The sequence below is a fragment of the Miscanthus floridulus genome, chromosome 8, assembly GCF_019320115.1.
Source record: "Miscanthus floridulus cultivar M001 chromosome 8, ASM1932011v1, whole genome shotgun sequence".
Classification (NCBI taxonomy): domain Eukaryota; kingdom Viridiplantae; phylum Streptophyta; class Magnoliopsida; order Poales; family Poaceae; genus Miscanthus; species Miscanthus floridulus.
In genome coordinates this window covers 185427260-185499348 of record NC_089587.1, presented here as the reverse complement: position 1 = coordinate 185499348, position 72089 = coordinate 185427260, and the positions used below count along the sequence as shown (strand labels likewise).

The window sequence follows — 72089 nt, the reverse complement described above, 5'->3', positions numbered from 1 at the left end:
ATTCCATCTGTCGCCCGGTGCGCTGAAGTCGTTATGCCTGGTCTCCACCACACCGACGCCGTGCCGACGTGGGCTCCTAGACCGACTGCCCACCGGCGCCGGCTGTTGCGCGCTGGCTATCCCTAGCTAGACAGTCGCCGCTGGCCCCTTGCAAGCAGCCGCCGCCCTAGATCTGGCCCTGGGCACCTGTGGTAGCCAGAGCGTAGGCCGCAAGCAGCAAGCATGCCAGCACCGCCTACGCAGGGCCAAGGCCACCAACTAGAGCACTGCCACACCAAAGCCACTGACCACCAGCTGTGTCGCCAGCCGTGCCTAGGGGCATCGCGTCGAGGGCACCGCAGGGTCCACCTAGCCGATGGGCATTAGGCCACCGCCGCCACGCTATCCCCTAACAGGGGATGTAGGCATGAGATCTGGCCCCATAGGGCCCAGATCCGCTGCCAGGCAATAGCTAGGAGCAGCAGAGCCGTCGTGGCTCCACCGCCTGCCAGTCGTTCACCTCCACCTAGCGTGTGAGCTCGATTGGCGGCTGCCGGCGCTACCACCCACGCTGTAGAAGATGACGAGGCAGTCCCACGTAGCCACCCTGTAAGGTCGAGATGGTGGACTAGAGGGGGGTGAATAGTCCTTTCTAAATTTAATCGTGTCGACTAACTGAAATAAATGCGGAATTTAAAACAATCGGTCTAGCCAAGACTACACCCCTCTATCGAAGTTCACAAGCACCTTATAAAGATCCTAATTAGGCAACAAAGGTGTCGGACTAGCTAGAGCTCACCTAACCAATTCTAGAAGCAAGGTCACACAAACCTATGCCACTAGTACTTCAAGCAACGAGGGAGCTCCTACACATGCTAGTAAGCAAAAGCACAAAGCCACATAAGCTTACTAGCAATGCTCAATAACAAGGCAACCAATGCCAAACTAGAGAGTGCAAATACTTAGCTACATAAACTAAGCAATGTGACTAACAAGGTTACACAAACCAAATTAGCCACGCAAGGGAGCTACTTCTATGCTACACAAGCAAGAAGGTAACTAGTGAGCTATGCAAGCTAACTAATTACAAGAGCAACTACACAAGCACAATGTATATGAAAGTAATTACAAGCTTGTGTAAGGGGATTGCAAACCAACGGGAAGAACAATGTTGACACGGTGATTTTTATCCCGAGGTTCACGTGCTTGCCAACACGCTAGTCCCCGTTGAGACAAGATCCAAGGTTGCCGCTGGTCCTCTTGCTAGTGGTGACCCACAAGTCACACTCTCCCACGTGGAGTGCTTACCACAAGCTCTAGCACTTGACCCAGCCGGACCACTTGTCACCCTTCGCATCTCACTCTACTAGAGTTGCTCTTCGTGGTTCCCGCGGGGTGAGCACAATACCCCTCACAAACCTCTTCTCTAGAGCACCGCACAAGCTTCTTGTGGGCTTCGACGGAGACCACCACCAAGCCATCTAGGAGGTGGCAACCTCCAAGAGTAACAAGCACCACCGGCTTGCAACTCAATCACCTAGTGCCACTCGATACAACCTCATAATGCAATCGCACTAGAATCGCTCACTCACTCGATCGGATGAACACTATCAAGCTCAAGTGAGTTAGAGGGCTCTGAAGCACACCTACACAAGACACCAAGGCTTAAGGGTGCTTAGCTCTGCTCAGCTCATGGCCAAATGCCAACCAAGGGGCTATTTATAAGCCCCCACACAAAAAGAGCCGTTGTACCCCTTCACTGGCCACAACTCGGGGCGACCGGACGTGTCGGTCCGATCGACCGAACGCACCCTGCCAGTGACCGGTCAATGGATGGCTACCACGTCATCCCTAGCTTCAAATGTTGAGCACCCGATCTCAATGGTTAAGTTACGACTGGACGCACTACTCAAAGTGACCGGACGCTCCATCACTAGAGTCCGGTCGTTTCCAGTAAGGTTCTAGAGCTAGGTTTTTTTGACTAGACGCGTCCGGTCCACCATGACCGGATGCACCGGTGCGTTTGCTCCTCCTCCTCTTCTCTGTGTGCCACCACATCAACAGGACCAGACGCTAAACAGTGTTCAGCTAGAGTCCGATCACTTTTCTTCTCCGAGTCCGGTCACAGGGCAAATCGAGCACGAGAGCACCACCTTCTTTTATAATTGATCGGACGCTGGAACCTTGAGTCCGGTCACTTCAAACTCAGTGTCCAGTCATAAGACCGAGACCACATGCTCTCTGCTGCCACTAGACCGGACGCGCTGGTCCTACCGAGGCAGCGTCCGGTCACTCACAATGACCTGTTTCACCTCTGTTTCTTCGTCGAGTTGATCCGTTTCAACTCCAACTTCTTTTCCTTTGTAAATGTGCCAACACCGCCAAGTGTACACCACCATGTGTATGCGTGTTAGCATTTTCACAATCATTTTCAAGGAGTTAGCCACTCAACTTGCCACGCCACTCGATCCTAGCAATGATGCAAAGTAAGATCACTTGAGTGGCACTAGATGACCGATATGCAAACAAGTTTGCCCCTCTTGATAGTACGGCCATCTATCCTAAACTCGGTCATCAACTTATCTACACACCTATGACCGGTGAAATGAAATATCCTAGGTTATACCTTTGCCTTGCACATTCCATTCCATCTCCTCCAATGTCGATGCAACACAATCAACAATGATATGATCCACTTCATATCATCACGTGATCATACTAGTTTATCGATCTTGACTTCACTTGCTCTTCACCATTGCCTCGGTCCATCGGTGCCAAGTCCTCACTCAACTTGCCCTTCACACTTGCAACCGGTCCATTGAGCCAAGTCATGTCTTGATCTTCTCCACCTTGATCACATGACTCAATGTCATGTCTCATGTGCAATGAGTTCCTTCATCATCACATGTGTGAGATTTGCAACATATCCGAGCCATTTTCACCTCCATGGCATATGTTGCTCACACACATGTACATGTGGACTAATCACCTATGTATCTCATATAAACACAATTAGTCCACCTAGGGTTGTCACTCAATTACCAAAATGAAACAAGGACCTTTCACACCTGCACACACGGAAGGGAGGAGGGGGAGCCACCATCGCGCCGCCAAATCTAGCCCAGGAGGCTCGAAATCCGGCCATGGAAGGTCTGGATCTGCCTCATCGGTGATGCCAATCGCTATAGGAGTAGGAGAAGAGGAGGGGTGGTGGGCGGTGGAGGAGAGAGGCGGGACTACGGACGAACTCCATTTGGGCACTGCCGTGGGCCACCGTCGCTGCTCGTCGGAGAGCAGCGGCGGTGGCCGGAGAAGTGGTAGGAATGGGGGCCTCCTATGGCACCGGTGATGCGCCCCCTAGTCACCCGTTGGAGTGCTAGGGGGGAGAGGTTTCTCGCTGATCTATGGCTCTTTATTTCAGTGTATGACCTGAGGCACGGTCGTCTAGGCTAGGTGTCCCGCGCCTCATCGGGGATAGGCATGTAGGAGTCAGAGACGATGAGCCGCACCCATCACCATCAGTGGCACGGGAACGCTTTGGGCTCACCCCCCTTGGTGGGGATGGGGCCAAGCGCTTCCAAGGGCCATCCTCCTCCTCCGCGTCGTCAGTCGAGCGCCCGGCGCCACTCGGTCTAGACCCAGCGTCGGACCTCTAGAACATGCTGGAGGTGCTCCCGAGGACCTCCAACTCATCATCGTCATCGTCATCATCCTCATTGTCATCCTTCTCCACCATTAGACAGTGGCAATTTCCCCACCTCTACTGCTCCGCATTCTCCCGCACCCTCTCTTGCTTTTGGCGCCTCCTCTTGTTAGTGTCCGCCTTCTGCTAGGAGGCACGCATGGCTCCTTTGGAGCTAGAGAGACGAAACATGGGGTGGCACTCCAGCACGGGCTATATAAGCACACATGGTAAAACCCATAACAAGAGCGACAACCCCAAGTGAAACCGAAAACACAAGAAGAAGCTCACTAGATTTGGACGAAAGGACACCGAAAACACATCCGAAGCGCCCTCGACCCGGATGGTAGTCCCGGAGGAAGCCAAGGCCACCACCCATCTCCTCACAACATCAGCACTCAACTCCTCCACCCTTTCTCGAGTGGGTCCTTGACCTAGAGTAGTTGTATAGCAGATGCGCATGAGCCTTCAAGTACTAGACGTTGTGCTCGAAGAGGGTCCAAAGGACCTTGACCCTGTTCAGCCTGGCCGACACCTGGCCCTACGTACACCCCCAGCTCTAGGACTCCCCACAAACCAGTGGGGCGCTAGAAAAGGAGGAAGTAGGGCAGCGACATCATTAAGGATGTAGAACCAGTTGCTATGTTAGCCCTGGTTCGAGTCCTTTGACGACAAGTGCAGGTACTAGTCAGAGAGCCCACAACAAACCTGGATCGTCAAACCACCTAGTGGAGCGAGAACGTTGTCAGATGCCTTCACCTTTTGGCTATGAATCTCAAAGATCCACTAGAAAAGGTACTTGGAGGGCTTGATTCTGAGAAAGTCCTCATAAATGACAACAAAGCTTGCTAGCTATAGCACCGCATCAGGTGGCAGATGCTGCAGCTGAACCTCATACTCGTGCAGGAATCTATGGAGGAAGTCAGAGGCTGGGATCCCGAATCTACGCTCGTGGAAGTCGGTGAAGGATGCCGCCTCCCCATAACATCCTTGGGTGGAAGGAAGCCCTTCTCCACAAGCTACAACAACTTTGCCTCCATCACCGATGATGGCACCCATAGACTCATCTTGCAGGATGGAGCGCGTGAGGCGGTAGTAGCGGAAAAGAAGGCAAGTGGCACTAGTGCTAAAGAAATTGAGATGGCGGCTATGCAAGAGGGCTACGAACGGTGGCAAATGCAAGGTAGACCTTGAAGTTTGACTTCCCCTCCCTCTTCTTCCTTCTCTCGTTTGCAACGAGTTATAGGGGAAGATGAAAGTAAGAGATTGGAACAACTCAAGGAAAGGGCTATTTATTGTAACACCCTCGGTGTTACGCCCTAAACAAATTACTAAAACAAGTTATGAGCACCATGTTTATGTGATAATGCATGTGTGGATGAATTTTTTTTTGTAACTTAAGATGATCAATAAAAATGTTAAATGAAAAGCTACTCCATAATTCATGTATATCAAGTAGGGTTGAAAACCAATTTTTATTGAACAAAAACACTATATAACATATATGTAGCACTTAAATAAAGTTTGGAGTATGGACTTCGTAGATGACAATGAAATCCTTGCTGTTGAAAAATAACTTCGCTAGCTAATGCTTCTAATGGCCTAGAAATCCAACTTCGAATCAAGTTCATCTCAAAGACTTAGAATATTTTCAAGTTTATAGACAGCAAGACAATGCCATGTTTGGCAATTTATTTTGTGAAATCGAGTTAAGGGATGGTGTCATGTTTTAGCTCGGGTTGGTAGCCTCACATGCCATCTTGAGCATGGTGAAGATGGTTTAGGTCCAGAAGCAACCATTTAGTTGTTATAGGCGCTTTAAAATTCATGCAAGACATGATTTCGGGCAAGTTCACCGGGTGAGCATGGTAACCACGTCTTGGGGGTGCGACGTTGCCATGTTGGCTCGTTCTGCGCACGCACACGCGCTGCCGTGCATGGCCGACTGCGACTACCCTGTCCTGGCTGCCACTGGCTCTACCGCGTGGAGCCACTGATGCTGCTCGCACGGCCGAGCGGCGTAGCAGCCCTACCGACCCACCTCGTGCCGCGACGTAGCCGCTGCAGGTGCCGTCGTCTCACTGTCATGTCCGTGCCTCCCCCTACACCCCTACCCCGCTGCTAGCCCTGTTTGGTGCTTGCCGCTGCCGTGCACACGTGGTGGAGCTCACCATCGCCTTGCCATTTATGGCACTATGGCCGCGCGGGCCATGAAGGTCAATGGACGCACGTGCTTGTCTGATTGCATCCGCGTGTGTGATGCCATGATCGCGCCGATCACATCCTGCCAAGGTGAGGCTGTGCTGAGCCCACCTGCCAGCCCCATCTCCCTCTTTCTCTCTACCAACCGCCGTTCAGCCGCACCACCAAATTACCCAGTGATCGATCACCTCCATTCAATTCATCGCATCCATGGCTTCACCATCACATCCTCTCACTGCCCAACCCCACCTAGCCATGAAGAAGGCAATGCCAAGCTTCAATTTGGAGCTTTTTCCCTACCGCCGTGCCATTAAGGCCGCGCTCGGCCATGGTCGAGGGCAGCCCTCCTACTGCCCATCCTGAACTAATTCACCTGCATCACTAGCTTCGCCTGGACTCCCACTTCACCCTACGCGCCTTAGCCAAACCACTACTGCCTCCCCATCATCAAAGACGCGACCGTGCCGCCGCGGTGCGCCACCACACGGCTCGGCCGCACGTGGCCAGCCCTTCTCCGTCACCCTCTTCTCCACCCCCACCTCGGTCAAGTCCACGATAGTATCCTGATGCTCACTCGCTAGCTAGTTAGGTCTTTAGGTGCTCTGGTTTGCCGAGGCAGTCACGCCACCATTATGGATGGCCTCGTGCCACCACAGCTAACTCCAGCGCGTCTCGCTGCCCCGCGTTGCTGCTCGGCGTAGGCGATGGGACCATAGTTGAATGTCGGCCTGACCGACGAGCCAGCGAGGGTCTCTGGTGGCCGGCGTGGCCACCCCATGCTACCTATCGCCGTGCCGCCGGGCATGGGTTAGCCAGGGGTGCGCGCGGGGGAATTCCAGGGAAGCCGGGGGGTTAAGTGAGAAGGTCTGAGAGAGGAGAAAATAGTGTTAGTACTTAGTTGTAAATTGGGACGAGTTCGAGGTCTCTTTTGCAAAATCACCAGCGCAGGCCGTCTCCGCGTGGGCCGGTGTCCGCGTGGGCCGTCTCCGCGTGGGCCGTATCTGCGTGGGCTAGTGTCCGCGTGGGCCGGTGTCCGCATGGGCCGTATCTGCGCGCGCAGGGCTACGCAGGCCACGCGTGTGGGCCGCGCGGGAGATTCACTTTTCCTTTTTTCTAAGGAATTAGAAATGGTTTTCTAATTTAATTTCAGAGCCAATCTTTGGTAATTAATATAAAATCATATAGGTGTCCAAAAAATTAAGAAACAAATTTTGTTAGGTTCCTAAAATTGTGATCTATCTGTTGGTGTATTTAGTTCATACTTATATGTGTTGATATTAGGAGTTATTAAATCATTTGAGAATGCTTAATAATATTAAGTTAATTATTGTAGGATTTTTTGTGGTAAATTGGTGGTATCTTTAGTCCAGAAATTTTTATGGTGTATTATTATGTGCTCATTGTAATTTTGTAGCCTTAGAATAGACTGAGCATTAGGGTAGTTAAATGCTCTTTGTTTCAATATACATTAAATCACTAGTAGAAATAAAGATATATCATTAATTTGCCAAGCTAAGGGTTTGTTAGTTGAACCCAACACTTTGCTTGATGAAGATGATAGTTAGCTTAGTATCTTAGTCATTAAAGCTAGCTTAGTAGCTTGGTGTGCGTATTCTTATTTTAAGAGTTGTTGTTGCCTAAATACTAAATGGTTGCATCATCATCGCATGCATGTAGAGAATGAGTTGGTGGAGATAGTGACCACAGATGATCACGAGTTCGAGGAGATTGTCGAGGAATACGAGGAGGAGGTCCTCATGAGGGAGGAGGTCCTGGAGCCACCACCGACTGACTCGGTTGACACCACGCCTGCCCAAGGCAAGCCCCGATGCATAACCCTTATTTTTATAATCGCTATATATGTGTGATGTGCATTAACGTTACAGAAATTTTATGGAAACCACATGCAAAGATATATTTGTCCTATGAGTCTTACTAGTGCAGGTTCGAGTAGCTGCTATGCTTAGGTTTTCGGTAGCGTGAGTAACCTGCCGTTACTCACAATAGGTGATTATTATAATTACTCTCATGATTAATATGATGAAACAAAATGGAGACTGGGCAGGGATATGGTATGGGTATTGGTGGGTGTAACGAGTTGTGTCCCGCGGCCACGGGGCTTAGCTTGGTTACACTATTTTCCCTGTCCGTGTCCATTGAGGACCGTCCGTTGCTATGGATGGTAGTCAGGTCATAGACTTATTATCCTGAGCACATACTTGCTTATGGGAGTAGGAAGGCTCATTATGCTCTTGTCGTGGGTTTCGGCTCTTTCCAGACCGACTGATTGGAGACGGGGAAAGGTGGAGGTCTAAGCACCATATTGAGACCAGGTCTCAAGTGTGGGGGCTTAGAGTCCAAGTTTGGACAGGGACCTGGACCCCGTGATAGGAATGGAATAGGTTGGTCTTGTTTGTGCCTGCAGTACAAACGGGACGTGTGTTTTGGGGTACCCAGCTGGGATACATTGATTCATGAATCGCTGTTTTCGTGAGACGGTACGACTTGGCTATGGTCTAGCACTGTAGTAAGAACTAGAATATGAAAGATGGTAAATTGGTTCTGATTGCTCAACCCTTGCTTGAAAGTAGAACATGTGCTTACCTAGAATGGTTATCTAGTGAAGTAATCATGACTGCTAATTAAACTTGATCTTAAGGACGTACTTCTAGTAATGCGTTTCGCAAACAAAAAGAAAACAACAAACCCATATTGCCTATCATATCCCTTGGAGTCAGGAAACTATTCCCACTAGTCAGGTAAGTCTTTGCGAGTACATTATGTACTTAGGGTTTATTTTACCCTATTGCAGGTGTAGCTTGAGGAGTAGCTCTTGTGTGGAGGATTCTTCTGGTGAGCACAGACGGATCCTTGTATCATTTATGCTAGATGTTTATTTTCATTCCGCTATTTAATTATCGCACTCTGATCCCTTGTATTGTAATAAATAATTTCCAAGAACTCTTGTTGTATGAAATGGACTAAGTATTGTAAGCTCGTACGCATTATTAGATTCTGGAGGTAAAACGTGGATTGATTCGAGTTCTCCCGTGGGGTGTACTCGATGGAACTGGCCGATGTAGCTAACTTTCAGGGTGCTTAGTGTCTAGTGGAAGACGAGCGCCTCCGAGAGCGTGTTATTTCAGGCAGTTCTGCCACATTTATGCAACAGCGGTTGGGAAGGCGAACCACACCTACAAGAAACCTACGAGCAACGCCCCCACTTCCCTTTGAGAAACATGCCTACACGGCACATGACCACACGTTTGGGGCACCATTAAGACGCGATGTGACCCGGGAGGCCAACCGGCCCCCAAATCCATGAGCAGAGCAACCCTTCGACTTCTCACCCATGCGCCACAGACGCGTTATTCTCCTTCTTGACTAGGCCGGCACATGTAAGAGTCCACGACCACCAAAGAGTTAGGGGCACGAAGGGATGGGCCCCGAGCGGCTCTGATCAAGACGGTGGTAAACCTCTCGACCATCTCCCCTGTGTTCTATTCGTTGGCTTCGAAGCCGCCTGGGTTATCCTCTATAGGGGAGGCATCTTGCCCTCTAGCTATTGCGAAAGCAGTTGGGGACCAAGAGGATAGGCGTTCGATGATTTACGAGACGTCTCTCGATGAGGCATAGCCAAACTCCATGTCGATTGTATGGGGACATCGGGTCTCACTCGAACTACCCATGAACGCTCAATGAGGTGCATTGCTCGACCGGCGAGGTTATAATGGACAGTCTCACCCCACGTGGGGCGAGAAACTAGCTCTCGCATGGAGGTCCATGACCACTCGAAGCTCATAGGGAAACTACGAGCAAGCGAAGGGTAAAGATCGGTAGCCTCGACCAAGTTGAGGCTAGGCCACCAAGCTCGTCCTTCCCCTAAGGCTTGATTCCTCGACCACCAAGGTAAAACCTCGATCTCAGACACGATAGTCTATAAGATAGGCGCACTACAATCTATGGTGTATCCCTAACAAAATTAATCTGCCCCGGCCACCATATGACTAGGAACCGACACAGGTTGAGGAACCTGAGAGCGAGGCCAAGCCTCGACCAAACTGCTTGGGGGCTAGCCCTGACCAAGTAGAAATGTTTCTTTTCCTTGAAACACGGGCACCACACGCCGACACGATTAAACTTGCGACTAGGAGCCCCACTTAGGTCGGGACACATAAGAGCGAGGCCAGGCCTCGGCCAAAATGGCTCAGGGGCTGGCCCCGACCACATAGAAAGCAAACGAACCTCACCGCAAAACAATTACACTTTATCCATCTAAACAGTAGAGTGCGACCGAGCCGCATACAAGACACAAAAATCCCGATACCGCCATAATAACGATATCATAGAAAAGCAAGAGGCACTAGCCAAACATGGAAGAAGGACAAAGCGGGGAAAACACTTTGCAAGCCTTCTTCTAGCATCACGACCTCTAGAACATAACACATAGGGGGAGGCATGCCACCGATGACTAGCCGACATAACCAACCCTTAGAAGGACGCATCCTATTCCTACGAGCTTAGAACACCCGAGCGTGGCTAGATACTTAGCAAGGATAGCTCAACACCGATGGGGAGAGCCCCCCATTTTATAGGCCCGCACGTGACTATGCAGCACATGAGTCACACAACGCATGGCACGATGTGAGATGACCGAAATAAAGCCTACGCATAGGCATATGCCTCAAAGATCCCCTAAGGCATGCAAGGCTCATAACACGGAGAGCAGCCTAGATTAGATCACACACGGCAGACCGAGCCACCAGGCTCGGCGCACGCCAGTCGACTAGTCCTATCGCAATAAAGAATGGTAGGTGCCTCAAATAGACAACAATTGGCAAGCACGTATGCACCACGCCCTGAGATGCAGCCAACAAAATAGACGCATAGCGCCCAAGGCCCGCACTAATGCCTCGACCACTCGAACACCACCCAAAGAGAGAGTTCCTTCACGATTATTTCTAATCGTTAAAACACTCGGGGGCTACTGTCGGGAGTACATAACCAGGGTACCTCCAAGACACGGATAGAAGAGCCACCTAGGACGGCCTAGGTGACCACGACCTAGCTAGACCGTGGCCCGTCTCGACCTCTTGCCCCCCAACCCGTACAAGGCCCGCCCCGACCTCTCCCGCCTCTCGACATTCCACCACGCGGTGCCCTCGACCACCTCTAGCCTTAGCCGCTATGGATAGGACAGAAGGTGGGCGGACACATTAAATGCACCTGCCCAGACAAGACGTGCATGCGCACTCCATCGGGTACGGGGAGGTCGACCACCCCGTTAGACCAGCAAGCCCTAGGCAAGGCGTCACGCCTTGGGCAGCACCTCACTAGCAGACAAGACAACACCAGGACATAGCAACATCACCCCGCATGGCACAACACCGTCAATATCCCGTCTAACCCGATGAACGGGCGTACGATTGTACCTACTACAGAATGGGGCACACGACCAGGAGGCCGGTTGCCCATGAACCGGATTGATCCAATGCCCTCAATCTGGCCACAAGAAGTCGGGGCGACAGGGCCAAGAACAAGGGAGTAGGTAGCCCATGATGGACAACCACTCTCCCCGTATAATGACATCATGATTTCTCTCTGAAGAAACGGACGCAAGGACGAAGGCCACGACGACCATGACGAGCCCATGCCATACGGTGAAGTTGGTGAACAACCACCATTCCCACAGTGCCTCCACGGCTGGCACTGTACCACCACCGTACGCCATGACTTTGGTGAAGGGAGCATGCCCTCGATGACCATGCCTAGATGTGCTGACAAGACCAGAAGGATTGCTGACCAAGCTTACTAGCTTTTCCCTCCCTTGAGCTTCTGACCGCTCGGATCGGGAGAACCCTACACTCCTACATGTAACCTGGCCCCGCGGCTATATAAGGGGAGCCATGCCTTCTTCCTAGAGTATTGATTTCCCCTGCCTCTAACTTTCTATCTGTAGAACCCTAGCTTGCATACACCCTGTTGTAAGTCGTTTGGAGCACTTGAACTTGAGGAACACTGTGGCAGAACCACCCGAAATAGCGTACTTACGGAGGCGCTCGTCTTCCACCAGACACTAAGCACCCCGAAAGCCACTACTGCGAGCAGTATCCGTCGGACACACCCCGAGGGAGAGCCCGAAAGATCCACATTTTCCCCCAAAGATCCAATAATGAAAACGAGTTACAACACAAGTCCATCTCATACATTTATAGTTTCTGAAAAAAAGGTACATTATTACAATACCAAATACAGAGTTCGGAACAATAAACAGCGGAATATTAAAAGATAACATCTAGCGATAAGATAACGAGGATTCCGTCTGAGCCCACCAGAAGAATCGTCCACACAAGGTACTCCTCAAGCATCACCTGCAACAGGGGTAAATAACCCTGAGTACACAATGTACTCGCAAGACTTATCCGATAGTGGGAATACTTTCCCGACTCCAAGGAATATGCTAGGCTTTATGGTTGCTGGTTTTCTTTTAGCCAAAAGCAGTACTAATAGTGAGTCCTTATTGATATATTATTATTATCAGCCGTATTAAGTTTTTATCTAGTCAATCTATATAAGCACCTGTGCTACTTTCAAGCAAGAGTTGAGCAATCGATACTGTTTCTTCTCCTTTTCCACTTCCAGTTCTTACTACGGTGCTAAAATGCAGACAAGCCGTACCGGGTAACCCGGCGATTCGCGAATCAATGTGCCCAGCTGGGTGCCCCGAAGACACACGCCCCGCTTGTACCCCAGGCACAAGCAGGACTAACCCACCACTCTCCTGTCCCGGGTGTCCAGGTCCCCGTCCAAACTTGGACTCCAAGCCCCCGCCTCTAAGTCCCGGACTTAGTGCGGTGCAAGGACCTCCACCACCTCCTCTTCCCATCAGTCGGTCCAGAAAGAGCCAGATCCACGACAAGAGAGCAGCAAGCCTTCCCTGCGCCCATACCCAAGTATGTGCTCGGGACAATAATCTGTGACTTGCCTAGAGTCATATGCAACGACCGTTCCTTAATCGACACAGACAGGGAAAAAGTGTAACCGGGCTATGCCCTATTGGCCGCAGGACACAATCCCTCACACCCACCAGTACCAAATCCACATCCCTGTCCGGTCACCATTTTCCTTTCCATCATTTCATCATGATATCATAGTTTAATCCCCTATTTGCGAGTAACGACAGGTTACTCACGCTACCGACATCCTGAGCATAGCAGCTACTCGACCTATACTAGTAGGACTCATGGTGGATATATTTATGCATGTAGCTTCCATAAAATGCCTGTAACGTAAATGCATATCATATAAATATATTCAGTGATCATTTAAAAATAGGGGTTATGCACCGGGGCTTGCCTTGGGCAGCTGCCGAGTCAGCAAAGTCAGTACCAACAGGCTCCTGGTCTCCTTCCTGTGGGAAAAGCTCCTCCTCGTACTCCTCGATCACCTCGTCGTACTCCGGATCACCGATGGGCACGAAGTCTACCTGTTCGTGATCTACATGAAATGACGATGCAATGATTACACTATGGCAACAAAATTTCTCAATGCAAAAGTACCTCTATTACATTACTAAGCGAGGTCTTCCTACTAAAGTCTAAGCTATCTACCAGTACTACTAACAAGTATGACCGTGTCCTACATTCTTACAATGACTACGGATTTTCATACTCCTAATGTCAGTTTATGATAAAGCAAGGATAACAACTACGTCATCCAATGACTCGTTCTATGATTATCATCAGTACAGCAAGTATGTAAATGCCTAAGGAACCTACGGTAACGATTCCAAAGCTAACGTTATCGTCGGTTTACCACAACAAATCTTGCACTTAAAGATCGATATACCGCTAAGCCCTCTACTTCAAGCTTATGGGCCTACCATCCTAACCACTAATGGGGAACCAACTGTACTAACAGGTAGTCGATATTTTTGTGAACCTAACAAACTTTGTTTCGCTATTTTTGGACAATCATGCAATTTACTACTAATTATTGAAGTTCAGTTCATAACCTAAATAGATAAACAATTTCTAATACAATGAAATGGAGAAAACGAAACCTCCCTGACCGGCCCACGACGCGCGGCCTGACCCAACTCGCCATCCCGCCCGCGCGCGACAGCAGCCAGGCACACGGCCCACGCGGAGGCGCGGCCCAGATGGCCAACGGCCCGCGAAGGGAAAAGCCTGCGTGCGCGGTAAAAATTGCACGAACACCCCCGACGAACTCAGCATTTACTACGAGCTCTACGGTACTGTTCCTCTACTCTACCGTTTTACACCAGCACCCTCCCACTTCCCCTTCTTCACCGCGAGGAGGTCCCTGGCCCCCCCAGGGCGCGCACCGGCGCGACGGCACGGCACCGGGCGACCACGCCGGCCTCACCTGAACCCCTACAGCCTACCTAAGGGGCCGATAGGTACCTGGATAACACGTAGAAGCTACAGGGGGCGACACGACGAGCAGAGATGCAGGCACAACCTCCCTCCCCGGCGGTGGCTCCTGACCTGCAAGAGCGAGCGCGTTCCCGTGAGCAACATCGAAGGCGAGGCCAGCGCACGAGCTAGCGAGCACCAGGGAGCACTCACCGACACCCTTGCGTTGACGGTTTGGTTGGAGGCGGTCTGAGCAAGGCTGGCCACGTGAGCCCGCGGCGGTGCGGTGATGACCGACGGGGGCACTACCATGGCGGTGGGGCTGGCCTGCTGCGATGCTAGGACTGGGGTGCGCAGGGTGCTCAGGAGGTCATGGCGAGACTGTGGGTGCACTGAATCGCCACGAGGTGTACCGCGGGGCTGACTCGCCGTTGGAGGGCGTCGGTTCGGTCTTATGGAGCCGGTGCCGCGGAATTACGAAATTCCGACCATGAGCAAGGACACCCACAGCAAGGTGGGGACGGGGCGCAGCCAGACGACTAACGGAGCCGTGTCTAAGGCGAACTGAGACCTACGGCTATGGTTAAGGCGAATTGGAGAAAAATTGCTTCGGCGGCAAGGGGACAGTGGGAAACAGGGGAACAACCAGGCGCGGCATGGCTCGGTCCTGCGGTGGGCGCCAAAGCAATTACTGACCTACACGGCCAAGGGGAAACAGTAGGGCGTGGCTCCAGGCGCCAGCCAGCAAGGTGTGGCAGCAAGATGACGAATCCCGATACGGCGACGCAGCGGCAGCATCCGACAAGGTCCACCGTGCAAGTGCGACTCGAGGTGACGGCGAGCAGACAGCCGTCCAGCGCACAAACAACCAAGGCTATGTCAACGGCGCAGAACTGCCGTGGCGACAGGCGACGTGCAGCGCGGGACCGGCGCGCTCCCGGCCAAAGCAGAGCAGAGCAGACGTGCGCGTCGCGCTTCGGCGGCCAGAAAAAACGTGGCCGGTGCCGACGCGCAGGGTGAGCCAGACATGGCGGTAGGCGAGCAGCAGCGGGGCAGTGGCCGCAGGCGAGCAGCAGCGGGGCAGTGGCCGCAGGCGCAGGTCATGCACGTGCATGTCGCAGTGGGCACAGCCGGGCGCGGCAGGGGTTGCTGGCACGCCAGCCGCGGGGGTGACCGCGCCCAGGGCTTAAGCCAGGTGTCATGCATGCTTTTTAAAGTAGTGAGAAACCTTGCACGAAAAACTCCAATCGCTAAACTAATTGCTCGATGCACAAGACGGTTCATCAAACTACCGATCACAGTCATTACATCGCGCTACTTCTTAAGCCAATCGTTCCACAGAGTTTGCCAAACATGGTATCGTCGGCCATTTCCGAAACATATGAAAACGACGTTGAAACAAACGATCCCGCGTCGGAATCCAAACCCAGCCTACTCGAGGTACTAGCCAGCTAACCTTGTCCGACCACCTAGTTTTATCGCCGTTAGCTACATGTTCTTTTAGCCCTTTTAGATCCCAGAACACTGCGATTACACAGTAATATATGAAATGTACCCATGGACTCATGTTTTGTACGAATGTTTCAAGTGCCGAACATCGAGTTACACCTCATGTCAAACACATATGCACAAAAATCTAGATGCTTATGAAACGTTTCAGCAAAACATTACAATGTAACACCAGGGTGTTACAAATCTACCCCCCTAAAACAAAATCTCGACCCGAGATTTCATGTGCCTAGTGTGAGAAAAGGTATGGAGTACATTTGCGCAAACTAACTATCCGACCCAGAGAGGAGATGGGGGTAATGCTTTGTTAAGTAGTTCTCTTGCTCCCAGGTGGCTTCGTCCTCTGAATGGTTTTGCCATTGTACCTTGTAAAACTTTATCACCCTGTTCCTAGTCACTCTCTCCTTCTCATCCAAGATTTTTATAGGATGTTCCACGTAGGACAGATCAGGTTGGAGCGGAAGTCCTTCTATTTCCACAGATTCTTCAGGAACTCGTAGGCATTTCTTCAGTTGCGAGACGTGAAATACATTATGAACTGCCGAGAGAATTTCGGGGAGTTGGAGACGATAAGCCATGGGACCACACTGCTGCAACACCTTGTATGGGCCCACATACCAAGGGGCTAACTTGCCATGAACACCAAACCGATGTACCCCTCTCATAGGAGATACCTTGAGGTACACATAATCTCCAGCTGCAAATTCTAAAGGCCTTCTTCGCTTGTCTGCGTAAGCCTTCTGTCGACTCTGAGCTGACTTCAAGTGTTCACGAATTACATTTACTTTCTCTCGAGCCTCCTTTATGAAATCAGGCCTAAAGTACCCACGGTCTCCTACTTCAACCCAATTCAGTGGTGTTCGACACTTCTGTCCATATAAAGCTTCAAATGGTGCCATATGGATACTCTCCTGATAGCTGTTGTTATAAGAACATTCGGCCAGCTTCAAGCACTGATCCCACTTCTCAGGAAAAGAGATTGTACAAGCCCGCAGCATGTCCTCAAGCACCTGGTTCACCCTCTCAGTTTGGCCATCTGTCTGTGGGTGGTATGCCGAGCTCCTGAGAAGGCGAGTTCCCAAACACTCCTGGAGTTTCTCCCAGAAACGAGAGACGAAAACTGACCCTCTATCAGAGATGATGGTGAGAGGAACTCCATGTAGGGTCACAATCCGATCAAAGTATAACTCCGCATACTTCTTTGCATTGTATCTAGTGTCCACCAGAAGGAAGTGGGCAGACTTGGTGAGACGGTCCACGATGACCCAAATAGAATCAAAACCAGAGGAGGTGCGGGGTAAACCCACAATGAAATCTAGGGAAATATCCTCCCATTTCCAAATAGGAATGGGCAAGGGCTGTAGATATCCAGGAGTACGCATATGATCTGCCTTGACTCTGCCACAAGTGTCACATTCCGCAACGAACTGGGTGATATCTTGCTTCATGTATGACCACCAATATAGTTGGCGTAGATCATGGTACATTTTGTTGCTACCAGGGTGGATAGACAGCTTGGAATGATGGGCTTCTTTTAGAATCTTTCCTTTCAGCTCCTCATTAGACGGAACCACCAGTCTATTCTTGTATCTCACGACTCCCAGCTCATCAATGCTAAAATGAGGTCCACGCCCTTCCGCTAGCAACTTCTTGATGTGAGGAATCTCTTCGTGATCTCCCTTCTGCTCCTGAATAATTTGCTCCAGCAATTCTGAGGTTAATGCAATCTGAGCTAGCACCTCCATGAGGTGGAGTGACAAGGGTATTTCCTCAACCTGATGCGACTTACGACTCAAAGCATCAGCCACCACATTAGCTTTTCCTGGATGATAGTGGACTTCCAAATCATAATCCTTAATCAACTCTAACCATCTCCTTTGTCTCATGTTTAACTCAGACTGAGTGAAAATATACTTAAGGCTCTTGTGGTCCGTGAAGATATGCACTTTGTTGCCCAACAAATAATGCCTCCAAATCTTCAGAGAGTGAACTACAGCAGCTAGCTCTAAATCATGGGTAGGGTAGTTCACCTCGTGCTTCTTCAGTTGGCGCGAAGCATAAGCTATCACACGCCCTTCTTGCATAAGCACACACCCCAATCCCGTCTTCGAGGCATCACAATAAACATCAAAGGGCCTCTCAATATCAGGTTGAGCCAATACAGGAGCAGTGGTCAGAAAAGTCTTCAGGGACTGAAACGCTTCTTCACAAGCTGGACTCCAAATAAACTTAGCTTCTTTTTGGAGCAGCTTAGTCATGGGCTGGGCTATCTTAGAGAAATCAGGGATGAAACGTCGATAGTATCCAGCTAGCCCAAGGAACTGACGGATCTAGTGCACAGACCTAGGAGACTTCCAATCTAACACATCTTGCACCTTACTGGGATCTACAGAAACGCCCTCAGGTGTCAACACATGTCCCAAAAACTACACTCGATCAAGCCAAAACTCGCACTTACTGAATTTAGCATACAGCTGGTGCTCCCTTAGCCGAGTCAGTATTATCCGGAGGTGACGGGCATGCTCTTCCTCATCCTTGGAATAGATTAAGATGTCGTCAATGAAAACTACCACAAACTTATCTAGCTCCGGCATAAAAACTGAGTTCATCAGGTACATGAAGAAGGCCGGGGCATTGGTGAGGCCAAAAGACATCACTAGGTATTCATAAAGCCCATACCTAGTAGAGAAAGCTATCCTTGGTATATCCTGTGGCCTGATCTTGATCTGATGATAGCCCAATCGGAGATCTATCTTTGAGAACACCATGGCACCGGCTAACTGATCAAACAAAGTATCAATGTGGAGCAAGGGATACTTGTTCTTAATTGTTACCGCATTGAGGGGGCGGTAATCCACACACATCCGTAGTGTACCATCCTTCTTCTTCACGAAAATCGCTGGGCAACCCCATGGTGAAGAACTTGGGCGGATGAAACCCTTGTCCATCAACTCCTCCAGTTGCTTCTTCATTTCTGCCAGTTCTCTTGGGGCCATGCGGTACGAACGTCTGGAGATAGGAGCTGTACCAGGCTCAAGCTCAATGGAGAACTCTACCTCACGGTCCGGTGGCAATCCAGGAAGGTCCGCAGGGAAAACATCTGGGAACTCACATACTACTGGAATGGAGGTAAGATCAGGAACGGCTTCAGCATGGGCAGCAATAGGTAAGACCGGTTCTGAGGGTATGATGAGAGTCATCCTATCCTCAGAAGACGAAAGCCGTAACTCTACACTTCTTCTTTTCATATCCAATACTACCCCATACACCCGCAACCAGTTCATCCCAAGAATAACATCAATGCCTTGCCCAGGCATTATCATGAACTGTAGACGGTAAGTGTGGGTGGCTAATACCAAACTTACAGTATCCGTGCGGGTATTGATGAACATCTGAGAACCCGCAGTACGGATCTTATAGGCATACGGTATAGCCACAAGTGATAAATTGTGCCGCTCTACAAACCCCATGCTCATAAAGGAATGCGATGCACCAGAATCAAACAACACCAAAGCTGGATGGGATTCGATGGTAAACATACCAGCCATAACTGTCTCCTGATGCACAACCTGCTAAGCATCCGTGAAGTGCACCTGACCAGATCTGCTGGGCACCTTCCTCTTGATGAAAGTCCTTTTAACCAGCCTGGAATTTGCAGACGGCTGAGACGGCTAAGCTACCTGCTGCTGAGGACACTCCCTGGCATAGTGGCCCTCCTTGCCACACTTGAAACAAGCACCAGGCTTACTCTCGAATCCCTGACGAGGTGGGACCTGCTGTCCCTGAGTCTGCTGGGGCTGCACCTGCTGCTGAGGTGCCTTGTACTGAGTAGCGGAAGTCTGTGAGGTCTGCTGGGGTGACCAGAACGGAGGCCCACCGGATGGTTGATAAGACCCCCGCCTCACAATTTGCACCTTCTGAGTATAAGGGTGGCTGGAGGATCCAGCCGCCACCCTCCTACGCTTCCAATCCGCCTGAGATGCCCGCTGAAAACCCTCAAGAGCAATGGCGGCATTCATCAGTGCCCCAAAGGTCTGATAGTTTCCCAGGTACAGTTTCTCCTGAAGGACGGGAGTGAGACCACGAAAGAAACGATCCTTCTTCTTGTCATCCGTGTCCACTTGACTACCAGCATACTGAGCCAAGTGGTTGAACTGATTCACATATTCCATTACCGTCCTGCTCCCCTGACGCAACTCCATGAACTCGGTCACCTTCTGGTGGATAACGCCAGCAGGTATGAAGAACTCGCGGAAGGCGGTGGAGAACTCCTGCCACGTTGCCGGATGATCCGGCAGCTCCGCGGCCAGGAAAGTCTCCCACCAGGCACCTGCGGACCCCAAAAGCTGCTGGGACGCAAAGTGCACCTTCTGCTCGTTGGCCACTCCGAGCAGCCGAAACTTCTGCTCCAGCGTGCGAAGCCAGTGCTCTGCCTCCAACGGATCATCCGACGGTGTGAACGTGGGCGGGTGAGTCTTGAGGAAGTCCTGATAAGAGGACTGCCCCTCAGGACGGCGAGCACCACCCCCATTCCCACCGTTGCCTCCGGGGCCTCCACGGGCGAGACCCGCGACGGCCTGTGCCATAATCTCCAAGGCACGAGCAGTCTCCTGTCGAGCAGTGGCTGACTCCTGACGAGCAGCCAACAACTCCACCATAACCTCCGCGGCGGACAGCGGCGGAGGCGGTGGTGGCGGTGGGAAGGGATGAGGAACCAAAGGTGGAACCTCCCGAGCTCCCTCGTTGTCATGCTCAACGGCCCGAGCACTGTCACCATGGCCCTCGTTGGCCACTCCCGAACTGGTGCTCCCACGTCCGGACCTCAGGTTCATCTGCAAGAGAGACGAACCATCCATAAGGACACCTTCCCGATTAGAATCTAGGGATTAGAGAGATGGCAGCACATTTTATTAAAGTACTCATTAAGTTAGTCCTACCCATTTACTACTTTCATTATACGTGAAGGGGAATTCCTAGTGCAAGTAAGATGTTATTATATGATGCATGCTTCGACCTATACGTTCACTCAAGCCGGAATATAGCGGCGTTCGTAACATGTTCGGCACATCGCACACTCACTTTCCGTCTACTAAGCGATTTCTTACGCAACGTAAGTCAGTGTACCTGTAGAAAACTGATTAGGTAAACCCGTGCCGCTATCCTAGATACACCATATAGCTAGGGCTTATACTTATATAACTTACTTAATCGCATCCTACTTTTCGCAAAACTTTTGTTGGTCAAACTTTTAGTTTTGTAAAAGAGTGAGGAACTCGTGACCATTATTGGCTCCGATACCAACTGTGGCAGAACCACCCGAAATAGCGTACTTACGGAGGCGCTCGTCTTCCACCAGACACTAAACACCCCGAAAGCCACTACTGCGAGCGGTATCCGTCGGACACACCCCGAGGGAGAGCCCGAAAGATCCACATTTTTCCCCAAGGATCCAATAATGAAAACGAGTTACAACACAAGTCCATCTCATACATTTATAGTTTCTGAAAAAAAGTACATTATTACAATACCAAATACAGAGTTCAGAACGATAAACAGCGGAATATTAAAAGATAACATCTAGCGATAAGATAACGAGGATTCCGTCTGAGCCCACCAGAAGAATCCTCCACACAAGGTACTCCTCAAGCATCACCTGCAACAGGGGTAAATAACCCTGAGTACACAATGTACTCGCAAGACTTATCCGATAGTGGGAATACTTTCCCGACTCCAAGGAATATGCTAGGCTTTATGGTTGCTGGTTTTCTTTTAGCCAAAAGCAGTACTAATAGTGAGTCCTTATTGATATATTATTATTATCAGCCGTATTAAGTTTTTATCTAGTCAATCTATATAAGCACCTGTGCTACTTTTAAGCAAGAGTTGAGCAATCGATACTGTTTCTTCTCCTTTTCCACTTCCAGTTCTTACTACGGTGCTAAACCGCAGACAAGCCGTACCGGGTAACCCGGCGATTCGCGAATCAATGTGCCCAGCTGGGTGCCCCAAAGACACACGCCTCGCTTGTACCCCAGGCACAAGCAGGACTAACCCACCACTCTCCTGTCCCGGGTGTCCAGGTCCCCGTCCAAACTTGGACTCCAAGCCCCCGCCTCTAAGTCCCGGACTTAGTGCGGTGCAAGGACCTCCACCACCTCCTCTTCCCATCAGTCGGTCCGGAAAGAGCCAGATCCACGACAAGAGAGCAGCAAGCCTTCCCTGCGCCCATACCCAAGTATGTGCTCGGGACAATAATCTGTGACTTGCCTAGAGTCATATGCAACGACCGGTCCTTAATCGACACAGACAGGGAAAAAGTGTAACCGGGCTATGCCCTGTTGGCCGCAGGACACAACCCCTCACACCCACCAGTACCAAATCCACATCCCTGTCCGGTCACCATTTTCCTTTCCATCATTTCATCATGATATCATAGTTTAATCCCCTATTTGCGAGTAACGACAGGTTACTCACGCTACCGACATCCTGAGCATAGCAGCTACTCGACCTGTACTAGTAGGACTCATGGTGGATATATTTATGCATGTAGCTTCCATAAAATGCCTGTAACGTAAATGCATATCATATAAATATATTCAGTGATCATTTAAAAATAGGGGTTATGCACCGGGGCTTGCCTTGGGCAGCTGTCGAGTCAGCAAAGTCAGTACCAACAGGCTCCTGGTCTCCTTCCTGTGGGAAAAGCTCCTCCTCGTACTCCTCGATCACCTCGTCGTACTCCGGATCACCGACGGGCACGAAGTCTACCTGTTCGTGATCTACATGAAATGACGATGTAATGATTACACTATGGCAACAAAATTTCTCAATGCAAAAGTACCTCTATTACATTACTAAGCGAGGTCTTCCTACTAAAGTCTAAGCTATCTACCAGTACTACTAACAAGTATGACCGTGTCCTACATTCTTACAATGACTACGGATTTTCATACTCCTAATGTCAGTTTATGATAAAGCAAGGATAACAACTACGTCATCCAACGACTCGTTCTATGATTATCATCAGTACAGCAAGTATGTAAATGCCTAAGGAACCTACGGTAACGATTCCAAAGCTAACGTTATCATCCGTTTACCACAACAAATCTTGCACTTAAAGATCGATATACCGCTAAGCCCTCTACTTCAAGCTTATGGGCCTACCATCCTAACCACTAATGGGGAACCAACTGTACTAACAGGTAGTCGATATTTTTGCGAACCTAACAAACTTTGTTTCGCTATTTTTGGACAATCATGCAATTTACTACTAATTATTGAAGTTCAGTTCATAACCTAAATAGATAAACAATTTCTAATACAATGAAATGGAGAAAACGAAACCTCCCTGACCGGCCCACGACGCGCGGCCCGACCCAACTCGCCATCCCGCCCGCACGCGACAGCAGCCAGGCACGCGGCCCACGCGGAGGCGCGGCCCAGATGGCCAACGGCCCGCGAAGGGAAAAGCCTGCGTGCGCGGTAAAAATTGCACGAACACCCCCGACGAACTCAGCATTTACTACGAGCTCTACGGTACTGTTCCTCTACTCTACCGTTTTACACCAGCACCCTCCCACTTCCCCTTCTTCACCGCGAGGAGGTCCCTGGCCCCCCCCCCAGGGCGCGCACCGGCGCGACGGCACGGCACCGGGCGACCACGCCGGCCTCACCTGAACCCCTACAGCCTACCTAAGGGGCCGATAGGTACCTGGATAGCACGTAGAAGCTACAGGGGGCGACACGACGAGCAGAGATGCAGGCACAACCTCCCTCCCCGGCGGTGGCTCCTGACCTGCAAGAGCGAGCGCGTTCCCGTGAGCAACATCGAAGGCGAGGCCAGCGCATGAGCTAGCGAGCACCAGGGAGCACTCACCGACACCCTTGCGTTGACGGTTAGGTTGGAGGCGGTCTGAGCAAGGCTGGCCACGTGAGCCCGCGGCGGTGCGGTGATGACCGACGGGGGCACTACCGTGGCGGTGGGGCTGGCCTGCTGCGATGCTAGGACTGGGGTGCGCGGGGTGCTCAGGAGGTCATGGCGAGACTGTGGGTGCACTGAATCGCCACGAGGTGTACCGCGGGGCTGACTCGCCGTTGGAGGGCGTCGGTTCGGTCTTATGGAGCCGGTGCCGCGGAATTACGAAATTCCGACCATGAGCAAGGACACCCACAGCAAGGTGGGGACGGGGCGCAGCCAGACGACTAACGGAGCCGTGCCTAAGGCGAAGTGAGACCTACGGCTATGGTTAAGGCGAATTGGAGAAAAATTGCTTCGGCGGCAAGGGGACAGTGGGAAACAGGGGAACAACCAGGCGCGGCATGGCTCGGTCCTGCGGTGGGCGCCAAAGCAATTACTGACCTGCACGGCCAAGGGGAAACAGTAGGGCGTGGCTCTAGGCACCATGCCCGTCAGATGTGGAGGCTCTGTAAATCCTGGCACTGTTTAGGCTATGGTTCCCTTTTCAAATGTACCGGTTCTGACATCCTTTGAGTCGGTGAGCTGAACTTGCAGCATCAGGCTATCAAGGACCTCCAATTCGGAAATGGCGGGCTTGTTTATATCCAGGTCTAAAGTTTTTGGGTGTCACATTGAATGTTATATGAGAGTGTTGTATAGGGTATTCGGATACTAATAAAAAAACAAATTACAGAATCTGTTAGTAAAATACGAGACGAATTTATTAAGCCTAATTAATTTGTTATTAGCACATGTGTTATTTTAGCACTACATTTTCAAATCATGGACTAATTAGGCTTAAAAGATTCGTCTCGTAAAGTAGTCCCAATCTGTGTAATTAGTTATTTTTTAGTCTATATTTAATACTCTATACATGTGTCCAAACATTTGATGTGATAGAATGTAAATTTTTGGATGAACTAAACAAGACCCGACAGTCTACACCACAAACTTGTACTCCCTTGTACTTTAAGTTTGAATGCTTAAACTGGGTTCCGCAAGAGGACTGTGCTACCATGATTGCACTCTGGAACATTGACCGGGGAATATTCTGTCCCATTTCTGTAACATTGATTGGGCCTGTTCGCTTGGGGGAATTTGGATGGTTTGGAGGAATACTGGAGGAATTTGTGAGAGAAAAATACTGTTTCGGATGAAAAAAGAAGTGGATCAAGCCGGATTTAAGAGCACGCGAACGGGACCAAAAAAAAAAGAGGTGGAGGCTCCATTTCCCACCATTGACCGAGACACCGAGTGATGCATCTATATGAATACCCTGCTGTGGTACTGTAGCCGCTGCAGGGGCAGGCGTCGAACGGCTCACCTACCGCACTGTAGCCATAACAGGAGCAGACGTCAGAGTCAGCCCTGCTATCTCATTTAGTCACTGTAGCAGCATGACAGCTGTACTATGACTAGATGGATAAAGTTGTATATATAGTTTGCCATTGCAACTTAGTAGACAGAGAGTTCGGATTTGTCATCTCCTATACAGAGTTCCGGCCAATGTTGGTGTCTCTGCTGTGTGTATGCTCTGTTCTCCCTCACTTCTTCTACCTCTAGCCATAGTGTATGATCGGACAACGTTTGTCGTGGTCGGCAAGATTGGTTAGTGGTCGACTCACCTGAGCCGGTGAAACCTGTGGACCACCAAGTGGTATCAAAGTCGTACAAGCGCCGTCGCCGGACTAACCGCTGGCGATGACGGGCAGTTTCGAGATGAGCGACAGCAGTGGCACTGTTGTGGCTGCCTAGCTACGACAGAAGATCGTTGTTCGCACAGTATGGGAGGTAAGCAAACTTGATACCAAGTCCTCTTTCAGAAGCCGGGTTTAAGAAGCAAACTTGAGTAGTTGAGTTCACAGTTGTCAGGCTCTTAATACCAAGTCCTCTTTCAGACAATCAGACCGCTGCTTCTGAACCATTTCCCAGGAGATCATGCAGCACGCTCCAGTAGTCTTGGATTTGCCACACCAAAGAAAAGCTTTCCATTTGCTTTCTAGTTGGTCAAGAACACCGTGCGGCAGAGCTATTGCTGACATGAAATGTGTTGCTAGGTCGTCAAGCACTGAGTTAACGAGGATGACCCGACCGGCTTTGCTGAGAAGAGCCGATCGCCATCCAACCAGTCTTTTATCAACTTTGGCGATCAGTGGAGCGAAGGCTTGCAAATTTGAGAGTGGCAAGCCCAGGTAGACTCGTGTGAAAGACGCTTCCTGGCACTGCAGTAGTCGGATGACTGGAGGCAAGGCTCTAGGGGAGACATGTATGGGCACAGCAGTACTCTTACCGAAGTTGATGTGCAGGCCTGTTACAGATGGAAAGTTGTCCAGAATCTTTTTCAGGTTTCTTACATCCGGAATCTCAGCACGAACCACAATCAGTGTATCGTCGGCGTATTGCAAAACGGGGCAGACATCATCTGTCAGAGGATGACGGACTCCTCCATTGAACTGTATGTAGCGGCGCTGAAGAACATCAGCTACCAACAAGAATAGATAGGGGGAGGCAGCATCTCCTTGCCTTAGTCCTTTCTTGTAGGTAAACCACGGACCACGGCAGCCGTTTATTACAGCCGCGGACCGTGTAATTGTTAGATAATCTACTACTCCCTTATGTGAACACATGACAGGGGAAGGCGGTATCGAAAAAGTACCCTGCTGTGGTACTGTAGCCGCTGCAGGGGCAGACGCCGAACGGCTCACCTACCGCACTGTAGCCACAACAAGAGCAGACGTCAGAGTCAGCCCTGCTATCTCATATAGTCACTGTAGCAGCATGACAGCTGTACTAGGACTAGATGGATAGAGTTGTATATATAGTTTGCCATTGCAACTCAGTAGACAGAGAGTTCGGATTTGTCATCTCCTATACAGAGCTCTGGCCAACGTTGGTGTCTCTGCTATGTGTGTATGCTTTGTTCTCCCTCGCTTCTTCTACCTCTAGCCATAGTGTGTGATCGGACAACGTTTGTCGTGGTCGGCAAGATTGGTGAGTGGTCGACTCACTTGAGCCGGTGAAACCTGTGGGCCAACAAATGGTATCAAAGTCGTACAAGCGTCGTCGTCGGACTAACCGCTGGTGATGACGGACAGTTTCGAGATGTGCGACAGCAGTGGCACTGTTGTGGCTGCCTAGCCACGACAGAAGATCGTTGTTCGCACGGTACGGGAGGTAAGCGGCACCAGTTGACCGACGCTGACCTGCATCAACTATGGAGAATGGTCGGTGACCATGAAGGTCAAACTCAGAGCTCGACGGCTCTGGAATACTGTTGACAAGGGCACCGACAATGAAGAAGATGACATATCAGCGTTGGAGACTATCCTCGCTGCTGTACCGGCAGAGTACAGGGAGTCGTTGGGGGCAAAAAGCTCTGCTAAGGAGGCGTGGGAGGCTAATGCAGCGATGCGCGTCGGTTCCGACCGCGCAAAGAAGGCGATGACCCAGCTTCTGAAGCAGGAGTATACCAACCTCAAGTTCAAGGATGGTGAATTGGTGGAGGATTTCTTCCTCCGCCTGCAGACGCTCATCAGCAAGCTAAAGAGCCACGGCGTCACCATCAATGAAGAGGAGGCAGTCTCCAAGTACCTCCACTCCGTACCGACAAAGTACATCCAGATCGCTCTCTCCATAGAGACGATGCTGGACTTATCCATCCTCACCATTGAGGATGTGACAGGCCATCTGCGGGTGGTGGACGAGCGCCTAGAGCAGGCAACAGCAACGAAGGACAGCGGCAAACTGCTGCTAACAAAGGAGGAGTGGGCTGCTCGGAGAAACTCCGAGGTAGCCTCCTCCAGCCGTGGTGGCGATGGCAAGCGCCGCGCAAGGCTTCTTCAGAGAAGAAGAAGCAGGTCGACCTCAACGGCTGCCGGCGCTGCGGGAAGACGGGCTATTGGACAAGGGAGTGCCCAAATCGCAAGCAAGAGAAGAATGTTGAGGCTCATCTAGCGCAAACTGATAATGATGATGAGGTCACTATCCTAATGGCGACGTTCTGTGCACTGCACAACATCGAGGCCGAGGAGAAGGGATGACGGTGAAAGTGCTTGGGAAGACCCTGAAGGCTGTCAACCTCGACGAACCGCGCGCCCAAGTCCACCTCGGACGTGTGGGCGGCGAGCAGGAGCAGCGGTGGTACCTGAACTCCGGCGCCAGCAACCACATGACGGGCTCTAAGGTAGCCTTCTCTGAGCTCGACGACGATGTGATCGGCACGGTGAAGTTCGGTGACGGCTCAAGGGTGGCAATCCAAGGGCGCGGCACCATCATCTTCAGGTACCAGAACGACGAGCACCACGTGCTAACGGATGTATATTATATCCCACAGCTGCGTTCAAGCATCATCAGCATTAGCCAGCTGGATGAGCGCGGTAGCGAGGTACCGATCAAGGACAGAGTCCTCAGGATCAGAGACCAAGAGCAGCGACTTCTTGCCAAGGTAAAGAGGTCCCAAAACTGGTTGTACCTGCTTGACTTGAAGGTGGAGCAGCTGGTATGCCTGGCGGCAAGGCACACCAAGGAACCGTGGCTGTGGCATGCCCGGTTCGAACATCTCAGCTTTGACGCGCTTGGTTGGCTAGAGAAGATTGTTCGAGGGCTGCCTCACATCGAGCACGGAGGCGAGCTGTGTGACAGCTGCCTGGCCAGGAAGCAGAGGAGGCTGCCATTCCTAAAGACGGCCAAGTATCATGCGGCGAATGCTCTCGAGCTCGTCCATGGCGATCTCTGTGGGCCAATCACGCTAGCCACAAATAGTGGCCGGTGGTACTTCCTCCTGCTCGTGGATGATTGTAGCCGCTACATGCGGCTGCAACTCCTGACGAGCAAGAACGAAGCGGCGGCGGCGATCAAGAATTTCAAGATGCGCGTGGAGGCCGAGAGTGGCAAGAAGCTCAGCGTGCTGAGAACTAATCGTGGTGGGAATTCACTTCGGTGGAGTTCGCTGCGTACTGCACAGATCAGGGTATGGTGCGACACCACACCACACCGTACTCGCCATAGTAGAATGGCATGGTGGAGCGACGGAACCAGACGGTGGTCAGCATGGCTCGATCCATGATGAAGGCCAAGGGCATTTTGGCAAGGTTCTGGGGTGAGGCGGTGACCACGGCGGTGTTCATCCTCAACCGTGCTCCCACCAAGGCCCTGAAGGGCAAGACATCGTTCGATGCTTGGCATGGACGCAAGCCGAGCATGTCCTTCCTCCGAACATTCGGCTACATCGGCCACGTCAGGAAGACGAAGCCGGTCCTGACCAAGCTGGAGGACAGGAGCACACCGATGGTGTTCCTTGGCTACGTGGAGGGTACCTAGGCGTACCGGATCTACGACCCACGGGGAGACAAGGTGCTTGTCTCGCGCGATGTCGTGTTCGACGAGAAAGCGGCGTGTGATTGGAACAATCTGAGCATGGGGGGAGCTGGCGGCTTCACCAGCATCTTCGTCGTCGAGCACTTGGTCATCCACGGTGGTGGATACGCTGGGGAAGAGGTGCCGAACCCTCCGGAAGGGGTGTCGAGCACTCCAGCGATAGAGCGAGCACTCCTGGGGAGATGTCGAGCACTCTAGGAGTGGAGCCGAGAGGTCCTATAGTGGTGGCGACCACTCCAGGACGGGTGCTGAACACTCCCGTAGCGGAGTCGAGGGATCTTGCATTGGTGCCGACCACTGCAAGACGGGTGCCGAGCACTCCGAGAGGGGTGCAGACCACTCCAGGAGTGGTGACGAGCGGTCCAGGAGTAGTGCCGAGCACTGCATCCGGGGTGCCGAGCACTCCAGGTGCTGTGCTGATCACTCCGGTGGAACAGGGAACTCCATCAACACTGATCGAGTTCGCCTCACCTCCAAGTGACATCATTGAGTTCGTGGATGCTTTCCACGATGGTGAAGAGGTGTGGTTCCGTAGGCTGGATGACATCGTCGGTGGCCAAGGCCCTTAGGCCTGGCGAGTCGGCTGCTCAATGACCCAGAGCTGCTGCTCGTCAGTGCAGAGGAACCACCCACGTTCGCACTGGCCGAGCGCGATGGAGATTGGCGAAAGACGATGCTAGAGGAGATGAAGGCAATCGAGGAAAACGATACTTGGGAGCTCGTCGATCCACCTTTAGGATGTCGTCCAATCGAAAGTGGGTGTACAAGGTCAAGCGGGACGAGCACGGCGCCATAGTCATGCACAAGGCACGACTCATCGCCCGAGGCTTTGTCTAGCATGAGGACATCGACTTCGAGAAAGTCTTTGCGCCAGTAGCGCGCATGGAGTCTGTCCATTTGCTACTAGCCTTGGTAGCAGCGAAGGACTTACGCGTCCATCGTCTGGATGTAAAATTGGCCTTCCTCAACGGCGAGCTGGCGGAGATAGTCTTCGTCAGACAACCTCCAGGTTTCGCCATCAAGGGAGCGGAGCACAGGGTGCTCCAACTGCGCAAGGCGCTCTACGAGCTGCGACAGGCCCCACGAGCATGGAATGCCATGCTTGATGCCATGCTGGGCAAGCTTGGGTTCACGAGGTGTGCAACCGAGCACGCGCTCTACACGCAGCGACGGGGAAGGAGGAGCTCATTGTCGGCGTGTATGTGGATGACTTGATCGTCACCGGTGCGCGTGCGGAGGACATCGACAGCTTCAAACGCGAGATGGTGGCTCGTTTTCGAATGAGCGAGCTCGGGGCGCTCTCCTACTACCTTGGCATCGAGGTGAGACAGGGGAAGGAGGCACTCACGCTTGGTCAAAGCGCGTATGCGTTGAAGCTGTTAGAGCGGAGCGGCATGGCGGAGTGCAAGCCATGCATGACTCCGATGGAGGAGTGGCTGAAGCTGACGAAGGCCAGTACCACGGCGAAGGTGGATGCAACACTCTACCGGAGCATCGTCGACGGTCTGCGCTACCTAGTCCACACGAGGCTAGACATTGCGTTTACCGTGGGCTACGTCAGCCGCTTCATGGAGGATCCCAGAGAGGATCACTGGGCTACGGTGAAATAGCTACTACGCTACATCAAGGGGACGGTAGATCAGGGGTTCATCTTTCCCAAGACCGACGAAAGTAGGCTGCAGTTCACTGTGTTCAGCGACGCAGACATGGCGGGGGACATCGACGGACGACGGAGCACCTCTGGCATGCTCGTCTTCCTCAGGTCGGCTCTGATCACATGGTTATCACTGAAACAGAAGGTGGTGGCGCTATCTACGTGCGAGGCAGTGTACGTAGCGGCAGCCACAGCGGTGTGCCAAGTTGTGTGGCTGCACCGGCTGCTGGGCGAGCTGACCGGTGTGGAAGCTCACCCACCAGCACTGATGGTGGACAACCAGCCCGCCATCGCCCTCGCGAAGAATCTGGTTTTCCATGACCAGAGCAAGCACATCGACGTGAAGTTCCACTCCTCAGGGACTGTGTCAATGGAGGGCATATCGTCATCGAGTTCGTCGAAACTGGTCGGTAACTCGTGGACGTCCTCACTAAGCCGCTCGGCCGTCTTCGACTCACGGAGCTAAAGGAGATGATCGACATGGAGGGAGTTCAAGGGTTAGCAGCAGGATTAAAGGAAGAATTTTAGATAATCTACTGCTCCCTTGCGTGAACACATGGCAGGGGAAGTCGGCGTCGAAAAGGTACCCTGTCGTGGTACTGTAGCCGCTGAAGAGGCAGCCGCCAGAGTCAGCCCTGCTATCTCATCTAGTCACTGTAGCAGCATGACAGCTGTACTAGGACTAGATAGATAGAGTTGTATATATAGTTTGCCACTGCAACTCAGTAGACAGAGAGTTCAGATTTGTCATCTCCTATACAGAGCTCCGGCCAACGCTGGTGTCTCTGCTGTGTGTGTATGCTCTGTTCTTCCTCACTTCTTCTACCTCTAGCTATAGTGTGTGGTCGGACAACGTTTGTCGTAGTCGGCAAGACTGGTGAGTGGTCGACTCACTTGAGCCGGTGAAACCTGTGGGCCAACAGTGATGTGGTCTGAAGCTGCTGCATCCATCTGCACCATATTTGTGGGAAGCCTCTGCACCCTGTTCGTTTGATCGTTTCTATGGCTTATAAGCTGGCTGATGCTGTTTTATTGTGAGAGAAAAACACTATATCATAGCTGATAAGCATGACAGATACGATTAAACGAACAGGGTGCTGGCCTCTAGTATTGTCTCTAAGCTATCCCAGCTGGAGACTGAATCGGATCGTCACACTTCCAGTGAAAAGAGGGTCTTTATTATATGTATTATTTTTTGGTGATGAGCTCCTCAAACCATTACTCGTTCTTACCGTAGAGATGACCCTTCCAGTGATTTTACGTTGAAGCTTATCATCGATGGCTTAAAAATGTATGCGCACCGCGCATGATGCGTAGCCATGCTGGATTGCTGGCGAAGCTTCTGGTGTGGCCTCTCGCTCAGGACCACTAATAAGGAAATCCAACATGCATTGGCAGCTGACATGGCCGAACCTACGCCTCTCGCCTCATCTGTCAGCAGTCAGCACCATCGCTATTTAACTTAGAAGGCCATGCTAGTTTTTCTCCCCTTGATTACGATTACTACACCAGTTCATTGGGTACTACCTAACACCAGGGAGTGGCAATCTCAAAAACAAAAAAGGTGGTAGCGGCGGCAGAGATAGGACCATACGCCTGCTTCCTCAGCACCTTAGCATACGTTGCATACCTGAGCACTTCACGTATGGTGTGGCAAGCAAGCCCTGACATGGACGCTGCATGCATTTTGCCTCACACTCTGCGTACCGCCATCGATCACTTGCTAGGTCACAAAGAATGAGGGCCGCCGTGCCCATGCATCAGCCACCAATCCGTACATAAATGCATGCTGGTCCCGTACTTCCTTGCTCACTGTCGTGTGCATGTAACCAACTAGCCCTGCATCTATCTGCACCGAAGATAAATGCACATTCATATAGCCAGGTATGCATATAAGCGCGCGATCGAGGCCCCTTCTCATGGCCTCAAGCCCTCGAGCAACGAGATGGAGGGAGACCTGGCCTCATCGTGGCCTCAAGTTTGATGGGTTTACGTCCATGTGAAAACACACGATTTCTGGCTTTATTTGGACCATTGCATTGGTCGCACTGGTTCTGTGGTCTGGTTTGCACGGCCACATGGGGAACAACAACAAGGTCGATCCACTATATGCATGGCCGTCGCAGGCCGCTGTGGCACTGTCGGATCATTTTGTGTGAATAACGAGTGCAACAGGCAAATGAGAAAGGGAGTGGGGAAGAATACAATTCCCGGCTTGTCAGGTTGTGGTTTGTGGTGATATATAGTGCACGCCTGCCCGGCTGTCCGCTGTGAGGGTTCAGGATGTTAGCACTGAACTGTTGTTTGGTCAGTCTAATAGGCCCTGTTCGTTTCGCTGAAATTTGGCTTATGTTGATGCTGATTTGTTGTGAGAGAAAAACAATATTTCTTCGCTGAAAAGTATTGCTGAAGTAGCGTTGAAGAACATGACGTACATCTACACATGCTGCTGGTTGCTACTACTTCATGAATGAACCAAGTGACAGCTCCTGCTACGGTTCTAAAACTTCCGTATATGGACGATTGAAAGAAACATGCTTGTGAAAGTTCCAGCAAAATTTATCAGTTTGTTTAGTGTAGATGCAGGTGACCAAACGGAAGAACACCAGTGGACGACGACTCGAAGACAGGACTAGACCGACCGACGACGACTGGACCAAGTGCCTGCTGGTGTTCGCACACACACCTTGTACATCACGTGGAGGCGACTGGCGAGCATGTGATGCAGAAGTACTGAATCCATGGCTTCTTCCAGGAAAGTAGTGCATCAAGAAGCCGCCTCACGAATTTGTTTAACCATCATTACGTGAATCAAAAAAAAAATTCTCCACCTGTAGTCACTTCTTTGTAGTTACTGACAGGGTTTTCAGTTTCGTTTTTAAAAAAAAATATCGGCCACCCCCTAAAATTACCGTAATTCGTGAAATTCAGCCAAAATTTCACTGATTTTTTTTACGAACTTGCACATGAAGTATGTTTTTTTAAAAATATATATATCTAAACAAATATTGACATGATTTATTTATGACTACGCATCCATTGAGTAGAAGAATATATAACACAAACAATAGAAAATATGAATCTAGTCTAAGTTATATAGCACATGTACTACCGTATTACAAAATTTCGTAATTTCTTTTGGCCACCACCAAAATTATTGAAATTCAGGAAATTTCAGCGAAATTTCGCTGAAATTCTGAATCCTGGTTACTAAAGCGTGAAGATGGATCAAGAAATCAAGAGACAGGTGAGAAATTATATGGAGCGAATAGTAAAGGATTATATAGTTGCAAAATACGTGCAATGCAAGTATCTGATCTGATATGTCCAAACAAATGGAGAATCCTGCAGGGTCGTTGACTGATAATCAGCACATTTGCTTATGCTTCAGCTGATTGGTCTCTGTTCAAACTTCAAACAAAGGCGTTCGAAACCTCATGCTCCATAGAAATTTTGTTCCAACTGCCCTAACTCTGACCGTTTACTCGTAATCGATTACCCCAGTGAACCTCTAACTAACCCCAAGATAATGGGTTTTACATTCGTTAGAAAGATCAATATACATGCTTTTTCCGTGCCAAATGAAGCAACTGTTGTTGACACCAATGGTCCTTCAAAACATTATGAACTACTACTGGTATCTACTCGCCTGATGCGTGCGTTTGATTGCATCCACAATACGACAGAGTGTGCCTGGTTGCCTTCCTGCTGCCTGCTGCCTGCTGCCTGCTGCCATCATATCCCCCAAATCAGTGCAAAAGCAAGACCAAAACAGAGAGCAGAAACGACTAACAGCGTACTGTGGCAGGTGAGCCGAAGCGAGCACGGTGGACGGAGCTCTGCCCACACCAGTCACCAACCCCCGCGCAGGCGCCGGGGGCACCAACCCCACCCGCGGCGAGACCGAGCCGTCCTCAGTTGGCCACCACTAAACGAAATCGCGACGCTTTCCACGCCGCCGGCCCCGCCAAAAATTTTACTTGCAACGCGGCACTCGTTCTGTTATGGGAAAGTCGACCAACCCCCAAGACGCGCGCGCGCAGCCCTCCGCTATATAAACGCGGCCTCCCCTTCCGTTTCACTCCAAGAAGAGCAGCACCATCCAGTGCACCACGAGCTCTTGTCCATCCAGACTAGCAGGCCATCGCCTTACTTCTGATCCCAAATCATTTACGGCGCAAGTGCCTTCTGTTCAAACCCCAGCCCCACATCAATGGAGTGCGAGAACGGCCGCGTTGCTGCTACCAACGGCGACTCCCTGTGCATGGCGACGCCCCGCGCCGACCCGCTTAACTGGGGAAAGGCCGCGGAGGAGCTGATGGGCAGCCACCTGGACGAGGTGAAGCGGATGGTCGCCGAGTACCGCCAGCCCTTGGTGAAGATCGAGGGCGCCAGCCTCCGCATCGCGCAGGTGGCCGCCGTGGCCGCCGGCGCTGGCGAGGCCCGCGTCGAGCTCGACGAGTCCGCCCGTGGCCGGGTCAAGGCCAGCAGCGACTGGGTCATGAACAGCATGATGAACGGCACCGACAGCTACGGCGTCACCACCGGCTTCGGCGCCACGTCCCACAGGAGGACCAAGGAGGGCGGCGCTCTCCAGAGGGAGCTCATCCGGTTCCTCAACGCTGGCGCATTCGGCACCGGCACCGACGGCCACGTCCTGCCGGCCGAGGCCACGCGTGCGGCCATGCTCGTCCGCATCAACACCCTGCTCCAGGGGTACTCCGGCATCCGCTTCGAGATCCTCGAGGCGATCGTCAAGCTGCTCAACGCCAACGTCACGCCGTGCCTGCCGCTCCGCGGCACGGTCACCGCGTCCGGCGACCTCGTGCCGCTCTCCTACATTGCCGGCCTCGTCACCGGGCGTGAGAACTCTGTTGCAGTCGCCCCGGATGGCAGCAAGGTGAACGCCGCAGAGGCGTTCAAGATTGCCGGAATCCAGGGCGGCTTCTTCGAGCTGCAGCCCAAGGAGGGTCTTGCCATGGTGAACGGCACCGCCGTGGGCTCTGGCCTTGCCTCCACCGTGCTCTTTGAGGCAAACATCCTAGCCATCCTTGCCGAGGTCCTGTCAGCCGTGTTCTGCGAGGTCATGAACGGCAAGCCGGAGTACACCGACCACCTGACCCACAAGCTGAAGCACCACCCGGGACAGATCGAGGCTGCTGCCATCATGGAGCACATCTTGGAGGGCAGCTCCTACATGAAGCTTGCGAAGAAGCTCGGCGAGCTGGACCCGTTGATGAAGCCGAAGCAGGACCGGTACGCGCTCCGCACGTCGCCGCAGTGGCTTGGCCCCCAGATTGAGGTTATCCGTGCCGCCACCAAGTCCATTGAGCGTGAGATCAACTCCGTCAACGACAACCCACTTATCGATGTCGCCCGAAGCAAGGCTCTTCACGGTGGCAACTTCCAGGGCACGCCCATCGGGGTGTCCATGGACAATACACGTCTCGCCATCGCAGCCATCGGCAAGCTCATGTTTGCGCAGTTCTCTGAGCTCGTCAACGACTACTACAACAACGGCTTGCCCTCCAACCTGTCCGGTGGGCGCAACCCCAGCTTGGACTACGGCTTCAAGGGCGCCGAGATCGCCATGGCGTCCTACTGCTCTGAGCTGCAGTTCCTGGGGAACCCGGTCACCAACCACGTTGAGAGCGCGGAGCAGCACAACCAGGACGTGAACTCGCTCGGACTCATCTCCTCAAGGAAGACCGCAGAGGCCATCGAGATCCTGAAGCTCATGTCCTCGACGTTCCTGATCGCCCTGTGCCAGGCGGTCGACCTGCGGCACATCGAGGAGAACATCAAGAGCGCCGTCAAGAGCTGCGTGATGACGGTGGCGAAGAAGACTCTGAGCACCAACTCCACCGGTGGTCTCCACGTCGCCCGCTTCTGCGAGAAGGACCTGCTCCAGGAGATCGAGCTCGAGGCGGTGTTCGCGTATGCCGACGACCCCTGCAGCGCTAACTACCCGCTGATGAAGAAGCTTCGCAACGTGCTCGTGGAGCGCGCCCTCGCCAACGGCGCTGCCGAGCTCGACGCGGAGACGTCCGTGTTCGCCAAGGTCGCCCAGTTCGAGGAGGAGCTCCGCGCGGCGCTTCCCAAGGCGGTGGAGGCTGCACGGGCGGCTGTGGAGAACGGCACGGCAGCAATACCAAACAGAATCACCGAGTGCCGCTCCTACCCGCTCTACCGCTTCGTGCGCGAGGAGCTCGGAGCCGTGTACCTCACCGGCGAGAAGACGCGCTCTCCCGGCGAGGAGCTCAACAAGGTGCTGGTTGCCATCAACCAGGGCAAGCACATCGACCCGCTGCTCGAGTGCCTCAAGGAGTGGAACGGCGAGCCCCTGCCCATCTGCTGAGCAGAGAAGGATAGGGAGAAAGAGTGGAGTGTTCATTGTTCAATAGTTCGAAATCAGTTTTTTTTTTCTTTTTCTTCTTCTTCCTTTATTTTTGCGTGGGTAGCAAAGGCTAATGGCTGTATTCCATTCTTATGAATTACGTTATATTTTCAAGAAATCTGTATTCCATTCTACTAGTTATTATTTTGTTTTGACAGCTAAAAGGCCACATTATATCAATGTAGTGTTTTCTAACGGTATGAAGATTACAAAAAGAAGTATAGACTTGCTAAGTGGAATATACTTTGCAAGCCAAGATGTATGGGGATTTGGGCATCTTGAATTCAGAAGCTAGAACTATTGTTTACTCAGTAGATGATTGTTCAAACTTTTGAATGAGGAGGGTATTTGGCAAGATGTGTTGAAAAAGAATTATTTGAAAAACAAATGTTTATCCCAAGTGATAAAACGGCCGGTGAGACCTCACTTTTGGGTAGGACTTATGGATGCTAAAGATCTTTTATTAAAAAAAAGAGACTCAAAGTTAATAGTGGAAACCAAACTGTATTTCGAGAGGATCTTTGGACTGTACATGAACCTTTGAAACTAAAATTTCTAGATCTTACAGAATAATTAGAAGAAAAGATGTTATTGTAGCCAAAGGACTAAGTTCGAACCCTCTGAACATTTCGTTTAGGAGGGCAATAATTGGTGATAGGTTGAAGGATTGGCTTAGTCTTGTATTCTTAGTTTTACCCATTTATTTAAAACTGAATAAGGGTGATTTTATTAGGCTGTTAAGGAAAAATGGTGTCTTCTCAACTCAATCTTTGTATGGAGATATCATGAAGAAAGAGAGGATTTCTAGGATTTTTTTTTCTGGAAGGCAAAGATACCTGTGAAGATAAAGATTTTTCTATGGTATTTGAAGAGAGGTGTGATCCTAATATATAATAAATTACTAAAGAGAGGCGGGAAAGGGAACACTAAGTGTAACTTACGTGGCTTAGAAGAAACAGTCACTACCGGACATCCTCTCTTTGCCCGAAATACACTCGGCAAAGGCGTTGCCGAGTGCCGCACTTGGCAAAGGGCACTCAGTAAAAAATTAATCGGCAAAGAAGCCTTTGCCGAGTGCTTTTTGTCGGGCACTCGGCAAAGCCTTTGTCGAGTGTCGGAAAAGCACTCGGCAAAAAGAAAATACGAAAAAACCCAAAAATAATAGCAAATTTTTTTTTCGGGGAGGCCGCCACCGGCCAGCGCCCGCCCGTCTCCATCGAAGTCGCTGCGTTTTATGCGCAAAATTCGCGGCTAACGCGGCTGGCGGGATTCGAACTCACAACCTCTCCCTCGCGTGTCTACTGCTCTACCACTACACTGTCACTTGTGTCTAGATTCCGTTATCTATCCTCATATATTATACTAAACCGAGAGTAAATTATTTGTTTGAGGCCCTAAACGAATTGAAATCAAAAGGTGGTCAACTACAAAGTTTCATAACTTTTCGAGATCTACAATTTTCATTTAGGAAGTTTTTCCATCCGAGATCGTTTGAAAAATTCGAATTTCAAATTTGAGAGATTCAAACGTAGTTTTGCATGATAAGATGATTTCAAATTAAAAAGTTGTCAACTACATAGTTTCATAACTTTTGGAGATCTACAATTTTCATTTAGGAAGTTTTTCTATCCGAGGTCGTTTGAAAAATTCAAATTTTAAAATTTTCAAATTCAAACGTCGTTTTTGCATGACAAGATGATTTCAAATCAAAATGTTGCCAACTACAAAATTTCATAACTTCTCAAGATCTACAAAGTTTATTTTGGTCATTTGTTCATCCGACATAGTGGTAGTAACATTGTTCACAAATCTTATATATCTCTCTTCTACTTTCGTGAAACTAATGAGAGATATGAGAGAGATGTAGATTTTATGAACAATATTATTGTCGCTTTGTCAAATGAAGAAATGACCAAAATAAACTTTGTAGATCTTGAGAAGTTATACAACTTTGTAGTTGAAAAGTTTTTCATTTGAATTCATTTAGGGCCTCAAAAATTGCTTTGAAAAAATGATTTGCCGAAGGCAAAAAAAAAAAAAAAAAAAACTCAGCAAAATACATCTTTGTCGAGTGCCAGAAAACTGGCACGGCAAAGACGCATTTTGCCGTGTGCTGAAAAATAGCACTCGGCAAAATACATCTTTGCCGAGTGCCAGAAAAAGGCACTCGGCAAAGACGCATTTTGCCGTGTGCCGAAAAATAGCACTCGGCAAAATACATCTTTGCCGAGTGCCAGAAAAAGGCACTCGGCAAAGACGCATTTTGCCGAGTGCCGAAAAATGACACTCGGCAAAATACATCTTTGCCGAGTGCCGAGTGTATTTTATCGGGTACTCGGCAAAGACGGTCTTTGCCGAGTGTCCGATAAAATACACTCGGTAAATCCTCCGGCACTCGGCAAAGTGCCGGTTTCCGGTAGTGAGTACAATCCTCCTTTTTTGACTGTCGTATGGCTAGCTAATTTTTTGTGGAATGCATTGTTCATCTTTTTTTAATTTGCAACCACCGAAGAATACGGTCCACTTGTTTGGTTCTTGATAAAGAGTTTTGCTCCAAGTTTGAGAAACCAGGGTATAATAGGGCTGGCGGCAACTTGTTGGTCTTTGTGGTTGAACAGAAATAATACGGTGTTTAACAGAATAAGTACTAACTCTTTCTTGCAGGTAATTTCCACGGGGACATAGTGGATCAGACAATGATCCATGTTGTCTAAAGAGAAACATAGAATGACGTTGAAGGAAAGATGCAGTTGTTTGGAAGTTATGATGTTGGAAGTTTTTGGAAAGTTAGGATGGAGACACAAGAGGATACAGAACTAAGTTCCTTTGGTTTAGTTTCCATCTGGTTGTTCATTTTCGTTTCTGTTTAAAGTTTCTATTTATTGATATAACTAGGTGGATGAGGACATCGTTAGTGTCAACTACACATTTAGGGCATGTTTGGTTTGCTTCTCAGCTAGCCTGTATTGAATCTGGAGAGCCAGGTCGACGCTAGCCAGGATGTGGCCATGCAAGCTATGTTTGTTTGGCTGTTTTGCTCTAATACATCCAGATCTAGAGAGCAGTTGTTTGATTGCCTGTTTATTGTGCTCGATCTCTCTCAGACGAGACACGCTGCACGTATGATCGCGCCCACGCGAGCCAGGCCTGCGAGAAACGGAATCAAAATCCGTTTTGGGAGCTGGGGTCGGCGGGGCATTTTGCATGCCGTCAGCCAGGCCCTGGTGGCCGTCCAGCGATCCAAACACAAATCTCTTGCGCTCCACGAGCGCAGGTCTGGCCGGAACCAACGAACCAAACATGCCATTAACCCACCGTTCGCCTTGCGTCTAGAGACATTGCATACAAGTGCAGCGTGTGTTGCGCGACTGCTTAGTGCCTTTGGACACTGAAACTCACTAATAGTGTGGCGTTTATTTCATCTGCTGCACTTGCAACATGGCCGGAGCTAAATCGTGTCGACATATAGCGGGAACCAAACGTGGCATCTCACGAGTCGAGCTCTTTTCCTGTGGAGAAATGAACCTTGCAATTGCAATTGCAGAAGATTGGAACCCAATGTCTACGTTGATGCATGTTGACTAAAGACAATAGCATTTATCCGCCGCGAAAAGTCATGAATAGCTAGGTTAGAGCAGAAAATGAGGATTTTATTTTATTGGATTGGAGCCTACATAACTGAACTAAGAATCTTAGCGGTAGTGAATATTTTTTCACAACAAATCGTGTGTTTATTAATTAGGGCAAGCACATTGTTACATGTCAGGGTTTCATAAATCATGTCAATGTAATGCCATGTTCGAATTTTAATGATACAAAGAAAAAGAGAGGTAAATAAAGAGGTCGTCGATTCACAAAACAACTACTTTATAAGCTAAAATTGAAGGACCGAAAACGACGACCGGAGGGGGTAAATGGAAGCCAAATAAAAATTCTTCTCGGATAAAAAACTTTGCCAACATCCCAATAACACGCCCAGGCCCGACCCTGGAGGGGGGGGGGGGGGGGCGAGCGGGGCAGCCGCTCTAGGCCCCCTGGGACCAAGGGGCCTCCGATACTAGTACATGTAGTGATGTAGGTAGCAATATACTTGGTATATAGTATGTATATGTATGTATTATTAGTTACTGGTATATATTTGTTGTAGCACCTAGGAAGCTAGCTACTACTCCCTCTGTCCCTAAGTGTGTGTCGCTACGATTTACGTGCCGATAAGTTTGACTCGATTTTATAGAAAAAATGTATAATATTTGTATCTCCAAATAAATTTATTAAAAAACAAGGTTCAAATATCTATCCAATGATACTAATTATGTAATATAAATATTAATATTTTTTAATATATAATTAGTCAAAGTTATTTCTCAAAAAACGAAAACGACAGACATTTAGGGACGGAGGGAGTAGTTATTAGTTATAATTCATTGTCAATTGGCCATTTGGGCCTGGCAAACAGCCCCTCAACGAGGAAGAAGACAGCAGGTATAAACTAAGAGCTTGTGCCTTTCCAATTGCATTAGTAATCGATTCATTTCTCTCTTTAAAATGTCAGCATCGTTTCTTTTCTTCCAATTGCAATTAGTTTATTCATACAAAATTTCGGCAGTGAGAAAATAAAAAGAAAACAAGTCGATGAATTGTTGCAGTCAGGGGCGGACACAGCGGTGGGGCGGGGGGGGGGGGGGGGGGCTCAAGCCCCCCTACCCATACCGGAGTAGTGGAACCCCCTGTGGAGCCCCCATGAATTTTTAGGCAAATTTCTATAGTGTAGGGGGGCTGAGACTTAAGATCGAGTAGCAGTGTTGTTCAACCTCTCTGAAATATTTCCTGGATCCGTCGCTGGTTGCAGTCATAGAGAGTATCAAATGATAAATTCTTTAAAAGTCATATAAGCACATCAAGAAATCCATACGAATTAGATATAATTGCTATTAATGTAGATAATCAAGCATGTAGATGACATTGAAGAAAATTTTAAAGTAAATTAATATTATAATTTATTTGATATGAATATCGCATTTGATACTCTTTAACTGTTTATAGGTAACATTCCGTTTATACATGTGTTTAGTAATATTAATATATTATTTTGATGTTTATACTAAAGGGCCCTGAGATTTAGTTTTGCTCTAGGTCCTAAAAATCTTAGGACCGGCACTGAACACGTCCACTCTTTTCACTAAGAACAAGTGGGGTGCCTACTGACCTTAGGAAAGGAGCTGAGAGGCCCAAAAGCCATGACAAAGACCAAGACAACTCGTTAATCGAAGATTTCACTATATATAAGAGTTTATGAGAGCCTTCCGACTCCCTAAGGAAATGAGTACACATTTCCAACCATCCAACCCTTTTTTAACCTTCAACGAGAGTGGGAGGATGATGAGCTTATTAGAGAAGAAAGCATTCAAGCTGAAGCACAGTGGGGTGACAGCAGTCCACTGGAAAGGGAGAGACGTGCTGAGATAGGGATGAGTACTTTGGCAACCCCGTACGAGTATACTGGTCAGAGGAGGATCTACTAGCACTACGGGAAACAGGGTCTTTATCGAGTGCAAACTGCTTTACCGAGTATCAAAAATCAGACGCTCGGCAAAGGAGTGCCTGCTGTTAGGCATTCGGCAAATATTTTTTTTTTGAAAAAATACTTTGCGGAGTGCCCCTGACACGATGCTCGACAAAGATTCTATATTTTTTATTGAAATGTCTTTGCCGAGTGCCTAACAGTTTGGCACCCGGCAAAGGGAGGAATCAAAAAAATTAAATTTTTTTGAAATACCTGTGAAGGCACTCGGCAAAGAGGAAATTTCTAAAAAAATCAAAAAATCTCTTTGCCGAGCGCCTTATTCTTAGCACTCGGCAGAGACCCCTTTGCCGAGTGCCATGCCCCGACGCTCGGCAAAGTTTTTTTTGGCCTCCAAATTTTTTGTGCAGCCCTTTTAAAGTACCAGGAACTCCTCGTTAGAATTTAGGAATTTTTTTTGTGGCTTTTTGATATATTTAGTTACTTTATTTCGTTTACTTGATTTTTTTTCGAAAAATATAAATTTGAACTGTACGTGGTACGAATAATGGAATTTAATGATTCAAAAAATGATAGTCATGTTACTGAGTGTAGTGCGAGGCCGTATCCAGGAACGGACCCAAAATTTCGGACATCTTGTTCACGAAACATGACCGCGAACTTGCATGCGAAGTGTTTTTAAATTCTATAAAAAACAAACGAAGTCCGAAAATTATGAAACTTGTTGAGATATCGTGATATCGTCTGTGGAGGCTATGATAAAAATTTGAGAAGGTTTCGCGCAAGTTATCACGTACGATGCTTACAAACTGAAGAATCTCCGAAGAAGTTTCATGATTTCGTGAAGAGACCGACGAGGTGGTAAGCATCGTACATGACAACTTGCGCGAAACATTCTCAAATTTTTATCACAGCCTCCACATATGATATAATGACATCTTGACAAGTTTCATGATTTTCGGACTTCGTTTGCTTTTTATAGAATTTAAAAACAACTCGACCGCAAGTTCGTGGTCATGTTTCGTGAACAAGATGTTCGAAATTGGTGGTCTGTTCCTGAATATGGCCTCACATTACACTAAATATCATGAATATTATTTTTTATTCATTTTTTTCATTATTCGAATGATTAGCGGTTATAATTTGAATTATTCAAAAAAATTCAATTATGTGAAATAAATTAAAGAAATATAGAAAAAGTCCGAGAAATGTGCCACATTGGAACATGGAGTACCAGATATTGTATGAGGACTACAGAAAAAGTTTGGAGGCAGGACGAAAAAAAATAAAAATTATTTGCCTGAGTGTCTGCATTTGGCGCTCGGCAAATAAGCCTCTTTGCCGAGTGCCAGGACAGCTGGCACTCGGCAAAGAATTTTAAAAAAAATTAAAAAAACTTCCACTTTGCCGAGTGGCTGGCCGGGTGGCACTCGACAAAAAATTTAAAAATACTTTGTCGAGTGACAGGACAGGTGACATTCAGCAGAGAATTAAGAAAAAATTAAAAAAATATTTTGTCGAGTGTCGGCGGGGTATTCGGCGAAGGGGATTTAACCCCACCGGCCCAGCGCACTGTAACCCTAACCCATTCACTTTTCACGGTCTCACCCCAGCCGCCGCCGCTCTGGTCCGCAGTTCCGCTTCTGCTCCCTCTCTCCCGCCGTCCTCGCGCTCGAGGGATAGGCCACGGAGGTCCGCCGGCGTCCTCGCGCAAGCTGCCAGCCCCCGCGGCAGTGCTCTCTTGCTGCAGGTACAGGCCCACGTGCCGCCCTCGTCGTCTTCGCATCTTATATTCTGGTGGTCACACGGCGGCGCTACGCTCCAAGCACCAACTGCTGATGGCCGTGGATCTGCTCCTGCAGCCGACGACATGCCAGATTGGAGGCGAGCGGTGGGGTGCTGGGGGCTTCTAGCCGGATTAGCACCAGGCGCTCCTTGCTTCTGCTGAAGCCCACAGCGGCGGCCTCCAGATGCCCATATGCTTAAGTTTCGGTTCCCTTCTGATCGCCTTCTCAAGTTCTTAGCCTTACAACTCTTAATCGTTCCCCTCCTCCACCTTGGTCATGCAGATTCCTGAGCAACCAGACACGCTGCTACCTACCAGAGATCAAGAGATCACAGTGGTTTCTGCCATCTAGCAACTGGTCTGTTCTACCAATTTTTCTGTATGAGTTCATGCGGGCTTGATTGTTTCTTGGTTTTCTCTTTTGACGAGTAGGCATTTTGACGTACATGCATTTGTGGTTCCATGTAAGTGGATCAGCAGAGGTCAGTTAATCTGCAATGAATATCGAACTGCTCTTATACTGAAGTGTAAAATTGGATCAGTTAACATGGCAAATCTGCGAGTGACCTTTGACAATATGATTGGAAAAGCAAAAATTACAACTAGGTTGCATTTCTGAAGATTTAGCTGGCAGATCTGTTTTGTGTAATTAGTGAGAATCAACAATCTTCAAAATCAGCATATAATCTCTTATTTCTTTTTCATGTATATAACACATGAATTTCATATAATCTCTTATTCCTTCAAAATCAGCATATAATCTCTTATGTTCCAATAAAAACCTTGAGATATTAGTTCCTATCATATTTACAAAGAATTATAGAAAATTATTTGATTTTCATTTTAGGTAGAAAGCGGGCATGCTAGTCTTAACTACTTTCAAAGTTACATTTAATCAGTGTGTAGTTCTCGTCTTAACCGGACGAGCTATTAGTAACTACTCCCTCCATCCCAAATTGTAAGACGTTTGACTTTTTTGGCTCCAAGTTTGATCACTCGTCTTATTTAAAAAATTTGTGCAAATATAGTCAAATTTAAGTCATTCTTGAAGAATTTTTATTAATAAACCAAACCACGACGAAAGAAGTGATATTTTACACAAATTTTTGAATAAGACGAGTGGTCAAACTTGGTGTCAAAAAAGTCAAACGTCTTACAATTTGTGATGGATTGAGTACTAACTAATATTAGTGTGCAGAATCAATCGGCGGCATCGAACGATCCTCATGCTTCAGCAAATGTGAGTATATAGTAGTTTCAGAAACTGTCTTCAGCATTTCTTCATCTAAATTGCATCAGTTCCTAGATGTACATCTTTTATAACATTGTCTGATGATACCTGCTGCTGCTTTCAACTTACTGGTGTACGATAGATTTAAATTCATGTGTAAAGTATAATGCTAGAAAATATCTTTAATGCATGATATTGGACTGTAGTTTATGAAAAAGGCATGAGCTCTCAATATGCTTGTCATTTGCCCATTTGACTTATGAAAAGTGTACACGCCTATTATGATGAACTATAATTAAGTTGTTTTGGTGATGTCTTACTATCAGCATCTGTCTTTGGTTCCACTTTACTATGAATGAACTTATGGTTGATTTTACTGAAATGCTTACTGATTTGTGGTCTTATTTTGTAGAACAATCTGGCTATAGAAGGCCTGAGGAGGCAGCAGTGCGGTGCGTGGAGGCAGAGGCCCAGCGGTTATCTTCAAGCGTGTTTCACCATTTTTGCAGATCATCTCTCTAGAAGAGATTCTGACCAAAGACAAGAGATGTTGATGCCGAGATAGGGGAAGTGCTACCCATTTGCCTTAGAAAAGATATATAGGACAAAATACTTGTTAGCTTGATTGTGAATTGATACATACTAGTTAGCTTGATCGTGAATTGATTGTCCTCAAACTCGTGATGGACTTGTAGATTTATTTGGATGGACTTTATTTGGATGGACTTGAGCACTTATTATTATATATGTGATATATATTGTGATGGATGTGATATGTGTGGATGGACGTGTGGATGGATGAGATATATATATGATGGATGAGATATATATGTGATGAATGAGATATACATGTGATATATGTTTATGAATTTATTTGTCATGATGGAATATAAAAAAATAAAATAAAAATTGCCGTTTTGGGTCACTTTGTCAAGTGTTGTACTCGGCAAAGGACCCTGTCGCCGAGTGTCATGGTCACAGCACTCGGCAAAGCTGGAAAAATGGGCGCTTAGAAAACCATTTTTCTAGCTTTGTCGAGTGCCATGACCATGGTACTCGACAAAGAATTTTTTTTTTAAAAAAAATTCAAACTTTGCCGAGCGCCGGCCAAGGGGCACTCGGCAAAGAATTTTTAGAAAAAAAAATAAAACATCTTTGCCAAGGGCCAGATAGAGGGCACTTGGCAAAGAATTTTTTTTTAAAAAATAATCTTTGCCGAGTGCCTGCAGGGTTGGCACTCGGCAAAGCGACGGTCAACGGGGCCGACGTCGTGACGGTCGCTTTTCTTTGCCGAGTGCCCCCGGGTTCTCGGCAAAGCCTTTGCCGAGTACTCGATAAAAGACACTCGGCAAAAAGAGCTTTGCCGATCAATTTTTTGCTGTGTGTTCTTTGCCGAGTGCCGCACTCGACAAAAGTTTTGCCGAGTGCAATTTGGTCTTTGCCGAGTGCCTTAGACACTTGGAAAAGAACCTGAATGCAGTAGTGTAGTCAACTAGTGAAAAGCTCAAAATCACAGTGCCAACTAGACCGGTCTGGTATGCATACCAGACGATATGAGTGTACAACACGTGTAACTTTTGGAGAAAAAGGGAAAACACAGTCAAACAGTCTCAAAAATTGTGAAATTTAAACTAGAGGTTCACACACCACGATAAGGTAGCACTTCCAAGAAAATCTCCTAAAAATCACAAGTCCAAAATACCGGACCACCAAACCGGACCGGTCCGGTATAAATAGGGTGTAGTGAACTATCTCCAAAATTCACAAATTGATTCAAAAACTCCAAAATTGGTGAAACTTGGTGGAGGGCTTGTCTAATTCATGGTGAAGGTAATACCAGAAGATGTCTCCAGAAAGATTCAAGCTTGAACAAGAATCGAAGATTTTCGCTCTCAAATTGGGGTTTTGTCTACTTTCATCCAAATTGATTTATCGATGCTTGTGAAAAAATTGTTCAAACCAGTGGGTAAATAAGTTCCCACGAGGTCATAGGACCAAAAGATCAACCTTAAACATTCCCCAAAACCTCATATCAAAGAAATCCAAGAAATCTCACAAAAACCAATCGAAAACAAAGAAAAGAGAGGGAAAGATTGAACTCAAAATTTCAGAGGAAAAATTGATTGATTGATCATGAGAACATCATTACAAGGTCACGTCTAGCCTCCACCATTCATCCTCTCTCTCTAAAAAGTGGAAAACTAGAGGAAGAGGTGCTCACCCTTTCTACTGCTAATCTTCACTTAGAAGAGATCTTCCTGGCTAGCCTAAGGAAATAAACTTAGGTGTGATAGATAGCGTTGTCTTAGGCAAACACTATCCTTTTTTATGGGATATTACACATTCCAAAACTACCCCTAGGTATTTGCCTTGAACCACTTAGTCATGGGGGCATAATGGTCCAAAATGGATTCTGAGTGAACGCCCATTAGCCCTTCATGAAGACGCATTGCCTTGACGCAAGCTCTCCAATGATGCCACATGCCGCCCCGAGATCTTCTCTGGGTTTTGAGGACCAAACCGCCAAACCCACTGGGAGTCACGTAGCCGCTATGTCTTCTCCATGATGTCGACGCATGTCCCGCTCGTCCTTGACTGTCAGCCCCTCATTTCTGAGAGTCTTAGGTGTATCTGTACTTGCGCCAGGATGACGCACAAGTACGCACAAAATCAACAGGAATGGCACACAGATATAAAATAAAAGGTTCTGAGCTTTATTAATATCTAAAATAGGGTTCTACAATAGTGGCCCGAAGGACGTAGTCATAGGCCTACATAACTAACGGAAACTACTGCCATGGGGCGGCGTTTATTCATGGTGGTCTCTAGTACGACGGTATTTAAACAGCATAGCGATAACCTATTCCACAGGCAAGCTTGAGCACGGTCGAAACCCTAGCTTCGATGTCATCTCCTACGATTGGACTCTTCGCATGACTCCTAATCTTCATAGTGCGCTTCCTCATCGTAGTCTTGGTCTTCCTCAGTGCCGAAGTCTGTGAGTCAACAATGGGTGAGTACTTACATACTCAGCAAGCCCTAACCATAGGGTGGAAATAGATGTGTGGTGGTGATTATAATTAAGGGTTGAGTCCTAGCGGAGTATTACCATTCCAACTAGTCCCTGGGTTAGGGTCATGTTACATTACCAGTTTCATTACACATAAAAGTAAAGCTAATCATAGTGTCCCATCCTAGCATCTGCCCATTCCTAGGATGTGGCTATTCGAATAGGTTTAAGTAACTCTGCAGAGGTGTACAAATTTCCCCACATGATGGGCACAATCCCTTCCATGATCAATGGATGAAATAAGCCTAACGAGACACTGTACCCGCTTGGGTGCTACCCTAGACTTCCATATAACTCTACCGTGGCTTCTTAGGGGTTGGAAAACACACTAAACTCGAAAGGATACCTTACCGTCCCATTTCATAATCCCAGATGATACCACATCATCCCTTCTTAGTCACTGTCGTCTGTTGGAGTAGCTATCGGATAAGACTACCGCCAAACACAAAAGAAAAGAGAAAAGCAAACATAGAACAATATGGTGGTTCTAGGATGAATGCATAGATCTAGATTTTAGATGAATTCTAGAAGTGGTTTCATGTAAAAAGGAGTTAGGATGCAAAAGTTATGCATTTTAGAAGTGTATTCTATAGCTAATTATCTAGATGGGATTTTTGTAGTAGAACTGTCCAATTTATAAGAGCACAAGTACAATGGTAGCCCGCAAGCGGTCATAGTATCATACTTGAGCCCATATAAACCTGTTAGTCCGTCGAGTACCATGAAGGGTCTCGATTAACCATCAACATCCAACCAAGATCGTACATGATTCAACATACATATCACACATTACATAAAGTTCACAAATACAGTTCTATACATTAGAGTAGATTAAAGTTATTACAAACCAAGTTCAGATAAAATAGTAGCGAAAGCAAATAGAGTTTGAAACCAACATCTCCATCATTGTTCAAATACGATGCCAGCTCATGATCACAATTCCACAAAAGCATAAGAGAGGGATTAATGAGAAACGCCTTGCCTAGGGCCCTACTCCTTGTCCACAGCAGGATACAAGTAGTTCTTACAGTAGCCATGATACATCGTATCATCTACAACAATGGGAAATAAACTGTCGGTATAGAAAGTGACCAACTAGTGAATATTTATAGTTTTGCTGTACGTTGTGATCGGAGGTGGCCTAGCACTCAATGACACATGATTTATACTGGTTCAGGTAATGTGCCCTATGTCCAGTTTGGGTCAGTCGGTGACTTTATTCCTGAGCCCAGGTGCTCAAAGTCTGTAGTGGGGTTACAAATGAGAAGGAGAAAGGTGGGGCGTACGAGAGGCCCGGTCAGGTCCGACCGGAAGGGCTGAGGGCGACCGAAACTCCGCTACGAGCTAGGTATTTAAGCATGTGCTTGAGGGGTTGCGAGCTATCGATCTAGTGAATCTCAACTTGAAGAAGTCGACCTCCTCCCGTTGGAGGGAGCGCATCCCCTTTTATAGATGAAGGGGATGGCTTTACAGGTGAGAGGGAGAGAGTACAGATGTTACTAAGCCTTGTTGCCCACGTCGATGAGGACAGTGATGATGGTAGGCGCCCATAATACTATTGATGTCACTGTAGAATGTCAGGTGCACATGGGAGGTTGCGTTGTCTTCTTTAGGAAGGGTAGATGTTGGTACCTGTAAAATACTGTTGGTATGTGAGGAGCCTTACCACGTGTACCGGGTATGGTGAATCCTGGTGCCCACAGTACCATCGATGCCTAGAGGCATGTGGGGGGCTTTTTGCTGTACGGGAGTCCAACGGCGCCTACAATATTGTAGCACAAATGTCGGCGCCTATAATACTGTTTGTGTCAGGGCGGTTGTGGAGCACTGTTCCCGTAGGCATACAGGGTATGGTCCTGTATCATGGTTTGACTTGTGCATTGCCTTCTCTGTTCGCCCCTGGTCCCTTCCGAGCGGGCGTCCCTGGTCGGATGGGTCCAGTCGGCCCTGGCCGCGCTAGTCAGAGAAGAGCGGCAAGTAGGCTTCCTACGGGGTCCCCAGTCGGAGACGCGGGGTCAGAGTAGGAAGCAGTGTTTTGGGCCAGGCCTTCCGATCAGAGAGATCGCTCAGAGGCGTCTGGTGTCCGAAGCGAGTGCTTCGGTCGGAGAGGTGGGCCGAAGAAGTTGACGAGCGGGTGTTTGTTCCTTTGGGTAGACCTTCCGGTCGGCGATCGGACTATCCTTCTGGCTCGTTGTGTTTTTAGACTCTTGGGCCGACCCATGAACTACATGCTGTTTTCTTGGGCCGAGCCCTGGCGTGGAAGCCGGTCCCCGAGGGACCCTGGGTTTATGAACCCGACATAAACCCTGAGTACAAGAAGGTACTCAGCTAGACTTACCCGTCATAAACCAAAAATAAAGTGACTCCAAGGATTATGCAAGGTTGTATAAGTGGAGCTAGCTTGACAACATTTTGCATATAAAGCTTACCAATTCAAGTATACAGTTATAATTCGGTCATCAAGTTAATTATAACTATTCATCTCTAGATTAGCAACAAACCTATGCCAAACATATGGTATATCATTTAGTAGCATAACAATAATAACCATAGCCGATGTAGTAATTCCATGTTCTTCATAACCATCATTCCATAATACACTTACTACGATGTTGGAGCTAGCCAAGTTACTGTCCGGGAGAGACGACGATTCGAATCAATTTCAACCAGCTGGGAATTTATTCCTAACACAAACCCAGGCATACTAGATCAACGGTCACCTTAGGTCACCTTTGGTACAACTCAGGTCCACATTTCGTGGGTTCGACCAGCGCCACACAATCAGGGACAACCAGCTGCCAGGACGTTCAGGTCCGGCCTGCCCTTAGGCTCACATTTGGCTCCTCGGACATCCTTACTACCATATAGAGTGCACACATTTACAAAACGAGCCCCGGCCTGAGTTGAGCTACTCGGCTTCGCGGTCGGAATGAGTTATCCGGCTTGCTAAGTGAGAGGCATGCGTTCAATCTCGACAGAAGTGCCAACAACGGTTCGGTCCTTAACCGGCATAGACGAAATCACATGAGTCAACCTACACATAGACTCTGTCTAGCCTCCGGTTACATTACCCCATGGTTCTATTCCATGATAGCAAATATAGCCAACCGTGCTTCGGTATCCACCTATATCTCGCAGGTGACAGGAAATCACCTGACTTCTACCAGTCTAAGCATAGCTAAGCATATATTTGATCCTAGACCTACACAGGGTTAAAGGTATATATCTGGACAAGGTAGTTCTATGCATCAAGTGTTTCCAACCAACTCTTATAACCTAATGCATCAAACATAAAAGGCTCAAGTGATATTTTGTAAAACATAGGAGACTTAGAATGCTCCGGGGCTTGCCTTTGATAAAGGAAGTTGGTCTGTGATCTGGGCACTCGGGTAGGTCCTTAAGAGTTTGCTCCTCTCCTTCTGGAGCAACAACCTGAGGTGCCTCCTATTGTTCCTCTGACTCTTCTTCGAATTCCAGTAAATTATCCCCTCGGATGATCCTATATGCATGAGTAGGAAATAAGATATCATGGATGCATATATAATGACATGTATAATATGATATGATGTGATGAATGCATCCTTATAAGTGTTCTCAGAAGCATTGCATTAAGGTGATAACAAGTTACATTTTCTTTTACTGAGTATGTGCATATCTCTTCTCTAGTAACTTAAACAAACACTTATGTAGATCATTTTCTGGACTACAAGACAACAACCACTTGTTTTGACCATAACTAGAGTTATACACATCAAAATAATATGGTTGTGGACGTTCTGGAAATCTTATAAAATTTCCTACAACTTTCTTTTAATCATATTAATGTGATTCAACAGTTATCTAGGTCAAAAAATTCAATCTTTCAGATCTATCTAGAGAGCAAGCATTTCAGATAGCAGACTTCCGACCACAATAATTCTCAAACCATAGGGCCTATGACTATGAAAATTTAACACAAGGTAGATAAGTAAGTTATCTACAAATTTGTTATTAGCCATCTTTACAGAAAAGATCATTATCATCATAAAATCATCACCACAACATAAACTACACATGCAGTCATCTAGTTGAATTATAAAGCAATAATTAACTAGTTGCCTATAAACAAATACTTCTAAGCCTCACTAATAGTATAAACAGATTATATGCATCACACACACCACAGAAAACATCATGGTTAAGCCTAACTAATTTATTTATATTCATTTATTAATTTCCTTAGATAATAAGGTGATTTATAGAGTAAAAATATATAGAGCTCAATAAATTCCTAGAAAATTACAGTACCCTAATAGTCTACTATACAAAACTCATGCCATTTCGATAAGTATAGCTTCCTCTACAAAAATGACAAGTTACATATGCTTATTTTAGCAAAAATAGTTTAGCATAGTGAAAAGTGTCAACCAATAGATTTTATATTTTTCTTACTTTCCTCCTAGCATGAGAATATTGTGTAAAAATTTGTATGATCATATGTTATGTATTTTTACCCCAATTAATTTTACTAGAATCTAGCAATTAATTAAGATTAAATAGGAAGACCATATTACAAGTATGTATACTATAGGTTTAGTATTTTTCCTAACTAGAGCATATCAACACAAGACCAACAAAATTGAAATCACAATTTTTATCACTTTCCTAGCTCAAGTTATGCATTTTACAAGATATAAACTACTTTAAAAGCACTTATATTGGTCAATTTAATTCTCCTAGAGAAATACCCTAAGCAGTAGATTTCATATTTTTATCAAATATTAGTCTTCATGATGAATCTAACAAAATTTGGTTCACCTCATTTGGATACTCCTAGCTCTAGATACGAATGTTTGAAGTTTGTATTCAAGTCTGTAAAATTAATTCAAAAACCAACTAAACCCTAACTGCTAGGTGCACCCGGTCTATACACCCTTAGGCGCTGACATGCGGGTCCCGCAGTCAACCCGGTCCCATGCGCCAGTGAGACAGAGGCAGGGCATAAGCTTTGACCGGCGAGAACTCGCTGACGGCGAGGTCACTGACGACGAGGTCACCACCGACGTGTTCCCCTCCTTGTTCCGCATCTAGTGAGCTAAGTGGGTGAACCCCTGACGGTGGTTGGCTATGGTGGCGACACTAATGGTAGATGGTGGCGGCGCTGCGGTGGTGCACTGGTCGTTTCTAGCCATTGCAAGCTCTGATGCACACGGCTATGGCTTCCTGGTGGCGTAGCGGAGATCTAGGGTTAAGTTGGGGCTTCGGTGGAGCGGCGGTGAAGCTTGGCCGTGTGCGTGGCGACACAATAGCGTTCTGCTCCGATGAGGCCAGCATCGGCCTTAGGCTCTTGCCTTGAGTTAGACCTAGCTCTAACGTAACCCTAATGAGAGGAACGCATGAGCGAGACAGCTCGGTGGAGCACAGCCACGGTGAGCGCAAGCTCGGCGGCGCTCCGGCGAGGGCGCGGCGACAACGAACTTGAACTGCAGTTATACCTGGGCTTGAATGGTGATGCTAGAGGGTCGACAAGGTGGAGTGAGGCATGGCAGAGCTGTGTGCATGAGCTATCAAAGAATGGCGCGTGGCGGTGGCGGTCGAGCTCGGTAGAGGTCGGCGGCAATGGCGTGGTGCACTGCGGCTTCGCTCGGGCACGGTGAGGGTGAGAGAGAGGTAGAGCGAGGCGAATGAGAGTGAGTGAGGAAGGAGGGCGCGTCGCTGCCGTTTTGCTACCCGCGTTGGCCTGACTGGTGGGACCATCGCCGGCGGGCAGCCACCACGCGGTGAGCATGGCCTGAGCGTGGTCGGTCACGACGATCGGTGATTTGAATCGGCTAAGTCCGATTTAGTTGACTGACAACACTACTTCGTACCTCTATATCTCCTAATCTAGTTCGAGTTAGAAAAATTGGTATTAGTGAAAGTTATAGAGCTACATGAGTGCTACAAGATTGCTTAAGTGAGTTTTGTCTAATTTGCAATGGTTTTCAAACTACAAAGCTCTAAAGTAGGCTACATTGAAACTGAAATTCAGTTAAAGACAACGAAATTTCAAGTTTTGAAAATAGTATTTTGTTGATACTTATGAGCTCTATTTGACCTTGTTAGACACTAATTCAGCCCATGACCCTTAAACAAAGTTTGTTACCCAAGATGTGAGTTACAACTTTTATTTAGGTCACACGGCCATGCAAACTCTCTAAGCTACTGTTCAACTTTGGTCAAACTAGCATCATGAAAATGACATTACAAAGTAAACCAAGACTTAGAAGCAAAATTGGCTTAAGTCATGAATATAAACATTGTTCCAAATATCATTCTAGATGTGTCTAAGGTATTTTGGTGACCTCACAACCATCTCATGCATTGGTCACATATGATCACAAGCATAATTAAGTATATGAGCAACATCACATGTGATAAAGAGAAGGTAAATGAAATGAAACTTCATATGCTCATGCTCATGAATGCTTGGATGATGCTTGTGCTCATGAAATGCAAATGCCAAATGCAATGCTTAACATTGGGGTATTATAGCCCCTCCCCTTATAGAAATCTCGTCCTGAGATTTGTAAGACCTACCATTCTTCATAAAAAGCGGGATAGACTTCACGCAAATAATCCTCCCGTTCCCTTGTGGCATCTTGTTCTCTGTGTTTATTCCACACCACCTTGTAGAACTTAATGACCTTGCCTTGGGTTACTCTTTCCATTTCTTCTAGCACTCGGATTGGTTTCTCTTCATAAGTCAAATCTGAATGGAGCTTAATGTTGGTAGGTGCTGTTTACACCAAAATTTGGGAAGAAGAACGCGGGAACTCAAAGCTTCCAGGATTATGCCATCAAGGAATTGATTACATTAGGGTCGATATCAGCTGATTCAGATGCGGCACTGAAATTGACTCTCTTCAAATGACATCAGCAGATGACGACAATACCTACAGTTGGTGTCGGAGAATATATGTCGGACTCTACAAAAAGGGAAAGATTAGGGTCTAAGTTATCTTAAGTTAGGAATGTTTTCTTTTATACCAAAGATTATAATGAGTCGTACTTGAGTAGGATTCATGCTTAGTCTCTGGGTATAAATACTGGACCCTGGCTATTGTAAAAGAGATAACAACGAATCAATCAATACAAATTACTTTTTTGGCTTTACGCCAACCCTTAGGAGTAGGAGTAGTGTAGATCTCAATGAGTTCTTCAACAAGCAGTGCTGCATCAGTCCGACCGACCTCCGGCTTGTTTGTAAGTACCGTCATGGCTTATACTTTTGTTTGTATGGCTGCATCGGTTAAGTTCGACCTCCACTGTGAACTCTAGTATAAGCTAGTTATCGACTCTTATCTAGTTCAAGTACGGCTGCATCGGTTAAGTTCAACCTCCACTGCTCGAATTAGATTAAGGTCAAGTTATCGGCTCTACCTAAGGGTGGCATCCTTCGGGTAGATTCATTAAGTTACCAATCTTGTTGATGTTCTCATTGTTATTAGTTTTCAGCAACATCAACCTGCCCGGTCAATATCGATCTAGATCGGCCTCATATCCTTTTAGTCCGTCGTTTGCTTTGTTACAACATGATGTTTTTTACTTTGAGTGACGGATTATGTTTCATCGGCTGTTCTACTTTGATCTTGATTGTGCATAGTACGTGGTTAAGGCATGTCTGATCTTGAGGAGGTTTATTAGCTAGTTAAATCTGGTCTATAGTTCGCTATTATGGCTGTAACGATCCAGTCGATCCCCACTGATGGCACTTTAGATCGAAGGATGCTAGTTGGTAGATTTGATTTTTGATCAGGCGTGACCTTGACTGTTTGCTATGCCTGCATCGGCTAAATAGCCGATCGCCTATACTTTAACGCCTATAGTGTGTTTCCATGATTCTGTTAAATGTGAATAGATATGTTTACTTTGAAGGTTTGATTTGTTGTCTTTATCATGGCTGCCATCGATCCAGTCGAATGCCACTGTTAGAGATAGCAGGTTGAGTCTGATGAGTTCATAGACTTGTCCATGTTAAATAGTCGATTGTTTACATGTTGTAGTCCCTTTTCTGCCTGAATCGGCTATTTCAGCTGATCCACTTAAGCTTTCAAACATATAGCATGTCTTTTGGAAAACCTGTCAATGTATAGATGGTTTTATGGATTCTTTGGTTTTAGTTTCTTATTATCATCATAGCTGCCATTGATCCAGTCGAACCTCACTATTGATGGTAATAGATTAGATTCAGAGCGTTTGTAGATCTATTTGTACTAGACAGTCAATTTATTCGCATGTTATATCCTTTCTCGTTAGATTCATCGGCTCAATGCTTTACACTGGTAATATCTACCTAGCTGATGATTTTGCTTACATCTACGTGCATTGCATTTGTTAATATAAAATCAATCGCTATCCACAAGCTTTACTGTTTGTAACAGCCGATTTCTACGCGTATCGGCTATTTAGTCGATTTTCCTATCTGGCTGCTCCCGAAGCGGCACACTTAGAACTGTCTGGGCAAAATCGGCATGTTCCACCTTAAATTACTGATAAACTTTCTCTCCTTGTCAATTGCAGGTCAAATTGACTGGCATGCGTTGGGAGGAATTCACAGGATCAGCTAACCCTGTGTTGAAGCGAAGTGGATCTCTAGCCTTGCTCCATCAAGCAGATCCTTTCGGCTTGCTGTGTGCCAGGCGCATCGACACGTTTTTTGCGCCAACACACGTTGTGGCACGCCCAGTGGGACACCACAATCGTCATGGCGACTTACAACAATAGTGACATTCTTATGGTGCCTTATGAAGACCTACCTGATGAGGATAAAGATGTCATCAGCAAAGCTATAAAAGAATTTTAGAACAAGTGTTTGTTGTCCTATACCAAGACACATGACAATAAAGTTGTTCAGAAATATCTACTACCAAGAGTTTTGTTGCATGGGCAGTCAGATAGAGATGAAGCTGAGGATATGTGTTTCTTCGTAGAGGTTGTAAACAAATCTATTCATGATGCCATATTGAACCATAATGCAGTTTTCTTAAACACATTCCACAACACCATAAAAGAGGTGTTTCATGGATATCCAATTGATCAGGTTGCACCGGTTTACTACAATATTCCACATCCGTTGACTCAGGGGACTAATCAAGCCAGTACTAGCCATCAAGAAGCAGCACCAGCTGGTAATGATGATGTCCAGGTAGTTCAGAGCTCATCTGAGCAAGTTTAGGGTGCTACTACTAATCAGATACAACATAATCCTAGATCGTCAGTTCAGCATGTGCAACAGCCAACGGGGCAAATTCAGAATCAAGTGGTCAATTGTTGCACATCAGGCCAAATACCAACGTCGGCTCAAAAAATAGCGCCATCAGTCCAAAGGATTCATAGAGATACAAATCCTAGCATCTACAACTAAAGACTTCAAGCAGCAAACCAGCAAAGGATCCAGCAGCTAGAGATTCCACAATGATATCATTATGGCACAGATTGCAACACCCTTCACATGATTCCAAATCTGGGGTATCAAGGTACCTGAAATTTTAATCCACAGATGGGTCAGCAATTGTAGAGAAATCCAAATTCAAATGCTGATGAGTTGTTGCTTAGAGTGACCGAGATGATGAAGAATCAGTTCAGTTTGAAGCCAAAAGGAAATTCCTTCTCGTACAAATGCTCATATCTAGAGTGGTGTGATTTGGTTGCTCTTCCTATAAATTATAGGCTCCCGAAGTTTGTTAAGTTCACTAGCCAAGATAGCACAAGCACAATAAAACATATCAGTCGGTATCTTACACAGCTGGGCGAAGCATCCATTGAAGAAGCCTATTGAGTTCGTTTCTTCTCCTTGTCCCTATCAGGACCAGCCTTCACTTGGTTTTCATCGCTGCCTGTTAACTCCATTACTAATTGGGCTGACCTAGAGAAGAAGTTCCATACATATTTTTACACTGGGACAGGAGAAAAGAAAATTACCAATTTGATGACTATAGGCAGAGAACTAATGAATCGGGCACTGAGTTTCTTCAGAGGTTCCAAGAGACCAAAAATTTGTGCTTCTCATTGAACTTGACTGATGATCAGCTAGCTGCTTTGGCCGTTCAAGGTGTGTTGCCAATGTGGAGAGAGAAGCTGCTTGGGCAAGAGTTTGATAATTTAGGTCAGTTGGCTAAACGAGTGGCAGCGTTGAATAGCCAATTCCAGAACATGCGCCGAGATACCTGATTCTAGAAAAGTGCTGCAATTGCTGAAACCTATAATCCATATTCAGTCGATGACGGCTATGAGGACGACGAAGAAGAAGAGTTTGCCATGACTGAATGGAATTGGGGTAAGAAGACAGTAATGATGCCAAATCCTTGGGGAAGAGGAGTCAAAGAGAGCTATGATTTCGACGTCACTGTCGACATGGAATTTCGTCGTATGCCGAGGACACACGAGCAAGTCGGAAGGGTCCACTCGATGGAGCTAGAGATCCGCCTAGCTTCAGCGCAGGGGTGGTCGATCCTACGCACTCCTCCCAAGATGTGCCAGTCAATTTGACCCTACAATTGATAAGGAGAGAAAGTTTATCAGTAATTTAGGGCAAAACATGCCGGTGTTGCTAGACAGTCCCAAATGTGCGGCTCTGAGATCCGATATGAAAGGAGATCGACTAAATAGTCGATTCCAGCATATTCGTAAGAATAAATTGGTTAAAGCTTATGGGGTTGTGTAAGAAGAATCGGTTATTGTTCAGGTTGAATATCACTTTTTAGACAAATATTGGTCAATGTCAATAAGATATCAATAATAATTAGTTTATACTAAGCCAATGACTGTAAGTAACCAAACCCCTTTATAAAAGAAATAGTTCATCATCATTCAACCATTTAATAGAGATAAATCTAATGAATATATTAGATCTCATCTATCGCTATGACCAGTGGGGCATGAGGTAGAATCATGCAGGCCGTAGAAACAACAATAGACTCGACGACCCTAACTTATTACTAATATCAGTGGGGCATGAGGCAGAATCATGCATGCCGTAATACAATAATGAGATCATGGGGCTAACACGTCTTTCAACCTATCGCTACTTCAACGGTCTCATGATGTGAACTGTTCGCGAAAGCACTCAATATCGGCTAAAACAGTCGATTCAGGCATAGCGCACGGTTAAGATCATGCCCTCTCAGAAATAGATCTACCAAATAACGATCCCCACTCCACAGTGCTAATAGTGGGGTGTGAGGTAGAATCACACAAGCCATGATAACGGGCCATGGAATGATTTTCACTAGTCAATAGATCTACTCAAGATCAGACACGTCCTAATCGCACGTTATGCGCGATTAAAATTGATATAAAACAACCGATAAAACATAACTCATCGTTTAAAGTGCAGAGTTGATCAAATTTAGATTAACAAACGATGGGTTTAAACAAGATATAAGGCCAATCTAGATCAATCCCAATCGAATGAAGTGATATTGCTGTAATTAAATAAATAATGGAAGCAATAAGCAATATCGGTAACTTAATGAATCTATCCGAAGGAACGCCACCCTTAGATAGAGCCGATAACTTGACCTTAATCTAGTTTGAGCAGTGGAGGTCGATCGGATCGATGCAGCCGTAGTTGAACTAGACAAGAGTCGATAACTAACTTATACCAGAGTTGCAGTGGAGGTCGACCGGATCGATGCAGCCGTACGAACAGAGGTATAAGCCATGACGGTACTTACAGACAAGCAGTGGAGGTCGACCAGATCGATGCAGCCATACTTGCTAAAGAACTCACCGAGATCTACTCTACTCCTACTCCTAAGGGGTGGCCAAAGCCAAAAAGTAACTTGTATTTGATTGATTGCGTGTGTTTTACAATAGCTGGGGTTTGATATTTATACCCCGAGACCTATGCATGACTCCTATCTAAGCTCGACTCATCAGAATCTTTGGGCCTAAGAGAAAACATTCCTAATTTAAGATAACTTGGACTCTAATCTTTCCCTTTTTGTAGAGTCCATCATGTCTTGTCCCGGCGCTCAAGATAGCCTTTGTCGTTATCTGCTAGTGCTGCCTAAAGAAAGCCAATTCCAGTGCTGCATTCGAATCAGCTGGTCCTAATTTGCATGCAATTGATTCCCTACTGACATGATCTTGGGAGCTTTCGAGTCCCTTTTGACCCTTCTTCCAAATTTTGGTGTAAACACATGCCCCCCAATTTTGGGATAAAAGTAATTTTATTCCAAAATTATCGCGTCTGTATTCCCGATAGGTCTGCAGTCATGGGTAGAGAATCTTAATCTGGGGTCTACTATTTGTCGACGCCTATGTCAGCTCATGAGCCCATGCTTCAAAACTTTTTACGACATCATCATTGCTTCACGGGCACTTGGATTCATCTTTCCAGGCTGGCTATAAAATGTCTATCCGACCCTAGCGAGAGCAACTCAACAATTCAGCCATGTTTCTCTTCTATCTGCTCCCTTGAGTGCTTCTGACTCCGCTGGACCCTCCATGGTCTATCCTTTTGCTATGAAGATCTTGAGTGGTTAGAAGAATCCTTGTGCATAGGGTGATTGTGTCGCTAATTCTAGCACCTTATCGAGCAAGAGGACCAGCTATTGCGGTTAGAAGAATTCTTGTGATATCACCTAAGTCTTCTCTCCATGCTCACAAAGCTATTCTAGTGTTTGCAAGGGCTAAAATGTGTGAACACCTTCCCCTCGTTTGTTCCTCCAAATGCCCACTGGGAAGGCCACAGGCTTCTTTCCCATAGTTTCTCAATTTACCAAGAAATCGGCTGAGCACCTGTTAGGCGGGTGGCCTTTCCCCTTCTCCAGCACAATTTTGTCAATGGGCCGATGTGATTCGGTTCACGATGACCTTCAGCCTTGTGGGGACTCGGACTCCCTTCAATCCAAAGAAGCCTCGGTGGGTTGATCTCTGGTCAATGTAAATTCTTCGTATCCATCCCATGATATTTTGTAATTCGGGGAAGCAATAAGTTCAAATCTATTATCTCTTCGTTATCCGTCCCTTGAATTTCTAGAGTGTCGATCCACTTCCGTCTCTGATTTCAATTTCACACCCCTGGTGAAATCTATCTTCTCGCCTCCCTGGGCTTTATATACGGGCCACGGCTGTGGATCGAACAACAACCCACTTTGTCTCAAACCTTCTGCATTCTTAGTATAGTTCCTGCTTTTTTCCGTAGGTTTGAGATCATGGAGAACAGCAAGAGGTCTGCTGAGGAGGCCCTCAACGGATCTGCATCATCGCGCCAGTGCCTTCATCGCCAAGAGGGTGCAACCTAGGCTGCTCCCATCGTTCTGGAGTAGAGGGCTGGCTTTGTTTAGCCTTTGGGGTCACCTTCAGCACCGATTCACCGCCAGCTCCCTTGCTACCCGAGGAGGTGGATCAGCAATGATGATCTGCTGGCCTCCATCGATCGGACTGACCAGAATCTGGCCAACTGCCTCTCCCTTGCAGAATCGACTTTGGCCATGATGCAAGGTCAATCATCCCCTGAGGCCAGCCTGGTGGGGGAAAGGTTGGTTAGAGCTGAGGCCAGAATTATGGGTGAGACATCTACCACAATTTTCTGTCTTCTTCTTAATTTTGCCTTCAAGATTTCTAATCGTTTTTCCCTTAAATCTTCTTAGATCTAACTGCTCAGTTAGAAAGCCTCCGATCAGCTGCGGATCACACAGCGGGATTTGTCAATGCCAAGGGTGCCATTCTGGTGGTTTGCTTGCATGACATCCCGAACCGTGTTAGGGAGGTCGTTCTTCATGGCATTCGTCATGGTGCTGCCATGGCGTTGGTTGCTACACAAGCCCGTTCTGGCTACAATCTTAGTCTTCTTCCCCATAGTTTTCCAAATGCGGTGCACCCTAGGGAGGATGAGCATTTGGTTGAGGATTTTTCTAGCACCACCAACTCTGTAGCCTTCAACACCCTAGCCGATGATATAGTAAGCAAAGTGTTTTCCGGCCCGTAGCTTGTAATAGGTGATACCTAGCAAACAACTTCTTCGTCTTGAGTGATTTTCCTTTGTTTCGTACTTCATACACATCACTTCGTCTGTGTTTGCTTTGCTTCTATAGGCGATACACATCATACTGGCTTTTACCCCTTCGGGCTTATTTTTGCACTAGAAGCGATACCTTTCTGATATCGGCTATTAGAGCTGACGACCGAACAAATTGGTTATTAAGTATTAATACAAACGCTAGGGTAATATTTCTTTAGATATTTCCCATGGATTGCTTGGCCAAATTCTTTCTATCCTCTTAGTGTTTCCAAAATATAAGCATTACCAGGCGCACAACGTTTGATCCGATAAGGTCCTTCCCAATTAGGTGACCATTTGCCGAATTTACTGCCCTTTGACCCGATCGGCAATTTCACTTTCCAGACCAAGTCTCCTTCAGAGAATTGCTTATTCTTGACCTTTTTATTGTAATATTTTGCAATCCTCAGTTTATTGGCTTTGATATTTTCAAGAGCACGCAGCCGAAGGCAACTCAAGTCATCCAAATTGTCTATCATAAGATTCTTGTAAACTTCGGCTGACAAATCATTCTACAGTGTAACACGCCTCGATCCAGTCTGAACTTCCCAAGGAAGAACTGCATTATGGCCATACACAAGTTCATAAGGCGACATTTTAATTGATCCATGACAGGCCATCCTATATGCCCACAGTGCCTCATTTAGCGTCGAATGCCACTTCCTTGGCTGTTCCTCATTCTTTTTCTTGATCAGCTTAATCATAATCTGGTTGGATGCCTCTGCCTAGCCATTAGCCTGAGCATAGTAAGGAGAGGAATTCAGTAGCTTGATTCCCATACTGGCGGCAAAATCCCCGAACTCTTTTGATGTGAACATTGTCCCTTGATGGGTAGTTATAGTTTAAGGAATCCCAAAACGATACACAATGTGTTCCCTAACAAAATCAATCATGTTCTTTGAGGTTACCATCTTTAAAGGAATCGCCTTAACCCATTTAGTGAAGTAATCGGTTGCCACCAATATGAACTTATGTCCTTTGCTTGAAGGTGGAAAAATCTAGCCAATTAAATCGATCCCCCAACCTCGAAATGGCCATGGCTTGATTATTGGATTCATGGCCAATGCAGGCAATCTCTGGACATTACCAAAACATTGATAGTCCTGGCATCCCTTGTAATATTCAAAACAATCTTCCAATATCGTTGGCCAGAAATATCCGGTTCTACGAATAATCCATTTCATCTTATAAGCCGATTGATGAGATCCACATATCCCTTCATGCACCTCACCCATCAACACCTTAGCTTCTTCTTGGTTTAAGCATTTGAGCAACACCCCATCGATTGTTTTATAATATAATTGATCATCTAACAAGACATACTTAGCCGATTTATACCTTAGCTTTCTGGTAACTTTTTGAGATGGATCTCTAAGGTAATCGCCTATTTCGACTCTCCAATCATCACTTGAGGTTTCACTACTCAAGAGTTCTTGAAACACTCAATATTCTGATGCACTTTGAGCTAGACGATTAGCCTCTTGGTTTTGTGCTCTTGGAATATGCCGGAAAGAGATATGAAGAAACTCTTTGAGCAACTTTTGGCACTCATCATAGTATCCTTTCAAAGTCTCTTCTTTGCACTCATATAGGCCGATCAACTGATTAGTAATTAACTATGAATCTCCAAATACTTCAATCGCTTCGGCCTTTACTTCATGAAGAAGTTGAAGTCCCTTAAGAATAACTTCATACTCCGCTTGATTGTTAGTAATCATTGGTTCAGTTGGAAGAGCAAACTCAAAACTTGCCCCCCGAGGTGAAAAAGTAACAATACCAATGTCACCACCTTGCTTGCATGTGATCCATCAAAGAATAACGTCCAAGGCACCGGCTCTACATAACCAATGCTTGGCTTATGATGCTAGGTGACAAAATCAGCCATTACTTGTCCTTTGACTGCTTTAGCTGATTCATACTTCAAGTCAAATTTTGATAACGCAAGAATCCACTTTCCCACTCTTCCATTCAGTATTGGCATTGATAACATGTGCTTAATCACATCAGCCTTGGAAACAACTATACACTCGGCCGATAATAAGTAGTGTCGCAACTTAGTGCAAGAGAAATATAAGCACAAGCATAACTTTTTGGTGGGAGAATATCTTGTCTCTAGATCCAATAGTCTTCTACTCAGATAGAAAACAACTCTCTCTTTCCCTTCAAATTCTTACATCAAGGCCGATCCAATTGTCTTGTCATCAGCCGATATGTACAACTTAAAAGGCTTACCTTGCTGAGGAGGGACCAACATAGGTGGACACTTCATGTATTCTTTTATCTCTTCAAACGTCCTTTGTTGTATGTCACCCCACTTGAATTCTTGATCACTTTTCAACTTCAACAAAGGAGAAAACGGCAGGATCCTTTCCGACAAATTAGAAATGAACCTTCTGATGAAATTAATCTTACCAAGCAGAGATTGCAACTCTGTCTTAGTAGTTGGGGAACTACTTCATCAATTGCTTTTACGCTTTTTTGACCAACTTCGATTCCTCTCTCGTGGACCATAAATCCCAAGAATTGTCCAGCTGACACTCCGAAAGCACACTTATTAGGATTCATCTTTAGACCATGTTTTCTTGTGCATTCCAGAGTCTCTCACAAATCAGCTAGGTGCTCCTTGTACCCTTTGGATTTTATCATCACATCATCGATGTAGATTTCAACAATCCTGCTGATCAACTTATGGAAAATGTAATTCATCGCCCTTTGATAAGTTGCACCGGCATTCTTCAGACCAAAGGTCATCACAACCCACTCGAATAAACCAATTGCGTCGGGGCACCTGAAAGCGGTCTTTGCTATGTCTTCCTCAGCCATGAAAATTTGGTTATACCTTGCATTGTCGTCCATGAAGCTAATAACCTTATGCACGGCTGCTGCATCTACTAACATATTAGCTATCGGCATCGGATAACCATCCGTGGGTGTGGCCTTGTTCAGATCCCTAAAATCGATGCAAACTCTTAATTTTCCATTCTTCTTATATGCAGGGACAACATTCGATATCCACTCTGCAATCGGCACGGTCGGATAAACTTTGCCTCCAGTAACCTTTCAGTCTCCTTTTTGATATCATCAAGCATGTTTGGGTTGAACCTCCTTGGAGCCTGTTTAAATGGCTGATATCTAGGTTTGATTGGCAACCGACGTTCGACAATTGACTGGTCTAGACTAGGCATCTCATAGTACTCCCAAGCAAAATAGTCTTTAAATTCCCTTAACAAATCAACTAATTCTCATTTATACTCAGGGTCTAACTTAGCACTTACGTATGTCGGCCTAAGCCTATCTCCAGAACTAATATCTACTTCTTCCAATTCATCGATCGACGTGAAGCCATGCCCTAGTTTGTCATCTGTACCATCTATTGGATTATCCATTAAGACAAATTTTTAAAGCCAACTGCTTGGATCGGCTGTTGGCTTTCACCATTGACTCTGAATTCTAAAGGCAACAGAAAAGCCATTTGGATATTAGCCGATGGTTGCTTTCTATCAGCTAATTGCTTAGCATGCCATACTGGAGGCTTGCCGGATGCCTGAGCTTGTTCCAACTCTTTATCCCTTAGGCGTTGCACCCTTCTCTTCTGGCTTCTTGTCAAACTTCCTGGACACCATTTGCCTTCCTGCCAAACATATTTCTTCTTATTGCCTTCTTCTCCATAATCAGCCTAGTCTTGGTCAACAACTCTTTTTCCCAGCCGATTATGAATACTTCTATTTTTAAGCGCCGATCCATGTTGTTATGGTAATACGCATTTTGAGCATGGATAGACCGGCGGTGGGTTTTAGATTGCCTAAACTCCCAATATTAATTACTGCATTCTGGACAGTCATGTCTAGTAGGCAACTTCAAACCTTCATTCCAGCAATGTCTAAAGAAAGGACAATTGTAATGTGATTCAGCTTGTCTCCTTTCGTACCTCTCTTTTTCCAGTTGATGCTGGCATTCTTGATCCTTTAACCAACGCTGATAATCCCTTTCCTTTGGCCGCTACCACTTATTCAACCGGATCCGAGATGTAACTCGCGGCCTTGTCGCCCCGTCTTTTGATGTTTCCCCCTACTCATATCGGCTCTTTTGCTTAGCGTGACGTCTTCTAATCTCTCTATACTCGTTAGCCGATATTTGCATCTTGGGATCGACTGTTCTAGCTTCTCTTGATTTGGCTGATGTTAGGACCTTAGTCTTTCCTTTGATTAGCCTAGCATCAACCATGTTTTGATCTCCTGGGAAAGGATTATCATCAACTTTCATTTTTTGAGGTGTATCAAATTTGAGCTTTCCTTGCTGAATAGCCCTCTGTATATGCTGCCGGAAGATTCTGCATTCATTAGTGGAATGAGAAGTGGCGTTATGGAACTTGCAAAACTTCTTATTCTTCAACTGATCTTGGGGCAACATAACATGACCATCGGGCAACTTGATCTGCCCCTTCTCAAGTAAGAAATAAAAAAGCTTGTCTGATTTGGTGACATCAAAGTCATAGCTCTCCTCGACTCCTATTCCCCAAGGATTTGGCACCATTACTATTTTCTTGCCCCAATTCCATTCAACTACAGCAACCTCTTCCTCTTCATCTTCATAGCCATCATCGACTGAGTATGGATTATAAGCTTTGGCTACTGTCGTGCTCTTCTGAAATCGGGTATCCCTGCGCATACTCTAGAATTGGCTATTAAGTGATGCCACTCATTGAGCCAATTGACCCAAGTTGTCAAATTCTTGTCCTAGCAGCTTTTCTTTCCACATTAGCAGCGTTCCTTGAACGGCTAAAGCAGCTAGTTGATCATCAGCCAAGTTTAAGGAGAAGCACAAGTTCCTAGTTTCTCGGAACCTCTGAAGAAACTCAGTGCTCGATTCATTAGTTTTCTGCCTTATAGTTGTCAGATCGGTAATTTCCTTTTCTCCAGTGCCAATGTAAAAATATGTATGAAACTTCTTCTCTAGGTCAGCCCAATTGGCAATGGAATTGACTGGTAGTGATGAAAACCAAGTGAAGGCTGGCCCTGACAGGGAAAAGGAGAAGAAACGAACTCGATGGGCATCCTCAACTGATGCTTCGCCCAATTATGTAAGATACCGACTGACATGTTCTATCGTGCTTGTACTGTCTTGATCAGTGAACTTAGCGAATTCTGGGAGCCTATAATTTGTGGGAAGAGTGACCAAATCATACCATTCTAGATATGGGCGTTTGTACGAGAAGGTCAGCCCTTTTGGCTTCAGACTGAACCGATTCCTCACCATCTAGGTCACCTTCAACAGCAACTCATCAGCATTTGAATTTGGATTTCTCTGCACCTGCTGACCCATATGTGGATTGAAATCCCGTGTGCCTTGGTATCCTGGATTTGGAATTATGTGAAGGGTGTTATAATCTGTTCCATAGTGATACCCTTGTGGAATCTCTATCTACTGACTCCTTTGTTGGTTTGCTGCTTGAAGTCTCTGATTATAGACATGAGGATCTATATCTCTACGGATCCTTTGAACTGAGGGCACTATTTTTTGAGTCGACGATGGTATGTGGCCTGATGTGCCAAAATTGATCACCTAGTTCTGACCTTGCCTCGCCGGCTATTGCACATGCTATACTGATGTGGTAGAACCGCCTAATCTAATGCCTCATAGGAGTGCTTGTCTTCTATTAGACACTAAGCACTCGAGGGAGAACACTAAATTACTCGGTTCCATCGAGCACACCCCAAGGGAGAACCCAAAAATCCACATTTTTGCCATCAGGATCACAAATGAGAGGATAAAGCTTACATCATTCATAACCATTTCTTACATCACTTTTAATACAACATTAGAGTATAACATTTATTATTATCATAGCGGAATGAAATCATATTATCAGAGTTATGAAGCATTTAATTAAACAGCGGAATGTAAACATGTGAACAGAGTTACAGCGGAAATAAACATCTATTAATGACATGAGGAAGTATTGATATATAAACTATGACAATAGATTATGAAACTTTCATTTATAAAATCATTTGGTGAGAGTTATAAATAACAACTACGATCGCAGCGTAAGGGAATCCTCGCTGAGCCCACCAGGAGGAATCCACACACAAGAGTCAGCTTTAGCATCCACCTGTCACCTACAACAGGGGGAATAAAACCCTGAGTACTCAATTGTACTCAGCAAGACTTACCCGGTAGGAGGAAATAAAAGACTCCAAGGATATGCAAGGCTATCTGGCTTGTGGGTTATTGCATTTGTAGGAAACATTACTAAGCGTGCGTCCTTATATTCGATTTTTATTAATAGCCGCATTGGTTCATTAACTAACCATTCTATGTAAGCACCTATGCTACTTTCAAGCAGGTGGTAAGCAATCAGATTCCCTTTATCCATCTTCCATCTTTCATCTTTCAGTTCTTACTACGATGCTAAACCGTATACAAGCCGTACCGGATTTCCTGGTGATTCGTGAATCAATGCCCCCAGCTGGGTACCCCGAAAACACACGCCCCGCTTGTACCCCAGGCACAAGTAGGACCAACCCATCACTCTCCTATCCTAGGTGTCCAGGTCCCCATCCAAACTAGGACTCCAAGCCCCTACCCCTGAGTCCTAGACTCAATGCGGTGCAAGGACCTCCTCCACCAAAAGAAACCCTAACAGTCGGTCTGGAAAGAGCTGGATCCATGACAAGAGAGCAACAAGTCTTCTAAGCGCCCATACACAAGTATGTGCTCGGGATAATAAGTCTGTGACCTGCCTAGAGTCTTGTGCAACGAACGGTCCTTAACCGACCAGATAGGGAAAGCAGTGTAACCAAGCTATGCCCCGTGTCCACGGCGACACAACTTCTTACACCCACCAATACCCAAACCATATCCCTATCTGGTCACCAGTTTACCTTTCAATCATTTATATTTTCCAAGTGATAATGATATAGTAACATATTTCCTATAGCTCGTGAGTGACAGACAATCACCCGAGTTCTACCGGAGTCCTGTAGCACAGCAATCTACACGATCCTGTCATACTAGTAAGACTCATAGGATAAAGATATATATATATGCAAGTGGGTTTCATTCAACTCCTCAAAACTTAATGCACAAATATAATTTAAACTGCAGAAAAGTAGGGGTTATGCACCGGGGCTTGCCTGGGTAAGATATATATTAAAAAGTTAGTATCTGCATCTTCAGATCATCCACAATCATCTGGATAGAAAGCCCATTGCATCATCTCCTAGAGAGAATACCATTACACCCTCTTCGGATTCCCAATCATCCTTCAATTGATCCATTGATCCATCATCGTACCTATATGAGATGCAATGCGATGCAAATGCAAAGACATAATTAATCGACTGCAATCGTGACTCATAAAATACAATTTACGCCTCTCAAACTAATGAGCTAGTTCTAATGACAACCGTACTTGGCTACATATACACGTTGTCAGATAAGACACTATTTCCCAACAATTATTTTAGTTATATAAACCCAAGTGGTTTCTTCATTTTATCCTATCGATTTAATCATTATTCGAAATAGGACATCATTATACATCTAGCAAACTAATTATTCTGGAGCTACGAAAATTACAGTGAGTACCTAATATTACTAGGAGCCTACTGTACGAATTTCAAATTTAATACTATTACCAATTTATCATGAAAATTCCTACAAGTTCTCTTTTTAACAATATTAAGCATTTTAAAATAATTATAGCAACCCTAAAAACATACCGAACCTATGCGAATAAAATACACTATTACGTAGATGACGAATTTAGGAACTCAACAAAACTAGTTCCACTATTTTTGGATCCCTATACTATTTTATTTTATAAGCTAAGTGAGAAATCACCCTAGAAATCAAAAAGGCCGACGACACGACCTCGGCCCAACGGCGTGCGGGCGGCAGACGGCCCATGGGCGCGCAGATAGCGGGCGACCCATAGACGCGTGCGGCACAGGCAGGCGCGGCAGGCCAGCCTAGCAGCAAGGCAGCCTAGGTGGGGCTCAGCGTGTGATAACAGGCGCGGGCGGCCTAAGCCGGCAGCGCGAGCAGACCGGCCCAACAAACCGGCTCCGCCGTGAAATCCACAGCGGCCGCGGCAACATTTCAAAAGAGTCCTCGCTCAATCTCGAAATTGCAAAACCAATGAGGCCACTATTCTAGTGAGTCATACTATTCATGTTTTACTCCCTAGACAAGTCAATTCACGTTTTCTCACCTTCGCTTTCCTTCCCCAAAAACAGAGGACGGAACAGGGGGCACCGGCCGGCGGTCAACCTCGGCCAGGGCAGGCACGGCGACGGCGAAAACCGGCCATGGGGCAGCGGCGGGCCCGACTGTGTACGCTAGCACCGGCGGCATGGTTCTCCATGTGCTGGGCGGGGCACAACGGCTTCTGCCATGGCGGCGTCGATGACGCCCGCCCGGGGCTGCGTCGGTGGAGGAGCATGGCTACGGTCCAACGCGGGGAAGGAAAGAGGCGCCGGTGCTTCGTCAGCCTAGGCACGCGGCCGAGGAGCAGCAGGCCCACGCAGAGCCAAGGCGGGCACGGTAGGAGAGCAAGGGGCGTTGATGACTGCGGTGCGTGGGCACTATGGCTCGGCACAACAAAGCGCAGCCATAGCAGCTAGGAAGGAAAGGACGACGGCGGGTGTGCTAGCCGGTGCTGCAGGGCACACGGGCACGGCTGCGGCTAGTAGCGGAGCTACGCAGGTCCCAGGCGAGGCACGACAGGGGCGCGGGCCAGCACAGGAGGGGAAACGGTGGGACGTCGTGACGGCGGGGCACGGGCGCGTGCTCGGGTGGCAAACCAGCGTGGGCCAGAGTGGGCATCGCGAGGGTGGCTGGCCATGGCTGGCGCTTGTGCGTGGTCAGCAGCGGAAAAGGGAAAGGGGTGGGACACAGCACGGCGGCATGGAGCTCTACGGTGGAGCGGCGCTGGGTGTCGGCAGGCGTGGCCACTGCGACGAGTGGCACGTGGACCGGCAGACAGCGCTACCGGCTGCTGCTCCAGCGTGGCCACGGAGGCACGCGCACGCGAGGGAAATAGGGCAACAATGGGCTCGATGGCTGGGAGACTGCAGACTTGGTGTGCCTGCGCTGTGGCCGGGTGGCGGTGGCCAGAAGGCAGGAGAAAAGGGAGGGAGAGGGGGACACGAGCATACGAGGCAACTGGAGTAGTAGGCCATGGCTGTAACACCTCGGGTGTTAGCCTTGCATAACTTCACTTGCATAACATTAGCATGAGCATCAAGCATTCATAAACAAGCATTTACAATTGAAACATTGGATTGAAACATCTGCAACATTTGCTTGTTATCG

General features: G+C 47.3%; 1 protein-coding gene and 1 long non-coding RNA gene across 2 annotated transcripts; both read left to right on the top strand.

Moving 5' to 3' along the window:
• Positions 1 to 34838: 34838 nt before the first annotated feature.
• On the top strand, positions 34839 to 37256 carry LOC136477730 (phenylalanine ammonia-lyase-like). The gene has a single exon (XM_066475979.1). The coding sequence runs from the start codon at positions 34951 to 34953 to the stop codon at positions 37093 to 37095; it is 2145 nt and encodes a 714-aa protein (XP_066332076.1). The 5' UTR covers positions 34839 to 34950; the 3' UTR covers positions 37096 to 37256.
• A 6994-nt stretch (positions 37257 to 44250) lies between these two features.
• On the top strand, positions 44251 to 46434 carry LOC136474277 (uncharacterized). Its single transcript, XR_010762889.1, has 3 exons — positions 44251 to 44405; positions 44518 to 45681; positions 46085 to 46434. It is a non-coding gene; the product is annotated as an uncharacterized lncRNA (long non-coding RNA).
• Positions 46435 to 72089: the final 25655 nt, after the last annotated feature.

Bases quoted from the DNA above. Each gene is read 5' to 3' on its own strand.
- LOC136477730 (XM_066475979.1), top strand. From the start codon at position 34,951: ATGGAGTGCGAGAACGGCCGCGTTGCTGCTACCAACGGCGACTCCCTG.